General features: G+C 27.8%; 1 protein-coding gene and 2 long non-coding RNA genes across 3 annotated transcripts; 1 reads left to right on the forward strand and 2 right to left on the reverse strand.

The window, feature by feature from the left end:
- Nucleotides 1–1,919: 1,919 nt before the first annotated feature.
- Nucleotides 1,920–19,324, reverse strand: LOC114131089 (coiled-coil and C2 domain-containing protein 2A). Its single transcript, XM_050198887.1, is given in 26 exon segments — nucleotides 1,920–3,576; nucleotides 4,187–4,254; nucleotides 4,257–4,569; nucleotides 5,348–5,626; nucleotides 6,957–7,078; nucleotides 7,880–8,045; nucleotides 8,963–9,115; nucleotides 10,076–10,271; nucleotides 11,411–11,598; nucleotides 11,660–11,771; nucleotides 12,740–12,933; nucleotides 13,452–13,658; nucleotides 13,736–13,841; nucleotides 13,920–14,156; nucleotides 14,217–14,471; nucleotides 14,544–14,723; nucleotides 14,789–14,992; nucleotides 15,050–15,360; nucleotides 15,449–15,566; nucleotides 15,663–15,798; nucleotides 16,033–16,212; nucleotides 16,598–16,691; nucleotides 17,296–17,388; nucleotides 18,576–18,665; nucleotides 18,726–18,854; nucleotides 18,949–19,324. Coding segments are annotated over 26 exon segments (4,416 nt in total). The 5' UTR covers nucleotides 19,045–19,324; the 3' UTR covers nucleotides 1,920–3,387.
- Nucleotides 19,325–29,691: 10,367 nt separating this feature from the next.
- On the reverse strand, nucleotides 29,692–31,288 carry LOC126549527 (uncharacterized). The gene is made up of 2 exons (XR_007603643.1): nucleotides 30,626–31,288; nucleotides 29,692–30,138 (listed from the first exon to the last, which is right to left on the reverse strand). It is a non-coding gene; the product is annotated as an uncharacterized LOC126549527 (long non-coding RNA).
- A 14,349-nt stretch (nucleotides 31,289–45,637) lies between these two features.
- Nucleotides 45,638–53,142, forward strand: LOC126549074 (uncharacterized). Its single transcript, XR_007603217.1, has 3 exons — nucleotides 45,638–45,779; nucleotides 51,664–51,938; nucleotides 52,042–53,142. It is a non-coding gene; the product is annotated as an uncharacterized LOC126549074 (long non-coding RNA).
- The last annotated feature ends 18,947 nt before the right edge of the window (nucleotides 53,143–72,089 follow it).

Raw genomic sequence — 72,089 nt, forward strand, 5'->3', positions numbered from 1 at the left:
TATCGACAAACTCTGACCCATTTTCGAGAGCTCCAGAAGCTTCTATGCACACGTATTATAGGAATAATATAGCTATCTCGTAAGCGAGGGCGTGCGTGAGTGTAACGCCAATATTGTTTTGCATCCCATTGTTTCCCCATTTAAAACGTTAAGTTTCTCTACAAGTAAGTCGTCAGGTCAAGAGTGTACTTGGAAAAAAGTGCTCGACCGCGTCCAATGTATAATATATATAATATTATCCGTCTACCCGCCTCCGTCGAACACACGCGATGATATCATATGTTTGCGTATAATGCTCGTCTGTGTGCGAGTTTATATAATAATATAAATATAATACACTGTAAAATAACGCACTGTGTACCTATACATATTATTAAATATTATATAATGCACTTAAAGGTATAAATATTTGTGTGTGTGTGTGTGTGCGTGTGTAAACGAGCACCAGACGTGTATATTAAGTGCACCGGCACCCCGAATTCCGATAACACTAATAATCATAACTATAGGGCTGGGATTTTAGCGTTCTAAAAAGTCTCAAAAAATGCCCTTAAAAAAATTCAATAGTGGCTTAAAAAAATCAAAAAATGCACAACAATTTAACGATATACATACAAGTTTAGTTAATTACCCATCGTATTACAATATATCATTACATCGTATCATATTATATATTATAAGTAAACCTTGTAAAATACGCACCTTATCGACGTTTAAATTTTTTCATGAATGCGCCTAAATGTATTTATAATTATATTAATCCGTATAATCACGCAAACGTCAGCTCGAATCTTACATTTTATATATTTTAATCGGATCAGTTTTTCTCCTCCAAATATTATATATAAAAGAGTTTTATACCGATTAGCGTAATATACCTATACATAATAACGATTGATATTATCATGCTACGTATTATAATTTTAAATTCCATTCGGTGTAATCGCGTTTAACCAGTATCGCTAAATTAATATAGTGTAATATAGAAGATAAATATGAGTAGATTTAAGTATTTATAAATAGAATTAATAAATTATCGATGAAAAGAAAGAGATACGTAAGAACATAATAAGTGTATATTAAGTAGTTTTTTCAAGTAAAAATTTAAAAACTACCCATTACTAATAAAAATTATGCTTAATATACAATTATCTACATTGGTAATTGCGACATACAAGTTAAACCTGCATATCATTTATACATCATCGGCTATAAAATATTAAAAATAGTTAATGGTAAATTAAAATCAATTAAAGATATATTATGCATAATAGTATAATCAGTACCAGAAAAGGCAGGGATGCAGAGGATGTAGGCTCCGGATCTTCAAAGCTGAAGTTGTTTAAGAGCTCTCAGGTTGATGACCTGGATTTGCTAAATTTTTATAGTGAGAAATTATTACAAATATTGAATAACGGTAAGTAAATGTTTCAAGAAAATAACTCAAGCCCATTTCTTCTATTCTGTAATGGATTCAATTTTATCTTTACATATGAATCGATTTAATGAATTTTCTTTTTTTTAAATAATTTATCTATACTTTTATCAAGTACCGAATAGAAATATGATTTATAAATTGCATTTTTTTTTTTTAAAGAGACTTCCAATGTAGTGGTTGCGCCTCGGCCTTTTAAGACTTAAATCCGACACTATAGCAGTAATGTTTTAATTATACAAGCGAACAGATTAAATTATATGAAACTGCATTCAACAGTCAACGAAAATAGAAAATTGCTGAACTTTTATAAGAGCAAAAAGAATTCGACATTTTCCATAAACATTGTTGGGTGAGACTCCGAAACATTTACCTTTATTTATAGTTCGAGCAAAACTAAGTAATAAAACAAAATTTAAAAATATTACTATTAAATTTCATAATTTTCAAATTCATTAAATAAATAATAAATTATAATGGTGTAAAAGTAAATCAAGTTTCTATCGTCATTTCCTACCGAAATATTTTTATCTTTTATTTTAAACTTCAAAATGCAATAAGGAAAACCCTTATGAGTCATGGAGGTAAAACCAAGAGGGAGATTGAGGTTGGTGAGTCTCTAGTATATTATGATACCTCTGTTTCAAAATGTGAGTACTGAACGTACAACAGAATTGTTATTTATTTGATTCGTTATAAAATTGTTCTTATATTAAATATTATAAAATAAATTTCATAAATCATATTATAATATACATCGTAATATTATCTGAGTAGAGTAAAATAGACAATTAAAACACCACCTCCGCCAACGGTACCACCACTCGACACCCTAAAACTAGTGAAACTATTACGACACAACGTGGAAAACTTTCCTGTATTATCAAGAGAGTCGGTCATCTTCTAAATACATTACCAACTCAGGATGACTCACAAAAGGATTGTTCTGCCACTGCTATAAGTCATCCCAGCAGTGTAAGTGGTTCAAAGTCGTCGTGTAACAAACACCCGATTAAAAACGAGTGTGAGAACCCGTTACTAAAAGCGAATATTGATGAAATGCCTGTTAAAAATATATCCGAAACTAAATTTCAACTAACGCAATCTAAAGCACAATGTCCAATGGATACTCCCACTAAACGAACTGGAGATAAAGTATTTACCAATAATTCGTTTATTAAAATACATTATTTTAAACAGTTAAGCTAACCAAAACAGGGAACAATTAAGCCAAAACGTAAAATCATCGGCTATAGATTTACGAATTGAATGCAAAACAGATAAAGCCATTCCAGCAAAAACTGCAGCTTAGATTATAACTTATAACCCGTTTAATGGTAATGTAAGGAAATTGTAAATAGTTAGTAAAAATCAAAAAAAAAATTTTATTTTTTAAATAGGATGTTGTTTTTATTTAATTATTCACCATATTAAAATATAAAAATTAACATTTTTTTTTTCTGATTCTATTACAATAAAATATTACATAATTAATTATTTAAGATAGGTAACTTAAACTACGATTTGCTTATGCCTTTCACGCGATAGGTGTTTAGTGGTAGTGGGGTTTATATTTAGTACGTATACATATGATAACAAATGATATTGTACAGTATGGTTAGGGAGGGGGTGAGACAGTCCAGTGCTCCCTACCGGAGTATAGTGTGGACAGTTGTCGGGCGATCTTTTTGCAACGCTTGCCTCGGACGGTTGTTGCTCATCGTATAGTGTTTTGTTAATTATTATTTGAGTATCGTAATATGACTATGTGAAATAAAGTGTATTAATTGCGAATACTACCCAATGTGTTTATTTGGTTTTGGTAATAGTTAACACATATATACTGGAAACCTTGGCGGTAGCGGAACTGGTTGCGGTGGTAACATGGGGGGGTCGGATGGCAGTGGCGGTATTTGAACTGTCTATTTTACATATTTTCTCTACTAATGTGATCAACGCCTGGGTTGAAGAGATGCCAGGTAGATCCAAACCGACAAAACTTGATTCGGGTACGGATGCACGTAAACGGCTAGCGCGAACTCCACTAGTGGGTTTTCGTTTAAATGCATTCCTGTAGACTGTATGGCGTCAACTAAAACTTCAGTGTTACTATAAGGTCTGTTGATGGGAAAACCACACATCTGAAATAATATACACAAAGTCGTGGCGTTATAACAACATCTATAATATCAAAATACTAAGGACTTGAGTGATGTTTAGATGACTATTATTATGAGCGACTTATATAATATAATAATATATTAGAACGAATAGTAAGTTGACTAAAAATAAGAAAAATTAATATTTTAAAATAAATTAAATTAAATGAAACAAAACGTTTAACATACGAGTATTTTAGCCGAAGTAAAAAAAACATAATATGTTCTTATTTATTGTTTATTATTAGATTTCATACCGATATCAATAACCTAAGTACAATCGATCACAGGAATAACAAATCACTAAGACGCCTATACGAATAGACACCTTTTGAATACAATTTAGCGTGAGTTAATCAAAACCGCCATTTTCGTCAATAACTATAGTGTGTAGTAAAACTCTATATCGGCATATTTCTGGAATGTCAATTTTTTTTTGTATGACTTTGATAACAAATGGTTTGCACGTGACCCAAAAAAGGGATTGCCATTCATACACTATAGTCTACCCATATCGTCGTCCTCGAGAAATAGTTAACAAACAGCAATAGTCCGTCTATATCGTAAATATTATATCAAATGAGCACTGCACCTTGTGAGAAACGAGCAAGTGTTGTAACTCGGCCAGGTAACCGTTTTCCGTGGCGGTAATGTCTTGCATCCACCATTCCACGTCTCTCGCTCCAGGTTCGGCAGGATTTTTCGCAGCACCGATACGCAATACCTGTTCCACACGGTCTTGGACTTGACTCGCCACTTCATCAGAGCGTTCCGCAACGTCGTCTCCAGCTTGTCCTGTAGGAGACGAGCGTCCGCGATGGCCGCCGGCGTGTAGTCCACCGTATCTGGCTGCACGGAACCTGCTGCGGTGGGCGCCGCCTGATACCGGCCGAAAGCCGGATTCCAATCCCGTGTCTGCGTTACGTCCCACCGGGTCCTGGGCACCGATTTTTCGTATTGGACATTCAACCAAATCTATATACATATTATACGTAAGTGGTAACTATAATATATATATATATATACGCGCAAAGTAATTATTTTAATAGTAAAACGAAAAAATAATATGAACAACAGTCTAGACGTTTAGTTTATCATATTACATACGAGTAGTCAAAGATTTTGTTAAATTATAAAAAAGAGAGGGCATGCTTAAGTTTTAATAGATAAAAATAATAACTAACAATAGATTAAGTATTTTTGTTCTTTTAATCAGAAATATTCTGGCATAATAAATAATATTAAAATGAATAGTTAATAACAATTAATAATGAATAAACATACCTACAATTCAAAAACCTGTAAAGGATTACAATATACTTATTATACGAAGTAAGATATGAGAGTATATGAATGTTCATTTAAAATTATGTTTTAAAAAAAAATATTATATTCATTATTTGAAAAATTAAATAATATACCAATTATGTTTAGTCGTAAGTTTAGTTTATAATGTTATAATATATAAAAGAAAAAACTGGTAGTGGTTAATTGAAAAAGATAGCAACTAGAAAGGGCAGGAAAATAAATTCAAATGAGTCACTAAAGACAACTAGTAACTACAACTGAAAAACATACCTATCTACCAAAAAAGTGAGTAACAAATAAATATCGAGTTTAAGTCTTTGGAGACATACATATTATAATCACGCCAGATACTTCACAGTTGCAAAAAATTATCTTCTCACATTAATTTTATTATCTAGTCACAATACCTATATAATTAACGAATACCACATATTTAAGCACTCACATTTTCGGCGTTGATCAAACAGTATGCTTCCTGTACGGGCGAAAAGCTGTCGCACGTAGAGTACTTCTGACCGGTGAGTGGGTCCCAGATATCGTAAACAGGAGCGGCGGCCAGTTGGTCAGGTGCCGGGCGCGATGTCAGTACGTAAGCTGCTTCGCCACGGGATACGCCGGTGCCCAGCAGCAACCAAGATCGGACGTTTAGTTTGGCGAAGTAACAACACAGCAACAGACCATGGTCGATACCAGAACCCCCGCCGAACAGCAAGCCCAACAGTTGCTAAAACAATTAGCGAAAAGATATTACATCTAGCTACGCATTTAACAAGGTCCAAACGGATTACGATTTAAGTAGAATTTTTCCAACTGATCCGAATGTACTTTATCCATTAATACAATATGCATACACAATGCAGGGTTTAAAAATTAATATTTTAAAAATTAATAAATAATATTTATACCACATCACAATAATATATAGTATATTTCTTTTTAATTTAGCAATCAGGAAAGTACAGTTACATCTGAAAATCTTTAGCTATATGTTAATAGATACTCAAATAACTAGTATAAATTTAAATATTTAGTAGATATAATAAAGACGATTTCAGCATAAAAACATTCATTTTAGAACAACACTACCAAATGCATATACACTAAATCATTCAGTACGGCCGATTATTGATTAATGGTTAATACAATAAATATTAAATAGATTTTTTTTTAATGCAATAAAACTAAAGTTTTATATGATATTTAATTATTAATTAAAAATTATTCGTATAGATGGCAGTAACAAATAATATGTGGCACTTCGAACGACTGGCATATGAACTTTAAATATAAATATATAATAAAAATCCTTGATATAATTATGTATAATAATATGATACTGTCCAAAACAATTGTTCATTGAAAGTAATTAATAAATTAAAAATAAACACGTTGAGAAATCAATGTATCTCAATGGCAATAAATTATAAAATATAAATGTCCGATATTAAGAATCAGTAATATAGTTTACGACCTTCAATATCAGCTATAAAATTGTTTTATTTGTAAATACTAGTGGTAAGAGATGCAGCCAATGCATTACGCAGCTGCAGTTGTACGTGAAGTACATTTTTATTTTCCCCCATATTTCGCGTAGTCTGAAAAAAGACAAATCGACGACAGATGAAAGATGAATGGTTATGACTTATGCAAATAACTACTAGAGATTTTTTACTGACTGGAAAATCAATAAAATTAAAAAACAATAAGATTATTATAATAGAATTCAGAATTAAAGTTTTATCTGATAATACTGACCCTCAGAATTTGTTTTTTGTTTAATGTTTATGGTGTTTGGACATCAACAACGAGACGGTTTCTAGTGAATATTAAGTAATAACGATTTTACAGATTACACTCGCACACACTCATTATGTTTGTTTGCTTTACGCACGCTAACAATAAGTCACCTGAATATAATCATGTAAAATTAACTATGCTATTTTCTTTAGAACACAATTAACTACAGCCCACTAAAGCTTCAAAAAACGTATTCCAAACAAGAAAAAATAAAATTACTTATACGTAGAACAACATTGCATATTAATATGACTCACATCTCCGGTCAACCAGACGTCAAAACAGCCGATGAGCAAAACGTTACTGTTAACCACAGGTATGAGCGATATAAATCTGGCTACCATTTCAGCAGTGACATTTGGTACGTCCTCGGAGATCACTAATAAAAAAAAAAAACAAATTTGAATAAAAAAAAAGGTTGCATATAACAGATCATAAATCAATCATTGTAATTTTTCAATAAAAAAAATGTACTTTATTTTATAATTTTTAAGCATTTTAAGATTCGATGAGACAACTAAGATAACTGCAACTACAATTTGATATTATAAATTATTGTTATAGTGTTTTACTGTATATAAAAGTTAGAAACTAGACTCTTTTAAACTTCAATTGTGCTTAAAAAGCGTCCTCTTTAACTAAATATTCAGGTACGCTAATAGATGGAGACTTTAAAGAAGTTGAATCAAAATAATTTCTTCTCCACTTAAAATTAATAAATTGTTTATAAATGATATTCTTTTATCCGTATTAAATAGAATTTTTTTTTAGTTCAATAAAAAAATATTGATATAAATAATCGACAAAATAAACTTGCCAACCGGACATAACATGCATTAAATAAAATTGTATGTTTAGACATTAAACAACTATTCTGTTCAATGAAACTCTTAAGAAAATATAATAATATTTTTACTATCTATATTTATATAATTTATATTAAAGAAAAATATTTTATAGATTCAGCAAATCAATGACTAATCTATTCTCTACCTAATGATTTGAAGTACAGGACAACTTTGCGTGGAATTATAGAAATAAAACAAAAAGCACAGTGCCCTATATAACTTTGTGCTACATTATAAGCTCTAACCGTATAATAGATACCTACCACTTAAAATTGTATATAAAAACTCAAAAAAAAATAGCAAGAAATAGTAAAAATGTACCATGTACGTACCAGGGAGTGGTAATGGCCTGAAGAATCTGGTTACACAGACAGATTTACCGCTGCAGTGTATAACTAAGGTTTTCACGGGCCTTCCGGGAAACTGTTTTGCCGCTTCTGCAGACCAATATTCTAAATATCGCTCAAAATTAAACGATTCGCTGCAATCCAATTTCTCCTGTGAATTATAATATAACAAATATTTAAATACCTACACAACAAAATTTAAAATCCTATAAAACATAACATAATTAGTATAGATACTTATTAAACGATAATGTTATAAATATTAAATTATAATATTATCATACATTTTATGGAAAAGACTATTCAATTACACTGATTAAAAAGAAAAAAAAATTGAATAGTTTAATAAAGGGACAAGGATACAAAATAACTTTACGTTATGCTTTAGATAAGCTGAATTTTTTAAGACCATTAATTAGGTAAAGAGAAAATTAAAAAAATGTGTCAAAGGATAAAAATAAAGTTATAAATATCTATAAAATAATTCATTAAAATAATTTAACTTAATAAATCCATTGAATAACTGTATAATATATAATTTTTTTAAACAAAAATAATGAATAAATAAGCCATACATGTTCAGCCCATAAATTCAATGGCATATATATAATATATATACATATTATATACTTATACACATATTTGTCTAAAAAGTAACTTGTAAAATAATAATGTTAACATACGCATGAAATTAATTCAATTGTATACCTTGTAGTTAAAACGATAATAATATAAAGCAATAGATTTTCATTAAAAATGATATCTAAATATGATGATATTGTGTGATTTCTAAAAGTGATTCAATTAATAATAACTAAAAGAAACTCATTAATGTTATAATGTGTATTAATGATCAAATATAATACATCAAAATAATAAAACATTATTCAAAAATATTAACTTAGAATAGGTACTCATATCAATATAATATAATATTCAAAATTAAAGCAAAAAAAAAATAAAGATAATTTTAAATCCTGTAGACAAAAAATTTAAAATGAAACAATTGCATTTTAAATATTTGCAAGTAAATATTTTATCATTCATTAGTCTTAAAATGTTACCTACCTTTATAGGTTCAGGATGATGTAATGGAGGCTGGACCATAATAAATAAGCTTAGAAAAGTTGAGTTTCTATAATGAGAACTTTCAGAATTTGACACAAGTCTTTCATATCCCAAGAGATGTTTAGGGGTGTTCATTTGGAATATTCCCTCAATCTGGAAAGATATTGAAACAAAATAAAATAAATATACAAAATAATATTACATTATGTGACAATAATACACATTACACAATACACAAGCATAGTTAATATTATTTTTAGAATAACTTAAGATGATATTAGTTATGCTAGTCCATAATAATTATTAATATTTTACATAGTAAATAACAAGTTAATAAATGTCTTTAATATTGTGGTGAGTGAAATAATGAAGTATAACTTAAAAAAGTTCCTACTCTTATTTTAATATTTTTGTTGAAAGCAAGAACCATTAAGAACATAAGTCAATAGACAATAGTGATTTATTATTACATACAAAACATACTTATTTCAAAAAAAATTAAAAATTCTTTATATAAAAATACATTTTATGTTACCTAATCACTTATTAATCGCTAAATATTGGTTAATATTTCTACTTCAAAATTAAACTGACAGAAATTACAAAGGCCAAAACACTTATTAAATAATATAATAATGAAGAATGAAGTGGTTGATATAATTAGAATTTTCAAAAGTTTTATTTTAGAATATTCAAATTCACAACAAACTATCAATAGGTGGCAAATATTTTTTTATGCAATATAAAATTGAAAACTTAAAATTCAATTCTCTAAAGAATGCATTTATTAGACATAATTGATCCTCATTTTCACTTAATCATAAAGAAATATACAAAATTTGTTTCATTAAAGATATTTTAAATTTAATGTAATTATTAAGACTAACCAGGAACATAAAAAAATTTATTGTTATATTTTATAAAGAAGGATAAGTTATTGAACAATCATTGCTAGAAATAATAAAAAATAAAAACCAATTATATAATTGGTAATAACTATAATTATTATATACGTCTTGAAAAATAACCAAAACTTAATGTGAATAATGACAATATAATGATACTTTAAAATATTATACTAATACAAGTAAGTATATCAAATACAATATTTACTTGAGAGCTGTTGAATAATGCTGATATTGGTATTACACAGCTTCCTAACCAATGTCTCTCCAACCGTTGATGAATGTTTGTTTCTCGGGTTCTACCATCTTCTAATATATCTATAACCATTTCATCGTACATATTTATGTGAATGCAGTCATCAATAGGTTGAACTTCATTAGGACATAAATTAACTGAATTTGATCTGTAAGAAAAAAATATTAAGAAATTTGTTGAACAGCTAATTATTAAATTTGTTTTGTTTAATCTTTTGATTTAACGAACACATAACACTAAGATACTATATAGTATACAGCAGTAAGCAATAATATGTTTAAGTTTTCACTAAAACATTTTGGAATACAATTGTATAAAAAAGTTGTATTTTAAACTAAAATTGTGTATAGATATTTATACAATGGGGCTTATTATTTTTAATAATTACATATTACTCAATATTGATTTTATAATCAGTTAATAGATAAACATTTAAGATCTAAGTATGTTTAAAAAATGCCAATAAAAATAATAAATCGTTAATAATTATATAACAAGAATGCTATTAAAAATAAACATCATCATTTGTAAATTTTGAATATATTTAGTTTAATTTTTAAAAATATGACTTGTTTATAATAATATCCAATTTTTGTAAAAAAAAAAAATATTATTATTATTTTATGTAAATATATACTATAGTATATAAATAAATAATTGACATTACTATGAATAATAAAACATTTAAAACATGTCATATAAATATATTAGAAGTAATCAATAAACTTAGAAGCAATTAAAAATTGTATCAACAATTTTTTTTCATATACATTTTTTGTTTGTTTGATTGAAATCAATTTCCACAACATTTTTAATCAAATACAATAACATAATGCTATAATATTAATAATTATTTAAACATTAATGAACTTATGATAATTATTAAATTTGTTTCTGGCACCTATAGAAATGAACAATGTGCCTGTCTAGCAATCATAATAAGTGTCCAGAACTTATTTATTTATTTTTTTTTTGAAGTTGATTCCATTTAAATGAATAATATTTTACAAAATAAAAAATGACATAATATTTGACAGTTCTAAACTGTATATTTAAGATTAACATAGTGTGCACTGTACATATTATATTCTTGTTGTTTACTGTTAAGTTAAATACCAGCTCATATTGCTCATAATTATTACAAACAGATATATTTTTACCATAATTGATGATCATAAATTTGTAGTGTATATTTTAATCTTTCATGAATATAAGTACTATAACAAAGTAGTCCATAAGTGGCGAGATAAAAAGAATCAGTAATCTTGTGCTATACAAATTTCTAACCTCACAATCAATTGTAAATCTTGGTTCCATGTTGGATTAGAACCTTCAGCTGTAGTTGTTCTACTTGTTTGATTCTTAAAGGATATTTCAATAAAAGGTTGTACTGGAACCATTGCTATGTCTCCCATCATCATATCAGAGTTTTTTCTTACGGGTACCTCAAAAGCTCTCATAACATTGATAACAACCTAGTATGAAAAATAATACAAAAATAACATTTGAAAACAATAATATTTTTAAGAAGTTTACTTTAATTTCTTGTCCTGATAAGCTTTTAACTGGTATTTTTTTCCTTTCCTTTCTTTTAGGACGTAATGGCCGTTTAGGCTGAAACATTTTCATAAATGTCAAACCTAAGGTCCTGTAAATAATAATATAAGAATATTAGTTATTAACAAGTATTCAGTATTAAAAAGTAAAACAGTATGCAGTCCTATAATTAGGAGAGGGAGAAGATAAATTTTACCCACCTACCTTAAGGTGAAACTTAGAGGCACAAAATTGTTCATTTCTTTTTGTTAAATGAAATAGGTATTATTTTTATACATCATATTGTCTTATTGTTTTATAGGTGAAAATTTAAAAAAAAATGAAATAACTGAAATGCATTATGAGATATTTTCTTGAATATATTTTTAAATTTAAGATTTTTTATATAACTTATTACGGAGTTACTTATGATGAAGTGCATAACTAGTAGTTGTATATTTGTAAATTATACCTTCTTTAGAAACATTAAAATATAATATCAGCATAATATATTTAATGCAATAAAATATTAAACATTATAACATTATATTCTGAACATTTTAATTTTTCTTAACCTTAACACAATATTTTGGTGTTTTATTATTTAACAGCATTAAAATAATGAGAGTATTTATACATTTCCACTCCTTAAAATTAATTATTATTCATATGACACATAAATAATAATCACTTAAACTAAATAATTTTTAATTAAATATGTTATTCAAAATTAAATTGTAATAATTAAATAATTGTTAATAATACTTGCATAATCAATTATTCTTTTTAATTGTTTATTTTAGTTTTTAAAACTTCATTTTTAACTGGGAATACAGTATTACACACTAATAACAAAAGTTTCTTTCAGTTTGAAATTATGTGTCTGATTAAAATCTTAAAATATTTTACTTTTGGGTATTTAAAGTTATAGTTTTATTTGTTTAACAATAGGCGCAATGACCTCAAAACAGTGTTAGAGTTTTATTTAAATTTTTATTTTTATTAGTACACATGGGTATTAGAAGTATTAATATGGTTTTGATATTATTATGATAAAGTTTACCATCAACATTTACCTACCCAATATCAGGTACAGTGTCTTCAACAATGATGTCTCTGGTTATTTTATTCCTGTTACCAAGTTTACATTGTTTAAGAATCTTGTCATAAAGTTTGATAACCGAATAACGTCCCCAGATTCTACTAGTTTCCAAAGGTCCAAGACCAGCAACTTCAAGTGCAAGCTCAGAAGTTGCTACACGATTTTCAAATTCCTTAAAAATAAATTGCTAGTTATTAATTGTTCACAATTTATTTAGTATTAACATAATAATGAATTAAATAAATTAAACATATTATTCCATTGATAAATCTTGTTTTATATCATTATTAATATAGTCAAAATTCCATTTTCTTTTCAACTCACAACAAAACAAATATCTTTCTCGTTGAATATTCTGATTATACCAATCTCCAAAAAGTTCCTTCTAAACCAACCAAAACTTTAGACTTAATATCCACAACAAACTTAAATTATCCTTCAATTTTAAACAAGTGATTATAACATTGAGGTAAATAAAAGAAAAAAACTGTTTACACATTTTTCTCAATTTATGTTAAAATAATTATTAAAGTATTTCAATACTAGATATAATCACAGCTGCTGAGCTGCCAATATAATCGGATCAATAAAAAAAAAAAATAATAATAATAATTGTATATTTGTATGCCACAAAAATATTTTTGATAAATTAACTTCAGTATAAAAAGTAACATAAAATAAATAACTTACATTAAATATATCTTTTGGTATAAGCCATTCTTTTAATGGTACAGCTTTGGCCATTCTAAATTCTATTTCTCCACGATCACGTAGTTTTAATAATTTTAGTCTAGGATTAGAATCTATTTCTTCTTCTGAACAAAATTCTAACATTTTTTTATAAATGTTAACACTAAATTTTGACTTCATTTTAAAATCCATTTCTTCATCAACATTCTAAAAAAGGATACTTTCATGTTTCAATAGGTTTAAAAAACATTTAATAGATAATTTATTTATTTTATTTAACATACTTTTAGAGCCTCAAAAAATGATACATTGTTTGGATCATTTGGATCTGGATGCAAATCATTCATCAAACCCAAAATCTTCTCTGCTTTAGTTGACAAAATATTGGTACTAATTTAATGAATTATATAGTATATTACAAACCACATTCTATACAGTTATGTAAGTTATAATATACATAACACTTACTTTTGTGAATAAATTCTGTCAAAGTAATTTTCAGGAGGGCATAATATCTTATCATTAAATGTACCCCAACCAGCCTTACACAAAACTTCACCAGAGGTATATAAACATTGAGTTTCCATATCTTCTGAAAATACTTTAAATTCCACGCCACTACCAACACCAGCATTTTGAAAACTTTGATTGCCAAAACAACTGAATTCCAAATTTTCCATGTCAACTACATCTAATGTAGTATTGCTAAAATTAAAAATATAATTATAAGTGTTTTATTAGTCTTCCAATGATTGCTAATAATACCTCATAGGAAATGGTATGTAAAGTTCAGCTATAGGATTTTTTGTAAACATATTTTTTGAACTAAGGTTTTCACAATGTATATTTAATGATAATGTATCAGGCCACTGATGAATTTCGACAACAAATTTCTGATTAACATCAACAGAAAAGCTATCATCGATTGGTAATAAAGTAGATTCACACACTATATGACCATTAAATATCACATCAAACCAAATAGAATATTTAGACAACGCCAACCTTCGCTGAAGCTCACTACAAAAAACATGTATAATATTTATTTTCATACTTAACATATAAAAAAATGTAAATAAAATTTTTATTTACTCTTTTGCAGTAATAGAATCTTCAGGGGTAGGTTCAATTTTAGACAAAATAAATGTAATAATTGGCTCTCCTGGTGATCTTAATGAATCTGAGAGAATACTGAACACCTGATCTCGGACTTTAGGAATATTTGTTTCAATATTTTTCTCCCTCATTTCTTCAAGAGTCTCTGCTACTAATCTAAATTATTAAAATATTAAATTCAATCATTATAGTATTTTTTTTTTTTAGTGTTTTATACATACCTATTGAACTCAGTTTCCCATTCCTCAGTATTATCGTGGTCATCAACAATTATTTCCAACTTAGTACTAGTAACAATGTATTCTTGCCTTTCTCTTAATTTTTTCAAGTCCCTCCAAGTCTCCAAAATATTAGACACTAAAGTTCGATCTGATTTACCTTCCAGCAATCTTTGGGCTCGAGTTTCTTTAATTTCTGTTTTATATCTAAATAAAAAGAAAAAGTATTAAAACATGATCACTAGTTTTGAGAAATTGTTGAACCTATGTAAACGATTTTCATGGTTTTCAAGCAAATCTTTATTGTTTTCTTCCGCCATGACCTTAACTAAAGTATCTTTTGCATTGCGTAACGCCTCCAACCTTCCAGACAACATTTTTGTTCTTGCAATATCTTGACGACACTTATACTTATGATATAATTGTAACAGTCGCTTGTCTAAAACATGTTGTCGACTGAAAAGAGCATGATGACTAAACTGAATTTTTGAAATTTCTAATTCTAAAAGAAATTTTATTTCTTTAGAATCTTGGGAGTCATTGTTGAAACTGTAGGGGCTTTTAAATGGTACTGCCTGAAAGCATAATAAAATAATATGAGAAAAATACACATAATATAAATAGTGAATTGTTATTGACGGACATCAATAGTAATATACTTACACTAATATACTTTATGTCTAAATACCCATTATTTTCAATGGAGTCCATAAAATTACGAGATGGGCTGGTCAACGGATCAGGTAATCTAATGGGTTCACCGTCTTCACCAAACCAATGACTAAAACAAAGTTATAAAAATTATTAATTAATAACTAGTTTCAATCATTCGACCAGTTAACTACTTAATAATATTAATATTTATGAAAGTTCTTACAATTCATTAGCCTTAAGAAGTCTTTGTTGAAGTTTATTTAGACATTTTTCATGAACTGAAGGATATGTACCAACATAAAGTCCTTCTCTCTCTAGATATCTTGGTTGTCTTGAATTCAGTCGTTTTGCAAGATCCACTAAAATCATTTATTTATATTAATTTAGATGCAAGATTTATTCTACTATTTTTTATATATATATATAACATTAAGATTGTATTCTAAAAGTAAAAATAAATTCCATAGCAAAACCAATTTAAAAAATTTAAATTAAAAATGAATGTCAACATATTCAAATAATTATTAAACTATAATATTTGACTATTAAAAATATTATTTTGCAATATTTTAATTAATCGCCAAAATTCTTACCTTGAGATCCATCTGGAATAAAATAAATCTTCTCAGCAGCTTCTTTTATTTTTATTGATGTATTTAAAAATGGTACTAACGAATGATCTAAAACATCAACATCCTCTCCATCTGTCAGTCCTAAATAATCTTCTGTGACTAGTTTTTTATTTTCTTCATTAGAAAAACCAACTTCTGCATCTATAAAAATTAATAAACTTGTTTTTAGGGTAAAATTAACAACATTAAATAAACAATTTATCTAAAAATATACAACAAAAAAAAGTAGTTTCTATTATGCAGATACCTTTAATACCTTTATATAAACTAATGTTGTGATAACTACTACTATTATTATTATTCTTTATTTCTACGCAATAACCTATAACTAATAACCTAATGATAGGTTTCATAAAATAAGTTTATATAAAGATATTTTATAGCTTTTAGATTCTTACTAGATGTATTATATTAAATAAAAAAAATTGAAGCACATAAAAATATTTTTCTTAATTTAAAAAATGATTAATGCATTAAAATGAATGTTAATATGAATAAATAAAATAAAAATAATTTAGATAGTTACCACTAGATTCGGCTGATTTTTCATGTGTTTCAGTTCTAGTAGGAGGATCCCATACTTTAGTGAAAAAATTGTAACTTTCAATTTCATGGTCTACCTTAATATAATAAAATAATAGGTAAATAATGTTAATTCTAGACATTATGGACTAAAATCTGACAACTTATTCAAAGGAACAAATTAGTATTCATTTTTCAGTTATAACTAATGTGGATCAGATTTCAATTAATATAAAATGTGAGAAAAAAAAAGCAGATGCAAAAGCTTATGCATATGTTCATGACGTGATTCAGTTAAGTCCATGCTTCGTAAAGTACACCTGTCCAAGACAGGTGAGGAAATGCAGGTGCTATGTTGCAGGAACTATGGTTGATAGATAAGGATGAAACAGCCCGTGAAAGAAACTTAACTTAATGGTAAAACTAACAAAAGAATTCTAATGCAATAATTAGAGAGAATCATTATAATTAAAAAAAAAAATTATTTTATTTTTACCTACCAAAAATCAGTTGTAGATTTTAAGTGATATTTTATACACATTTGTTTATTGGTTATTTGTGCATATTAACAAAATTAGTGCAAGTGTTGATGCTGTTGTAGAAGTTACCAATCTCAAATCTGGCTGTGTAAATAATATTATGTAAAACTACATTAAATTGTATATAATATATATATTATTATTTCTATAAGTAGACAGATACCTCTTGCATATTGTTTATGACCACATTTTTACTGATCTTTTCTTTTTCATGTTTCTCTAATGCAGCAGCAACTGCCTGATTTTCTGAACTCATCTGAAAATTAAAATTTGAATACAATATACATTTAATAAATACTATCAAAAGGGAAAATCAATTTAAATTTATATTCAAGGTAGATATCCATCTTGTTTATATTAAATAAAAATGACATATTATACTAACATTTAACACATGTTAAATAGAAACTATAAACATATTAAAAATGTTATTAATTATTGTTGATTAAAAAGTTTGCTTAATACAATTTACTAATAGGTATATTATGTTAACCAACAAAAAAACACAATGTTTAAAAATAATAAATAAATGTTTTAAACTATATAGTTTTAATTTATTATTGATTATTGCAATGTGTAATTAATCAGAAGTATTTTTTTTTTTTTTGGTATAATTTATTAAATGTATCATTTTATAAAAAAACTATAATATTATATACCTAATACAAATCTTAAAACAATTTTTATGAATATTTCTGCTAAAAAAATTACTACAATGTTTTTAAGTTTTTTGTTGTTAATATTATAATTATAATTATTATTATAATCTTCAAGTTATAATTTCAAGAAAAATAAGAGTACTTAGAGATATTAATAACATACAAATATGATCTGATGGGTCATCACTTGACATAAAAATTGATTAATGTCAAAGTATGATAAATTTAATGACTTAATACAACTAAAGAAAACGTTATTGCAACTGTGAATAGTGAAACACAAATATTGTTTTTATTTTTTATTTTTATAATACATTTTATAAGTATTATACATTATTATACATCAATTTCAATATTTTGATATGTACCTATACAAATTAATGAAATGTACCTTAATTACCTAACCTAACCTAACCTGACTAGGTTAAATAACTAGATAATATTATAATACTTCATTTTTAATTATTATTGATATTTATTATTTTACATGGATTGTTACTACTATTATAATTGATAATTTTTTTTTACAAGTCATTATAAGCCATAAGTGTAGGTATATGTGTTAACAAATTTAATCTTAGCAGATTTCATACAAACTATTAGGTAGTTTGTATGAAATACATTTTACATTCTTTCAACTCAAAATCATCAAACCCAATTATACTCAAATGTAATAGAAATAGAAATTAGCTTTGTTAAACAAAGTTATGCAAAATAGTATTTGAGTTAGTTTATATGAATAAATAAATAACAAGTATTACAATAATAAAATGTTCAAACATACCAATTGGGCTAGACGTTCTGCAGGTTGTTTGACATTTTGTTGAACCTTAGTTTTACTTTGTTCAACTACCACCGTGTTGGAAGCTCGTTCCTAGGAATATTAATTTTTAAAATAACTTACACAAAATTAACTAATTATTATTTAATTTACCTTGACTTGATTGACATGTTCTCTGAGACGATCTTTAAATGAGCGTACTTCTGACTGTGATGTACATGTGCTGGACATACCATCAATTGATGGTCTACGACTGCCCAACACACTAGCTGGACTCATAGCCTAAAAGAAAAAACATTGAAATACTTATTAAATGCATATTATGTTTATTAATAATAGGTTTTTAATTCATAGTAAGGAATATATTGTAAGCTACCACATCTACAGCAGTATTTGATGTTAGTTCAGATGGCTCTGGCGTTTCATGAGGTGTTTCAGAACAATCAAGAACTTCCAAATCATTCTCATCCATTTTAATAAATGAAAAAAAAACGTATATGACGTGTAGTCTATGTCAGTGAAGTATGAATATACTATTGCTATATATTAATAGTAATGAAAAAAATAATGCTTAAATAGTACACATAAAAACGAGATAAAAAGTACTAAAAACAATACATAAACAATAAACTAATAAAACTGTTTAAAAGAGTGTAATTAATGGTGTAAAATAAGATATTAACTGGCTACTTAAACCTTAATTAATGGTCAATAATATTGAATTTTTACTTTATAATTTAAATAAAACATATTATAAAAAAATATATTTTGTTTTCAAAACAATCTCCATGGATACGTAAGAGTCGTAAGATAACACTGATAATATTGATAATATTCACCAAATGATAACACATGAATTATAAAATATATTCTTATCAGTTATCACAACCCACAAGACATAATTAGTGATTACATAAATATTGAACATTTTTAATTTTTTTTCAACAAAAAATAAAATTACAAAGGGAAATTGTGAACCTTGCTTGCAATTATAAAACTTACCTAAAAGCAGTGGCGTACCTATTTACGGGAGGGATATGGGGGATAGATCCCCCTTGGTCTTTTTTTTACTAGGAAGTATTAAGTTTAATAATGTAATAGTTTAATTATAGTAGAAATATATTATTATTATTAGGTATGCTGGAATGACATAGGTACCTACTTTTCAACCTAAGTATAAACGCACATATGAATTTATAAGCCTTGAAAACTTATGTATGTTTCTATTATCTATTATCTTGTAAGTGAAATGATTTAAAAGTATTTCGACTCATTTTAACTAATAATACCTACACATCTCAACAATTTGCAAGTAATTTTGTAGGAAGTTGAAAATTCATAAAATGTTACCTATAAAAAATTTGAATAATGCAATATTCAATAAGTAGTAGTACCTAATTATATTGACAAGGTTTATCAAAAACTATATTATATTTACGCATTTAGGTACAATTATATTCTTGACTTATACCTTTAGGTACCTGTAGTCCAAACCCCAAAGACACATAGGTATGTGATATGCAACAAAAATTTATTACATTTTTTACTCGTCATAGATACATCATACATTTACCTATAACCTATATTATGTACAGCTATCCCTATAATAATTGCAATACTGTCGATATTCACATTTTGAAAAAATTTGATTCCCAATAGTACCTACAGTATAGTTTTATAACATTTGTTCTAGTTAAGATACAACTAAAGACAATTTTAGAAAATAATATGGTATCGGTACAGGCACATATACGTACGAACTTCCTACGAAATGTTTTCAAAAATTAATATTTATTTTTTGACATGCCTGTGTGAAATATAATTTCGATTTTTTTTTTATTATTTTTATTGCGTAAGATCTGACTTAGTAATTAATTCATTAATTCATGTTCCATATAATACATATATTTACAATCCTTATACTTAGTTTATACAGAATGCATCACAATGATCTGGCACATTTAAATGTAATTAGGAATTAGGATGTAATATTTTTCATATCTTCATGATACACTTTGTATACCTGTATATGACTTATTCTAGACTCTTGCTGTATGTCTATATCTATTCTGTACAATTCATCGTGTATACGTTATTTTAACTATTTCTTGAAACATAATATTATATACAATATATACATTATACTTACATATTATTACGTACCTATGCAGTATTTAAAATGCACGCAGGTGGATGCATAGACTATGAACATATTATTCATGTAACTCTATAGTAGGTTTACTAACTAATCTTTTGTTAAACATAAATATTATATATAAACGATTTTATTAGTCGTTATTGCGTTAATTAGTTAACGTTATTTTGGTATTATATTCTTGATAGTATAAAAAAAAAAAAATAATTTTTGTACAGATAAACTTTATTAACATATTATTTAGCAAATTTAATAAAAAAACATGGTTCAGTGATTCACGCAGAAACGTAGGTACTTTTTAAATTCCAGAATAATTAAATAAATGAAAAAAATAGTTGACTTAATAGTTAATGTGTCACAAAATTTAGCATGAAAAAAACAAAATGTGATAAGAAAAAAAGTCGCCAAAGAGTATTTTAGAAAGAACATAAAACAAAATGTATAAAATTAAAAAAATAAAAAAAAACGAAAATTTCGGACAGGACGTCTCAAAAAACGAGGAGGGGGATACGAGATGACGTAGTTGGTGCAAGATATTGCGTGTTCTACAGGCCACTGGTCACCTTCGCAAATTCTCACGACCGATCTTGCTGGCGATGAGTGTCACGGTTGCGTTTACTCGGGCACTTAATTGCGTCGACCATCACAACGGAAAGCGATACTCGTTTTCTTCGGTCACAGGACAACGGTTGACGACGATGGCACAACTCGCCACAGTCCTGATAATCCCCGTAGATTTCTCCATGGCATCTTGTGAATCCGATGACCGTCAGTCACACGGTGCTGAACCCCGAAACATTAAGTTTCTGCAGGTCCGACGCCGCTGACGTCTGTATTCCTAACTTTATAAACTCACTCCGCGATTTAAGTCTCCGCCGCCGTCGTTCCGAGTCGTCATCACAGCATCGTCGTCGAGGCGAAATCGTTGCCCATGTCCGTACGATACTTGCTGCAGTGTCGTCGTCATCCTTCGCTTCGAGTATCCAAAGAATCTGGGCACTTGCACAACCTCAAGAGAGTAGAGCACGTCGGTGACCGAGCTCACGACAACCGCGGACTCATCGCGCAGCGGGTTAATCGGAAAATGTGCGTAGGCGACTTACCACCGAACACCGTCCGTGAACTTTCTCGTATCCCTTCGTCCTTTCGTCGCCGTCATCCTGCACGAAGTCTTCGACTAAGGGGGTAAGTTATTCGGCTTCGGACGCTATCCGCATTGGAGGCAACATACGCCACATACAACACACTTGACGCATCGCCACATCGCGGTAAAAAATCCTCGTCGTCGGTGAGGAGCGTGTTGTTGGGGTGTTACACCAGGATCAAGCAACCCGCCGAGCTCGCAAAAACATTTCCTTAGCTTAACACTCTTAGCCGGCAAGACGTCGACGTAGTTCGCCGAAATTGGAGCGTCGCCTTGCGGTCCGTCTTCGACAGCTACAGACGTTCCTTTTCCGGAGACATCGACGGTCAGTAGTGATTCAGGCGGTGCATCTCCGATAGACGATTCGCATACCAACATCAATAGTTCCTCTACAACATCATATACTACGCTCTCAACTGGCTCTTCTTCACATTGTACCGTGGTTGTTAATACATCTATTATTGAATTTAAATCTTTGACGACATTGTTTATTAATGCTGCAGCGACAATGTTTTCGTTTGAGGCCATCTTATAAGTTACAACGAGAAGATTGTTGTAAGTGTGTAGAGTGTAGTACACGTCTTGAATTTTAAATTGTAAGTCAACTAAATTAGAATATTGTCCGACACCATAGATGATAAAATCGAAAATCTTCCAGAAAACGAGTACCACGTCGTTTATTACTAGTCAGCAATTACCTACGTTCAATAATCCTAATCAGCTGACATAAAGATTCCACGGATCCGTTTATTTTTCCAAACATTATAATAAACCTATAATACAAATTACCTACTACCTAATAGTACCAATTATAATAATTTAAACAAGATTTTAAGTATTTCGATTTGTATTGTACCCATTTTAAACTTTAGGTGATCTTTTTAATTTTATATTTTAATATAATATAGATATTAGATACTTTATCCAATAACAAAATATATGGATAAATATTTTTGATAAAATGTTTTGACGATAACGATCAAGTGCACATATTGTTATCATTATAATGATATCATTTATTAACAAAATAAATACATATTATATTATGTTACCATTTACCACGACCTATACTATTTTTTACTCAACATATCAAAATATTCATACAATTGAATATATCCTGACTACTTATAATAACACATATTATGCCATCCCAATTCTATTTGAATAAGAAAAAAATACGTTATACGTTTATAACATAATACCTAGTAATATGCATTTTTTTTAGAAACTTTTTTGTTTATTTATTCTTTTATTATTATTAAATTAATATTTAACTAAAATACATCAAAATTAATCAATCAATGCCCACACCGTCCAAATAATAATACATTTTATATCTTAAATTTTTAAATGGTCAGTAGGTATCGATATTATAGGCATACTGATTACTAACTGTATAGGTACTGCAGGCTATAATCGACAACCTATACGCTTAATATATTTTAATAAACAATCCTATAACAATAATTATAATAATAATAATCCAATATAAATACCATTTAGTCCGCATTCTGGATTTTTATATTTCTTATTATTCAATTTTACATTAAAATTACATTTAAATATATGCATTGCTACACTAGATTTATTGATTAGACTGCAATATATAGGTAGGTAATATAAAACATGGTAGTAATGATCACTTATTCAAATACATATAATATAGTTATAACAGGCATAATAATGTAAATACATCATATATTAATATATTATACATACGTTAAGACCACGCACGTATGTGCATTGTATATATAATATATCATATAATAGATATACATTTACATATTATGTATAATAAATATAATATTCTTACAATATAGTCCTCACTTTCCGTCCGCCCCCGAAATATTATAGTGTCTATGTGTAGCCCAAACTCTGATCAGGGCGCCGGTTAGGGGGATTGCACCGTAGGCGATATTATTATAATTCAAAATATTACTCTCGAACTCTGCGTGTTATAGTCTCAATTTTTTGTTATCATTTATCGGTAGGCGCATTTATTTAAATATTATCAGGATATTGTACGTGGCTTATTAATAATAATATTATACGAGTATGAGATATAAAACGTATGTCCGAGAGTTAATATCAATATACATCCTGCTTCTGCTACTTGAAGTTTATTAGATTCTGAGCGGAGAGATTAATGTACCTATTGATTCTATAATGATGTGTGTTTTTATTTTTTTTTTTGTGTCTGTGTACAGCATAAATAGTCAAAATAATGCTTCAATTTTAAACTTTGGGGGTGGTTTCCGATGGAAAAAACCTTAGGAAAGCAAAACCTACAGAATAATTTGCAAATATTCTGCATGATTTTGACGAATTTTTGTCAATATATAAACTTCAAATGCTAATAAAAAAAAAAATTGTGCATATGTATTTTTATAATTTTTAAATAACTATAAGACTAATTTATGAGGAATTTTATTTTATTAAATTTTTAAGCACTTTTACTCAGCAAAAAATTGTTATCGCTGTTAATAAAAAAAAAACTAATCATTAACGAATATTTCAAATGCCAATAAATAGCATTATAGCATTAAAATAAGCGAAGTATTTTGAAAATTAAATTATGTAAAGAAAATGTCAATCTAAATAATTGGTAAGATTTTCAAATATCTATGACTTATACTTTTTGGATAATAACAAATATTTCAAATCGTTTGAAGATAAATCGTTATCGCTATGCAATTTCGTAAAAATTTGAAATTCAAGCACACATACAATTTGTTCTATAATGATGTTTCGAGTTTTTTCTATAGCTATTTGAAGGAAAATGTATGGAAAACTTAGTGTTGAATTTTTTAACCTTAAATATAAACACAAAAAATTCTAAAATAACACACATCATTGTAAAATTAATCATTTCGTTCAGAATCTAAAAAATTAGTATTATAGGCAAAGGGAAAAATGATGGTGAGTGTGCTTGATGAAGTACTCAGTATAATATGAATTATATTATAATAATATATGGTATTGTATTGGCTAAACGTAACTGAGTTGTTCCCGGTTTTAATACAATATTATCAAATTGTAGACAGTTTTTTGTTTTTAATTAAAATGCTTTGGTTAGGTAATTTAAACAATATTAATATTCAACTATGTAAGATTTCACTCAACTTGTAATACTTGATGAAAAACACCATTAATAGTTTATCAGTATTTATAGTTGTTAATGTCGACCTGTATAGTATAATAAATTGAAATGGAAATAATGATTTTTTACATTGGACTTTGTTCGTGTACCTATCAGTGGGATGCAGTTCATGTAATAAAAAAGATTTTAGGACGCAATTCATGTGCAACAAACAATACTATAATACTATCGTACTTAGTATTATAGTATTATATTGTATCGCTACAGCCACAATATTATTAAAATATAAGACTAAATCGTTCGGTGGTCTCGCGTAGGCCCAGGACGGACGACCGCCTACCTGTGCTACCTATGCGGAGGAATAAAAAAACGACAAAAAGCAAATACGTTCGTTCCGTTTGAAAGATCGACGATAGGGCGCGTCAATTTATATTTTGACGTGTTCAATAATAATAATAATATCGTATATATAGGTATACATCATTTTTATTTTATAAATCAACACGGGCGCGAAGCGGCGTCCTTTCATAACAATAATATCGACTCCCAGCTCTACCAAAGTATATGTATATTATAATTTAAACGATTTACGATCGTCGTCCGTTCGGGCGACCTGTTCCCATCATCGTGAATGCGCGCGTCACACTACGGCGATTTCTATTCCGTTCGGATGAATGAAACACGTTGCCTATGAACGAATAATAATGATAAATAAAAAATGAAAAAACAAAAATAATTACTTCTACCTACCTACAATACACAACATGCACCTTTATAATATTTATATAGGTGTACACTGTACGTATTTAGCTCTGATACGGTAATAAACAGGGTGATTCAAAAAGCATGATGGTACCTAATCCTTATTTTTCTTTTACTAATATATTTATTCAAGTTCTAGTTTTAGGAATCTCATAATAAATATAATACTTAAAAGACCATAATTTTAAATTCTTAAGATTTAGATATTTTTTTTAAAAAATTTTGATACCTATTATGTTTAATTCAATATTTATAAGCGAGTAGTTCTTAAGCTATAAAAATCTAATGATAATAGTCCTTATAAAATGGTTTTAAAAAAATACATAATAGCTGTATAGTGTATGATTTAAATTTTTTATAATATTTTATTGTATATAAATATTTCTAGTATAAAATAACAAATCGTAAAAACTAAATCCTTGCCAGAATCGCCCTAAAGAAGCAGATCTATGTGTATTGTATGGCCTGACCGCAAATCTCAAAGAATTTATTGATATAACTTTTATTGTTAACGTTAAAATAGTTTTTGATTATATGGAGGAAAAGAAACAAAAATGAATTTTTTTACAACTATAGAAGTTAAATTACATAAAAAAATAGACATCATTGTAAAATTAATGCATTTATGATCAAAATTTAATTTTTAATTCTACTCTTTAGTATTGTTTTAATCACAGTTTTTAACCTTAATATTTTTGAAGATTTTTCAATCAGAAACTGCATTTTAATTCCTTAAAATTTTAATAGAAAACAAATAACTATAGTTTTTTTTTTTAAACTAAAAAGCTGGTTTAAAGTTACTAAAATGTATATAATATATACTTAGGTATACCTATTACTGATTATCGACTTCAAATCGTAACTTTCAAAAAAACAAAAATCGACATAATGATTTAACAGTTTTACTCCTTTAGATCACCCTATATAAGATATAAATAATACACGCACATACACTTACTATGTACGCATCAAGCACTCCAGCAAACGAAGAAAAAAAGTCACACTCGGCCAAGCGCGACGGACGAGCTGGTATAACAATTGCAACACGACGATATAATATTATTATTATTTTAAGGATGGAAATCATCGCACAGGGCGGTGACGTGTTTCGTTTCTGCGTCCACAAGAACCCATATCGTGATTTTTCGTCTTTCCCCTTTAAGTAGGTATATATTTTATTGATATATTTAATGTAGACAAAATAATTCATAATAATAATATAATACTATACGACGCACACTTGTGCGATGGTATACATATGAATTCAATATACAGCACAAAACTTTAAATTGATAAGAAAAATCATTGAAAAATCCTGTATTAAATAAAAACTTTATGTTATTTTGTGATGATATTTTACATTTAGGAACATCAAAATTAAAAAAAAAATAAATAAAATCAGTAATTATTTGCGAGCCTATATTAAAACAGTTGTAGTTTTATAAACAATAACCATAGGTCAAATGTCAATAGTATTTATATTGTTTATTGATTGTTAATTTCATTTTCTTAAAACCCTCGCTGCCATATCACAGCATCAAGTAACTACAAAGTTTTGTTTAAAGGTACTTATTTATAAAACGTAATTATTATCCCTGTATCACACGTATACAAGCCACTAACCTATAGTTTCGCGGGATTGCAGCGAGAGCGAATGAGTCATCGCAGAACGGTAAATAATAGCGTATGATTAAAATGATTCTTTTTAATTTTGCAATTTCAACGTTTTATACGTGCTACGATATTGTGAAGCGCAGGGCGAACGAGTTTTTGCGTCGTCGGCCTTTTTTATAAATAATGATATAGTATAAAAAACGGTGTCACGATTTCAAACATAATAATAACAATACGTATTATCACTCACCATAAATTATTAACATTATAATTTATAAAATTATATATTCAATACCATATCAATAAATGAATAAACTATGCATATATTATAATATATTGCTGAAGGCAGACATAAAGAAAAACATTTCAAAGGGTGTTACGCCACTACCCTCTATATACATGTCTGGTTATGAATAATAATAATCTGAGTATTAAAAACCGGATAAGAAGTATGTGAAATCAAAAAACCACGCCTTTAACGAAAAAATTTTGGGCAAGAATTCCTCCGATCATAATATAGAATATAGATCATCACAGTGTATTTTAGATAAATGATAATTTTGCATTAAAATCACATTAGAATAGGTGTGTCAGATCATTGTGATATACCCTAAAAATCTAAGTGTACAATACGCCATTTTGTATGTTTGTAAAATATAAAGTTAAATAGTGGTGTTCAATATTTTTAAACATGGTTTAAGTGGTGGGTAACTGGTAAGTACATAAGGTAAATAACTGAACAGGTATATGTAGACTTTAACAAGATTTCTAAATGTTTATTTTATATACTAAAGTTTTTTTTTAGCAAACGATAAAGTATTTAAAACAATAATATTGATTGGATGGTAAAATGTATTATGTCGATGTTCAGTATTTTGTCACAACTCATAATAAATGTGAAGTTTAGATTATTATTTGGAGCTTCTATGAGGTATCCGTGTCCATAGCAACGTTTGAAGGGATAAAATGATAATAGGGATGACTGGTGGGCTAAAAAGTGGTTGCTGTGGATACCAGTGAGGAGGGGCGCTAATATAAGACCAAAAATGAAAAACAAAATTATATAATATACTGAAAGATTGAAAAAATCTGTTAAAAATTAAAATACAATATTAATCACATGATATGCAGTTATATTAAATATAGCAGTTTGTTACCTATATTTATATCCAACACCTGAACACCTCGTAATTAATTAATAATTATTATCATGGACGTTTTGTAATTGGATGTGATCAATTTGAACGTGAATAATTTGGTTATTGGATGTATTTTATTATACTATAGACTTATCATATGCAAATTAGCTACTCGTAATATAGGTAATAGGTGTGTATATTTATACATATAGTCATATAGAAACCTGTGGGAGCATGTGTAAAGTTTTTAATTATAATATAGTCACGGAATAACTAATAAGCATACGATTAACCTCGTATTCGATTGTCGGGTCTTCGAAATTAAAATTGCAAATTGTATTTTAACATTTACGCATCATATGCATATCACAGAATCAAAACAGGAATAAAAACGATGAATTATCGACATTTAAGCATAGATTCATTATATCGCGTATTCGAGTTTGTTATAATAATAATAATATATATGCTCGTACACATTAAAACAAAATTAATGAAATCATTTAGAATTGTACAGCAAAAAACCTAAATCCACTTCATTGAAAACAGGTGTTCCATGGTAAATGGCACAATTTTTTTAGTTTTTCACCATAATACTTTAAGAAAAACTCTAAAATTTACCATGATCACAAGACATATTATTTTCCATTGTTTTAGTTTGATCTATTAAAAATTATTTAATATAGTAATATTGTGCTGTTGGGTCTAAGTAGAAGTTTGTACTTGACGTTCGATAGCAGATATGTAGTATTTAGTCTGAATTGCTAAAGTACATAATATTATCATTAAAATAACAAATATAGTAATACAGCCGAACTTGTAATAGTAATTATAGTCTGATGTTTCACCGAGTATGATGCTCATTGATCACTTCCATTTCGTTTGATTATTTTTGGAATTTTTAAGTGTTCTTAAGAACTATATTTTCAAATAAGTACACAGATTATTTATATCCATTAATGAGTACCTATAACCCTCTTTTTCCACCAATGTTAAATCAGACGACTTTTCGAAAATGTTTAATTAATTAAATAGAAATTCAAAAGAATAGTTTTTGAGTTATTGAACTTTGTGTATCACGGATGATAGATTCATAATAATTAATATTGGGTTTAATGATTTCAACATTATAATAATATTATTATTAATCCATCATTTTTTTTATAATTTAAAAATGACCATATAATAATAAATACTAAAACTAATATTACATGTTTTTTATATTTTTGAAAAGCTATTTTTAAGAACTATTATCTTTAGTGTGTATACAGGTATATTTTACAAATTACTATAAGTACAAATATTGATTTGACACATAAAAATTAAAAAAATCATCATCTGCTTATTAATTTATAGAAAAAATATTGATATTCGCTTGAAAAAAAAGTTAGTTTTACAACAGGATAATTCATAAATTGTACAAAATATCTAAATAATTGAAATTATGGTCCTTAAGTATACTTATAATCCCAAAAATCATAGTTTGAAAAATGCATTATTAAAGGAAACAATTTATTGGAAGGGGGTGATCATGCTTAGTATGAACTACTCAGTATACAAACAATTTTACAACATCTTGGTAAGCCTTCCCACGGTTTTAGCATCAGTAGTTGTGAAATTTCGGGTTTAGTTAGTCCATAAGTAGGCGGTATCTGCAAAAATAAAATACATAATATTAAGTACACGCATGTAATTTGACATATTATTACATTTAGATACAGATCTCAAACGATTATAATTTATAGTAATATTAATTACATCGTGTTTAATATATATATATTATTTTAACATTAACACAATATGTCAAAACGTGTATCCTCTTAAATATACGCAGTTGATCCAATATTATTATTAATTATTATTGCCTAGATTATATTTTATACATATTATTATAGCTATAGGTACATATAGGTACAGTAGGTACACACTACACACGTATATAATAAAATATTATAGGTAATATAGATTGGTTTTATCTAATAGTATATTACGGTCGCGTTTTTTACGCATGTCGTAAAAAGTTTTCTCTTCGTGGTGTGGTTGTAAAAAAAAAAATAAATAAATAAAAAAACTATGTAAGACTCGTAAAAAAAATTGCGTTAAACGGTAGCCGGGAGGACGACGCGTATCTACACCTACCTATACCGACCATATAATATATTATTCGCGATTTCGATTTCCCGTCGTCATTTATCGGTCGATCGCATATAATTCATAACAGCTGCCAGCTAGACTTTGGATACATATATTATTATTATATACACGGCGACGTTCGCATAATAATGTAATATTGACAACGCAATATACGCTCTTTTCGCGCGTTGGTCGCCGACGTTTTGCGAGGGTTTTGCACATTACAATATTATTTTGTATATGACACACGCCGCAATTCTCGTCTGACCTTATTATTACGGTATACTAACGGCGACGATATATTTCGCGAGCCGTACAAGTTTACATGCACACCTACACTCACGCACGTATTATATTATGCTCGACGACGACCCGTCGACGGACAGTTATTACACAAAAACTTACGCCTCGCGGAGTTGCCGCGCGCGTACGTGGTCCACGAAAACCCACGAGCGTCTGTCGCCGGTCCCACCGCACCGCGCGAGGTCGCGTCACGAATGGTGTTTTGCGAAAATCTCGTGTTCGCCGACACACGCGCAAACGTCGTCGTAGGTGTACTTTAAACGGTGCGAAGCGTTTTAAATGCAATTTCGCTAGACGACAACGCGAAAAAAACATCATCAACAACAACAACAACAACAATTACGTAAAAACAGTTTTCACAGACGATATTATAAGTACCGTGTACTATAATTATTATATTTTTTTTAAAAAAGGTTAAAGATATGACAAAATCGGCACTTAAAATAATCGACCTTATTCTTTCGAGATATTTAAAAAAATAAAAAAAAATTTGATTTTATAAGATTATTCCATTATTTATTACCTTCTTACATTAATTAGGTAATAGTTGATGATTTTATCAATTATTAATAATTTTAGTATCAGAACCTTATATACTGTTTTTAATTAACTGTACGACTGTATGGACATGTCAGAAAGGATGCTCACCATCTTTCTTTTTTTAATAATGGTTATTTATACAAATTATGATGTTTTTAAATTTTCAAGTATTTACTTAAAAGCCATACTTATGAATACTTAGATTATTATTATAATACTCGTATAATATATATAATAATATATTATAGGTAATTATAATTTCAGTGCTCTGTAGGCTGTTTATGTATAGATTTCTGTTTTTAAAACGAGAATATCCTTATTTTTACTATAAACTGACAAGTTAATAATTTTTATAGTATCTAAATCAAAATTCGAACGAGTAGATTTGTTATCAATATTTTTCATAATTAAGTTTTACAAAAATATAAAATAGATGTAGTACTTAATTTAGCACTTACTATCTTACTAACTCAAACATTTGTACAACTTATATAATTTTAAAATATTTGTATTAATTGCTATGATTATAATATCATTAGTATATTATCTCTATTGTTTATTACATATACGTACTAATAATAACTTAAAAACTACCGATTAAAATGAACATTCAGTATTTCATAATTTCCTAAAAGATCATCCGTTAAATAATTAACAGTAAAAAAGGGTGCTTTTTGTTAGAAAAAACGATGTTGCTATTGCCATATAGGAAATTCTTTTAATAATATAACAGTATTATTTGAAAATATGTCCTTAAGCGTAATTAAACATTTTAAGAATTAAAATTAGAATGTATCGTGTTCTAAGATAATTAAAATATAAATAAAATGAGTTGGGAAAATCATTTGAAAACTTTTTGATTTATTATTGTTGCATACTCTCGCCGTTAATAGAGTAAGATAGGAAGTGATGTCGAGTAGAAATCGATTTTAAATTTATATCATCATTTCTCTTTTCGCCTACCTTCACACACGCGTTTACATATGCATATTATATTATTATATTGTGGTGGCGATCGTGCCTACCGGCGATATAATAATTTGGATAAAACTACGGCGTATTGATTATGACGAATAGAGAGACGATTTGCGCGAGTAGGTTCTATTTATTTACGGTAGACGATTGCACAACTATTTGCACGTTTTTGCCACGCACATCGCAAAAACACAATTTATATATTATAATATTATGTACAGTATTCCCGCCATATGTGCTCGAGTATTTGAATTAAATCGCAGCTCGCCTGCTTGTATTGTTGTGCATACACCTTATGTTGCTTTCAACGCGATACCACGCACGCACTCCGTATATATTTGCAAAAAAGTTGTACACCGTGGTGTGCCTATATAATATATTATTACTACGTAGTGATATTAAACGTCACGCAGGCGGAGTTGTTTTTTTTTTTAGTAATATAATAATATAACGTACACCTACAATGTAGGTAAACATCTATCAGGTAACAAATTATAATACTTATTTTATACCACGTGCAGTGCGTTTTTGAGGCTGTTCTACGACTGTTGTATTAAACAAATAACTTGCATAGAATTCTTTGATGGGTCAGTTGGGAGAAAGGGTTAGTTCTAAAAGTATTGATAGTTATTGACTTACTGTATACACCGCGCCGTTGTCACAATTCAAGAGTTGACTTATATATTATACTATGCGTATTAAAAAGTAACAAGGTGATATTAATTCAAAAATATATTTTTATAATATTACGTTACCTGCAATAAGGTAGTACTGAATATGATGCATTGAAAAATCTTAAAAGTGTAAAAGAGTTCAAAATAAATGTTTGATGATTTTAACTAAAAATAATGCAATTTTCTGAAAATGTACAAAGCTAGTTATCAATCATAATAATCAAATCATATACTTCTATCTACTTAAACTATTATATATGTATACCAGAAGTTTAAAATGTTTTGAAATTCTTAATTATTGCTGTACGCATATTTCAATACTTACATAGAATAATAACAGATAACGCTGCTGTACATTATATTTGTATTAAAATAAAACTATATTAATTATAAATTGTAAAATTATTATATGCATTAAGTAAGTATAGTAGCTTATTGTAACAAATGATTGTAACTTGGGGATGGAGGTTTCTGTACATTAATAATTTAAAATATTTAATAACCTTATTAATTTTATTATATTATCGTTTATCAGAATCAATTAGTAAAATGACCATCTTTAAACTTTTCCCCTAGTGAAATGTTAAAATCTCCTTACCTTATAATGTTGGCACAATCGGGAAAAACATTGACATTACACCTCCTATAATACCAGCTATAGATACACGTTATTATTTTGTGTAAGGGATATCACAATATGTAATGTTATTATTAATTTTTTTAATATATTATATAATAAGCGTTCTAAAAAAACACAGTACTTATATATAATATTACGAATTTCTTGGGTAGTTATGTCTTGTATATAATTACGATACCTACGTTTAAGTAACAGATTTGTAGAGTTTACAGCAAACGGCTGTGGTGTATTTTTGTTTATATATTACATAACAATAAACAACTTTTGTTATTATTATCGTGATCATTGTCTAACGATGTGCGTGTTTAAAATTCGTTCCACAACAGGTAAACCCGTTGTGCATTTCACGTGTTTTGGGAATTGCTGTTTTCCAATAATATGCGTTATATTTTAAATACATATTATTATTATTTAAAACAAATATTACTGAAGAAAAATATATTATGTTTAGGTGTATGTGTGTATTTGTAAGAGTAAATGGGATAAAATTTAAATATTATTGTCCCACATGAGTTGGTTTGAAGGATAATATAAAGTATTTGTAATGTGATGAATAACGATTAGGAAACATCATTTAAAATTGTTATTAATAATCAAAAAACCATTATTAATTTATCATTTCAACGTTTTAATAAAAGTATTTGATATTAATTTTTGTAAACATCATGAATACGTGGATATTTTAATTTGTATAAAAAAAATGTTCTTGAAAACATTTCCATTTCGGTCTAAAAATCACAACCCTCATTCCACCAATATATGCGTGGTTATATGTATTTATTAATGTATTTACTTAGTATTCTGCAGACGTCATAAATAAGTAGTAACTCATATTTTTAATAGTTGCAAAATGTCGACAAGGTTATTATACTCTTCTGTATACAATTTATATATTATTATATTATACATATGAATTACAGATGGAGGTATACGCCGTGTTACGGATCAGTGGGATCGGATTTTCAAAGTAATAGTAATTACCGACCCACTCTGTTTACCTTAGACGGTCGTCGCGCCGTCACCGTCACTGATGTACAATTTAATATATTATTATATAACATTGGTTTATATTATTATGTATTATATCGGTTCCAGTTTCATGCACACTCTGCGGGTTCCTACGTATTTTATCGATTGGTTTTTAAAGACCATTTGGTATCCACAACAGTATTATTATAGGTTTATGTATAATATTATATTTATATATATATGGATGTGTGTACTGTGTATAAATAATGTAATTTTTGTTTTAGTTATTATGCTCTTTATATAGCTAATTGAATCGATAACTGTATTATATTTTTAATACTACGTGAGATAAAAAGAGATCATTGAACATAATGCAATTCAATAAATTAATTTTTTTTTTTTGTTATATCTCACTAATAATTGCTAACGAATTTAACATAACACATTTTATTTTAATTTAAGCTTCTTATTTAAAAATGTATGATATAATAAGTGTAAAAAATATTTAAACTTTCAAATAAGTAAAAATCATACTGAAAAAAAAATTAATAATAAATATTATATCTATAATAGGACGTGCTATTCATGAATGCTGTTTCTTCACTTATGACAATCAAGCCATTTATCATTATGTTTTATCATATTAATAATTATGATATTATGTATGAATCATAAATAAGTTTTATCTAGAAAAAAAAGTAAAAACATATATTCTCATTATTTATTATTATCCATCGCATTATTCTATTATTAAAATGAGTGCACAGAATCTCCACAAAATATGTCTTTACGTCAATTATGTACCTAAATTGCCTAACCACGACGCCGTGTGATCATTATTTTGAATTAAATATTTACACTTGTAAGGCTGACGAAAATATGATTTAATGATATTACTTACCCCAAAATTATTAAAATAAAAAAAAAAAAGATTATATAATATATAAAAAAGTATTTATGTTAAGACAATGTCAAAAATCCGTGTACAGTAGTCAGGACTTTTTGGGAAATATAAATAATATTATTTAAACTTTTTTAAATTTCTCATGATATTGACAATTTATATAGAATTAAAAAAATAATAAAACAAAATTGATGTTTTCTGTCAAAATAGTAATTACAGTAAAAAAAAAAAAAATAATAATAATAAGTAAATAAACATTTTTCAACAAAATAAATTATTATCATTATTTTAAACCGACATCAGAAAAAAAACAAAATGTTTATAACATCATAATTCAAATAAAAAACGACAAATTTTATTTTGGTTTCAAGTTCTGGAAAATATTATGGTGATTTATTATTTATATGCTTATATAATAATATAAGTACCTATACCTAGTATTCAGGAATAATAGATAAGTCCCTACATTATTTTCTGTTAAGCTAATAAAAGTAAATAAGTTTAATGCTATACATGTACATATATCTTTATTTAATATTCTAATATCTAACCATTAAGTATAACCTTGGAAAATGTAAATTTAGAAGTATTAAAATATTTACATAAGATATTGCCTGACTTGCAATAAAATAATCAGGCTGTATTAAAATAGTCGTTTTCGTTTTAAAAGATAATAGTATGACAATAGAATATCATAAGTCATACACAAATGTCAGTTCGAAAAATTCAGAATATCGCGATGTGAACGCGAGGGAGAGTCACGCGTTGTCGTGCGTCAATTAGAAATAATAAAACTTGGGCGTGACGATAACGGGAAATCCGGCGTTGAAAAATATTCGTTTCCGTTCATAAACAGTGCATTGTTGCTATGCTGCAACAATCATATTTGTTATTATTACTATTTTAAGTAAATTTATTTTATCTAGTGCAGGGCGAAAATAGGACGCAAAAAATTATGATTTGCTAGTTGATTAGGATTTGTTGTGGACAATTTTAACGAAATATTGATAATAAACAGGGTAACAATTTGACAATAATACAATTTATTAATTAAGGTAGTTAGAACAAACATTTTGAAATATAGTCAATTGATTATGTATGGCCTATTTTTATTTGTGTTGAATATATATTAATATCATACTAATATATTAATAAACGTACAAGTGAGAAAGTTAAAAATCACTTAAAATTTTAAAACAATTCAAATGCCCTAAACCTACTTATTTATTAGTGAAAATTGCTAAAAGAGAAAGAATTTAAATTACGTCAAAATATTTGTATTAATAAATTTTGCTACTGGATCAGTATAAAAAAAATTAACTTCTACAATTTAATATAATATATTCAGTATACAGAATTGAATACAATTTTTTATTAATAATTTTAATTTTAAGGCTTTTGAATTAAAAAAATCAAAAAATATTATTTCTATGTTATTTAAAAAAGTTAATATACTCATATATATATTATAAATGTATTATGTATATATATATTTATATTATATATGTATTATGTATATATATATACACATTATATTCAATAGAGTAATCGAACATTGGAAAATAGATAAATTAAAATCTTCCACTTATTGGTCTGAAGCTATAAAAATTATACGTTGCTCCATTTTTTCATTTTTCTTTTTGACGATGTAATTTTACGAATGAAGGTTATTTTTTCATTATTTTCGGCATTTACTAAAAGAGATAAATAAACAAAACTAAATTAAATTTGTTTAAGTAGAATAATAACGTAATCGAACAACTATAGATCCAATAAAAACACACACACTATAGAAAATGAACAAGGATATGAAAACCCAAAATAATTTAGTACAATGATCTATAATTCTAAAATAAGGCCATGATATCCTCACAATATTGGAACACATTGACCTGCAACCATCAAAGCAAGTAAAGGTAAACAATAACACTATAGGATGGTAAACATATTATTCAAACAACTGAAACTAAAATTGAAGGTAATACGATTTAGAATAATGTAAAAAACGTATTTTCAAAAACATTTACAATTTTTAGATAATGAGTATTTTACTTTAAATGGATCTCTTAATATATTATATATTTATATGTCCCTATGTGTTATAATGATGTGATATTAATCATCATTAAAATAGTATAATATGATTTAATACGCTTGCGTTTTGTTTTTTATTATCTTTCATAATAATTTTCAAGTTATTTTTAGAATATTTTTTTCATATAAATTCCCAATGATATATTCGTATTTTTTTTATCAATTACTATAATATATAATATTATAATACTCAATTTTTTTATCAAAACCCGATTATTTTGTAAAAAAAGTATTGTATAAATAAATTATGCATTTATTTTTGTTTTGTTTAAAATGTTTTCCTTGCTGCATGATTGAATAAAATAAAATAGATCATTCATTTTCAAAATGTTAACTTGAAAAATCAAGGTTGAACAATAGAATGGTGATAAATCTATGGTTATGTCATTAACAGTTATCTTAAAAGTGAAGTGCTATTATCAATTCTTAAATTGAAAGACACATATTATCTATATAGCTAAGCGTTGGTTGACGATTTTGTACAGAAACGGTTTCGAAATCAAAATACTTTATTGTTGGTGTATAATATTATATGATTGCACGGTAAGTACTCAGACAATCTATCAACAGCGACTATTCATAAAAATAGATTCTTCACAAAAAGGTATATTAGTAAAATATTAAAATCCATAATTCACCAAAAATAGAGTTGGTCGAATAATATAATACTTTTTTTTGATTTATATTGAAATTCCAGGACAAGTGTTAGAGTTAAATTATTGACATTAGCTATAGTAGTCAATCGTTCTCATATATTCTAATATTATGAGTATCCAGGTAGAGTGGCACATAGTCACAATGATATTAAAATTACATAATTTGACATACATTCTGTTTGGTATAATATAAAATTAAAAACATTTGTGTTATAATTGTTGAAAATAAGTAGTGACATACCTATCTAATATCTATTGTACATTAATTATTAAAGTCGTGTTACTAAAAATATTTTTTGTTCGATGACTTAATTTAAAATTAATTAATTCTAGTTCAATAAATAAAAACTTCATTCAAGTACATAATATTTTATTAATAATTTTAAACTATACGTGAAAAGTAGGTATTTCGAACAATTAATGTGTGTTATTGACGAATAGTTTTTGTTGAATTGCCATTATTTAGCTCTTTTGATGAAATGTTTTTGACCAATTGTCCTAGATCCGAAAAGACGTACAGTATAATATTATGGACAGCGTGCGGTGGCGTAGTCTTCGAACGGGTCGATAACCGAGCTGTGGTTGTCGCGCACTTTTGCCGGGACGGGGCGGGGCGCACAAAGTCCGGCGTTTGCAGCGATCGCCCCGACAGATGGCCGACGCGAAATTATACACTGCAGGCGGCGACGCACTACGCTACACTCGACAGTTGTTTGTTTTGCGCGACCGGCTGGTACGGCGGGCACGATCGCTCGCCCGCTCCCCCCCGAGGGAGCGTTTCCAATTTAATTTCCTCGAAAACTCATTTGCGCCGGTGGACGGTTGCTGATACGATCTCGCGAGCGACTGTCGGAAAATCTAAGCAGGGTGATTCACCAAACATTCTGGCCCCCATATTTTTTGTTCCATCAATAATAAACGTATGCAAATTCTAATATTTAAAATTGTTTTAAGTACAAGCAAAAACTATACTTTAAAATTTTTGAGATTTTTCATACTACTTGAGCAGGTACAAACTTATGTTGCACAAACGAAAACTCCGATTTTTACCATAAATTATTAAGTAGATAAGTGTTTTGAATATGTTTTTGTATCAACCTCAAGTTTAAAATTGGAACTAGTAGTATTTCAGTTATATTAATGTTTATACTAAAAATAATAGTACTTAAATATAATTAAAAAAAAAAAACGTAAAAAAGATGGAATTAACATGTACCTATACTATTCTTAATACAGAAAATTACTAAATAACTCATATATTATACTTTTAAATTTTGATTTTGATACGTTAACATTTTTCGTCAAATAATATGCTGTAGAAAAAAAATGTTTCTAATTTAAAAATAAAAGCTTCTATCTTAATATGACACTCTTTTCGTATTACAGAATATCTCAAGAATTTTAAAATATGGTATTTAAATTTATTTAAAAATTAAATTTTGTATAATTACATTATATAAGTTTAATATACTCATAATATAATATATTATACTAGTAATACTTAAATAGTATAAACGTATTATTATTATTATTAATTTGATTAAAATATAATATATATAAAATAATTTATTTATTGTTATTAATAGTATATTCAGCTAGGTATAACTAATAAAATATATCCAAAAACAAATTCATTTATAAATAGATACAGTAATTACTTGAATATTTATAGATTTTTATAATTAAGTATATACTAGATTATCAAATATATATTTTTAAATGTGTAGTTTATTGTAAAAAGAAAAATAGTTTAAAAGTCAGTAATTTAGTATGTTGTCTCTGTGAGTAACTTTTTTTACGTGTCTAGTTTTTATTATATTCAAAAGTTGTTTAAAATAATTGAAAAGTGCTATATTTATACATTTTTTTTTTTTTTAATATTATTTAAATTATACATTTTTATGTTCCTGTATTTTTTTCAGCCTAATCCAAAACTAAACTAGTTAGTATCATAGTGGTAAAGTGTTGGACGAGTTTGAGTTTACAGATTCAGTTTATATAAGCCCTTGTAAAGAAAAATCCATCAGATTGTTAGTTTTTCCATAAAATTTAAATAAAAATTCAAATTATATTGTTTGGATTGGGGAGCACATCTCAAGTTTTAATAGGAACCAATCCAGCTTACCTTTAAATATCTATATCTAAACGGAAACCAATGTATATTGTCAATAATATTATCATTTATTACGTATACGGTATACACAACATACGAGTAACTTCAAACATTTGTAGCATACAGTGATATTTTAATAATAGAATAAAATAAGATTTCTTGAATTGATTTTCCGATGAAGTAGTATATATTATATTGTTTTCATGTAAGGTTTCATATCGGTACATATCTGAACTTTTTAAAAAACAAAATAAAATTAATGGATTTCTAGCCATTTTTTAACATATTGCTTATAATAATTATAGATTTACCTAGTGACTTCCAGGATATGTGTAAAATATATTTTATTTATTAATATAATAAAAAACTTTAACTTCATATTTATAAAATATAATAAACATAAGAAAGTAGGTCTTACAATCCAATCGCATATTATACTCATACATTCCGTCAATCTTCCTTGTGTAAATCATACAAAATTTAATTTTTAATTATTGATTTACAGTTTATTATCATATGCAATACATTTGATACATTATTTTAATATTCCATAGTTATATATTATACCTAATTAATAAAAAATAAAAAGGATGTGCAAACACATCAACTTCTCATCGCTGTTAATAACGAATTAAATAAATATTTTTTTCCTTTTTACAATCATAACTTTATATTATAATATATTATGCATTCAATTGCACGTCTGCGGGAAATAAAAAAATAAACGACTCTCTGTCACGATATGTGTGTGAATACGAACAATAATGAATATAAATACAATTTCGCTGACCACATCATAACATAATATTATGATAATGTTTGTAGAAAAAAAATTGTTAGATTCGCCTCTTCGCAATTATTATTGTCCGTTCTTGTTCAAAGCCGTACCGAAATTGCTGCGCAAACGTGCATAGCTGTGCACGAGTGAGTAGTGGAGTGTGGACTTGGTATCAAATGATGGCGGAAAAAAAAAACTAATATATTATAACGCGTTTTTCGAGTAATACACTGTGCTTATAAAAACTTAATGCAATTGCCGTACATTATAAATATTATTCCGACCGGTCCGAATGAAAAAATCGAGTAATTAGGTACGACTTGTATAATATTATATACAGTCATGTTGGTATATTATACCTCCCTCTTCGCCGCCTGACGATCATGCGATGTTTAATATTAAATTATTATATTGCCGTCGGCGGTGGCGAGTCTGCAGTCCGGCGCCAAGGGATAAAGTGCATGAACGACCGCTGCTGCAGTTTGATACCAAGCTAACGATCAAACCTCTACGCATCCGGCGAATAACCATAAAAATAATTGTGTCCACGATCCAACAAATATTATCCACAATTATTAAACGAGCTACAAAAACGTACTAGAAATAAAAAAATGTTAAACTTGTTAATAAGCATTTGAGTCAATTTAAAATTTTCTCAATAACCTTTCATTTTATCACTTTTACACACTGGTAGGTATACATGTCCGACGACACTCTACACAACGATTTTAAAAATCGAAACAGTATGAAAATTAGCTTACTACTCTAGATTTCACTCAAAATAATTATTATACTCAAATCCTTTATTATTCTTATTCATTTATTACAAAAAAAAAAAAAAAAAAATAATGCACTACTTGAGCTGTAAATTGTTGAATTACTACGTTTAATACATTATACAGTTTATTTCTAATCACGCTGTGTTCTATTAATGGATGTGTTTCCTTCTTATGAAATTATACATATAAAAAAAATGTCTTAAAAATAAAACTTAATAATTGTGCAATAATATTGTAAAAGTGTATTCTTCAAAAAAAATAATTTCAAATCACGGTAAGATACAGAATTTAAAAAATTAATAAATGACTAAGGTTTACAAGTTTAGGTAAAAATCGGAGGAAAGGTTCATTCCTCCATTTATGATTAAATTAATGACTAGGACTTTAACGTTGAACAGTGACAGACTACAGTTGCTTATGTATGATGGAGGGGAGAGGAATTATTATGAATAGATCATATTTTGATTTTTTTTCCATGGATTTTGTAATATTATGCAATATGCATGAAGGATCTAAAGAGAATGTTTGGAGGGCCTTTAGCATACAAAACTAAAACTGTTATTACTCGGCTACTCGTATTAAAGAAAGTGTAATTTAATTTCTAATTGAATTTCAGATGAATTCGGATCGATAATCGATACTTTTTCGAGTTGTAACTATGCTCCACTTTACTTGCACGCTTGATAATATATTTTAATATCTTGCAACGTATAATGAACAGTCATATAGCGATAGTGGACGGCGATGCTCAACGGGTTTCAAAGATTCTTCTTAAATTAATATTAAATACTACTCGTATTATTATTATTATGTTTTTTTGTACGACGCGTCGTAGGTAGAAGTACCTATATATTAATATTGCGCGCGAGATTCTGACTAGGTGGTCTCCCACGCCCCAGGAGAAAATCGTATTTATATCATGTCGCAGGTGTGCTCTAGTGCTCTTATATAATAATCATATAAGGTCGTCCCAAAAATTTTATATGCACGAGTTGTTTTTGTTTACTACTTTTTGGTGCACAATATATTATTATTATTAATTATTATTATTATCATCATCATTATTATACATGTAATATGTATAATAAGTGTATATATTAATATTTACAATCTATAATAAGTATTAGCATTGTTTATGTATAATCAATGGTTTTAGTACCCATTCATGATGTAATTTTTTCATTGCAACGAGGTTTAAGTGCAGTAAGCTTGTAGCTGAAATTACTAAGCATAGGTAAGTATTTTTAATATACTATAGTTTGTTTATAGTTGTATATGTTTTAACGTATACATTCAAGTCACGAATCGAGAGGTAAGGTTAAGTTGACATCTTTTAACTCGAAAATGAGTAATCAAGTTAAATTAAATTATTTCTAGGTGTTTAAATTTTCGGTGTAATGGAAATATATTATGATTAAAAAATAAAGATGCTCGACTTGATCACAGATCGTACAAAAACGTATGATTCAGCTAATAATATCGTTGCAGTTATTTGACTGTTAACCGATGATTACAATTTGCAACAATGTATATACTAATTACTTATGTGAACATTTTGTAATTATTTTGTGGTTGAAATAAATCAAAAAGGTATTATTATTATGACGAAAATCTGGGTATAAAATTATATCAAATAGTAGTAATTCAAAATAGTCTAGAAAACTATTATGAGTTTCAAAAGAAAAATACTATGACTGCAAACCATGCAATTTCATTATTATAAACTGTAAAGCAATATTTAGAATCTATCGGAGGCGTGGATACTTCTATTAAGACAATAATATTAGAAAATTCAGGACTTAATAGCCGAGACGTCAAATACTATGTTTAAGAATAACCTAACTGTGCCTTAATTTTATATACAGTTTTATTAAACTTTATTTTTAGCATGATTTACATACATGTATTTAATACAATTTTTAAAATTGTATTTCATTATATTAAGAAAATTGTTTGCTTAATTTTGATAAATTGAAGTTAATTATCTCAAATTGATTTTTTAATCTACTATCACTCGACTATAATTTTATTTTAGGTATATCTAAAAATGGCATACTATAATATTGGATATTAACTCTCGGCGTTGAATTCACGTCAATGTGAGTTAAAATATATATTTATGATGTGTGTTATACGAAAATTATCATAGTAGATATATTTATATAAATAAATATAAATATATGTATATACTCCTATGTTTTGAATATATTAAATGATTACATTAACTGCACGCTACAATTATTCAATACTAACGTGTGTGTGTCTTTAATCTTTATGTATATTTATGCTATTTTAGGAGTGTTATTAAAACCCTAAAACGGAAGTACGCGAACGAGTTTTTTTTAATGTATTTGTTCCGCCGTTAAAAAAAAACACTCTTTCGCAGTCGAAATATTATCGTGTTTGCAGATTTTATATAGGAATACATATTATATACTATACACTGCTTAATGTATAGAGACGTGTGGACATTTATTATATTATAATAGTGTTTCAAACTAATTAACGTTGTGCAAATAATAACTGCAGAGTGTAATAAATATATTTATGGTAATAAAAAATATAAATTCGTAACGCGTTGAAAATATTCTCCCCGAAAAAACTGGTCTCCTGACATTTTTGATGTGTTATTTTAAGACTTAAAATATGATTCAACGAAAAAAAATGCATTTCCATTTGCACTTTTTTTTTTTAAATATTATTTTATTAAAGTACTGTTTTATTGTATTTACTAGTAGATTATCTATAAATAGAATGGATAATTTTCATAAAAATATATAGTATAATTCTTAGCAACGTTATATTTAGTGAGGTGTACGTAGCAATTTTATTACGCACTTAACATTTTTTTTTTTTTACTGTGGAATACCTACGGTTATTGTAATAAAATTTGATAATAATATTTTTATTCTTTGATTTGAATTGAAGGTACGTCGAAAGAGTTATTTTCAATTTCTCCAACTAAATTACTCTTATAAGCTACTCAAGGCTGGTTTTAAGACATTTTACGACTTTTTTCGATTTTTAAAACAATACTATTATATGGATATTTTGTGTCCTTATCAGCAACAACAACATTATTAAACATGCGCGTATAAAATATTAAAATATTAATTTGGCACGTGTGTTACGGTAGTGTGGCTTTTACAAATTTTCTTGTTTCGTTGCGTGTGATTACGGAGTTTGTTTTGGCCTTACGATAATCGACGAGGGCCCGGCTTTTACTATACACAATAATATACATAATATATATATGTATAAGTGCGAGCGTCCCCTGCGCGCGAGAAACACGAATTTTGACTTTATTCCCACGTGACATTTCGCCCGGGAAACGGCTATATTGCATTTTATATTATAAATATATATATGTGTATACAGCTTTTTCATCTGTCCCGTGGTCGGCCATCGGGTGCAGCGGGGGATTGTCGGCAATGAGAGGCCGGGTGGTAGAAGGTGGTTAAGAATTTGCAATAAAAGGGTGACCGACCCCATCGCGCGCGCACCAGGACTTAATACGTTCCACCCAATAAATGTCTCGTAAGCCAATATGCCCATCAATCCGCCCCCGCGCAGAGCATACACCAAATATTTGCTGTCTGACTCACGGGAAACGCTGTACCGGGAGAGACTATATGCGTATAATATACGGCACGTGGTATTATATGACTTCCGTTTATAATTGTCGAAAAATTTTAATATCGACTTTTGAAGTCCGACAATGCCGCTGAACAGACAGTAAGTACTCATGTGATATTATGTACATAATATATTATAACATATACATATTTTACATTGTTCACGCGCACTCGACATATTATTAAATTATTTAAATATCATCTACCCCCAGACGATAACGATATAATATTATTATGGTTTAATTATTTCGTCGAAATATTGCAATGATTTATTGCTATTTTATATTTTATTTTTTGATCCTCCGATTTGATTGCAAAACTATAATATATAATACATATTCTTAACAGCAGGTGGTATTAAAAATATCTGATAACTTTTGGATTTATGTTGAACTAAAAAATATATCTGACGAGAAAAATCAAATGATGTCAGTAAACGATTTTATTTCTGTAGTTCTTCTCTAGTAAGATCTTAATAGTAATAGAGACAATATTAGGTACGCAATATTAGAACTAACTATACTTAATTTGAATATGTTTAAAATCAGCAACCACATGCTGTGATGTAATCATATGCGAATTCGTTGACTGACAACGCCGAAGGACCAGTGTATAGTATCGAAAGATTAAAGTATCTGTGATACTATTATTATTACCTTGCGCCTAGCGGTCAATGAACATCGCCTTGAGGGGTCTTCATAATAATGCACATAAATACATAATCATTAAATTTACGTACAGTGATAATGCGTGATACAAGTTATATACACTTATACCTTTACATTCTACCTATCGGACAGATCTGAAACATAGTTTAAAACATATTCATGTATACCTAGATGATTCAGGCAGATAGTAAAAAATGAGTTCACGTGCAGATACGTTATTGCTATACGATTACTTAATCAGGCAAAGTACCTCTCCTAGAGCGCAATAATTAAACAAAAAAAAAAAAAAATAATGCAATTACTTAACTTTAATCATCATATAATATCACAATATTTTAACAAAGAAACCAATTTATAGTGCCACGATGTAGCAAAATATGTTATCAAATTACTGTAGTTCTTGTACCAAATATTAAATATAATTAGATTCCAAAAAGGAACCTATTTGATGTTTGCGTTTTATATTGTAGTGTGTTTCCTAAAGATAACATGAAATATTTATGATCAGTTACATCGAATTTAAATTATAAATGGAGTTTATAGGAGAAGCTAGGAAAATATAAACTTTTTGACGATGTTTAAATTGTTAATTGTTATAGTCCATTTATTTTATGGCGTAAATGGTTCTGTAAATTCTGAAAGTGAACTACAAAATACTTATAGCTATATTATGTAGTATCTATATACTGTAAGTAAATAAATTGTAAAATTAGTGTAATTGATGATTTAAGTAGGTAAGTTACTACTGTACATTTTTTATAATAATACTGTAACTAAACTTAATTATTTAGATATGATAACTTTTAACACTTTATTCAATGCGTTTTATTCTGGCATGTTTATGCTTATGTGAATATATATAATTCTTACACATATAGCGAATATCGATCCATCATCCATTATAATTTATTTGATAATTATTTATTCTGAAGTTATACTATTGATTTATTGTATTTATTATATCATATTACCATATGACGTTAAACAAATAAATTCTCGAATTAAATAAACAGTTATATAATATATATCCATCTAAATAAACTAGGAATGTTAATATTTATACAATGGAATCTCCCCGAATTGGCACATCTTAATATAGCAAACACTATTAAAAAACGATCGTACCTTAGAAATAGTGAAAAAAATGGATAGCCTATTGTGACTCAAATAACATAATCATACTGATTGCGTGCCAATTCACACTGGATCATAAAAAACACTTTTTATTTTTTTAATATCAAACAAATAAAAATAATGCAATAATTTTTGTGAAAACGAGAAAACTATTTAGTCTAACAGTAAACGTGAGTGAAAATGAGAAAAGACATTTTTGGGGGAAAAGAGTTCATCCCCAAATTTTAAGGGTACACACCCAAATCCCCCTTGACTGCGGCGCTTAGTGTTTTCAAAAGCGATTAATACCTATATTATATTAAATGCGCACAATCGGTACTACACGAGTGTTATACAAAATCGTCGCATTATATTTATATTATAACAGAAAATGTTATTTATTATACCTCGTGTACATAGGTAGGTACTCGGGACGGATTAAGCCTTTTTAACGTTTACCCGTCACTGCGTCGCCACCGTTATGAATTTGCGCAGACAATAATATTACATACGCGTATAATAATATATTATGTTGTCAATCCTTTTATATATTGTTTCGTCGAGATGATTTTTTTTTCTGAATTGGCCTCACCCTCGAAATAAAACGCCATGCGCACGATATGTACAGTACTGTACGCTCGTGTATATTTATATATACATAATAATATATAATATATCCGTCGCACATGTCGCGCAGGCATCACAGCACCGGTCCCATTGTTTCCGCGGCTTTTTAATATCGGCAAATGGACGCGACGAGTGCGCTGCAATCATTACCGATATTGAAACGCAACTCGTCGTTGTCGTCGTTTTTCGATCCAATATGTCCAGCTAGCCCCGTAAAATATTATAATAACGCGTATGCGTACACCAGTGAATAATAATACGACAATGTGAAACGCGCAGATGGCCGATCGACCGACTGCATATAATATTATATAGCATAATACAAACAAAAAACTTTGTACACATATTATAATATAGTGAATTGGAAAATGCACTAATCATTGTTAACGTCGATGACACCTGTTATGATTTTGCACTGATCATATGGTATCTTTCAAACAAGTCTGGAAAAGTTGTACGGAAAATCTCCTAAAATTCTAAAAACCAGAATATTTTTATAAATTTGAAAAAAAACCAGCAGTAAACATGATTGCGGTTGCTTCACAATATTTTCTTCACAATGATAGGTACCAGGAAAAAAAAATCACCGACGAAAGGATTTAATCGTGACAAGAAATGCGCTTAAGAGTATTCGTAATTTTTTCGTGTCCTCGTACGCGTATTAAAATAAGTATCATATTTTGAATAATATAGCATCATGCGTATATTATATACGTAGTATGAAAATAATGAAAATCTTGATTTGCATACAATAAATAAACTTGAAACTCGAAAGAAAGAAAAATTTGACATTTAAAAAATAATAAATAAAAAACAATTTGATTTTTTACCGAAAACTTCTACTACTATAAAATAGAATTAAGTATATTTAGTTTCCGAACACGGTCATCGGCTAACAAATAAAATATTAAAAAAAAAAATCACTTTGCAAACATTTTATGCGTTTATGGACGTCTATAACTGCAGTCACCGGTTCACAGCTGCGGGCCGACGTTTTATAAACAACGTTTTTTGACAACTCGTTTTAACGGGTATACTGCACGAATATGATTATTATTATGTACTTATGTATATACATTAAACCTAATATGTATAAATTATAAGGTGTGCATATTTTTGAAAACGCGCACTATGACATGTCCTCGAACACGCAGTTTTGATTTGTTTGCCATATAAATAAGTCTTCTACCGCTCTAAAATCACTTAATGGCTACATACCTATAATAATAAATAAATTTTTTACGTGGTAGATAAAAACGGGTTTCTTTTGTGTAAGTATCGTCTCCGATATGAGACTAGCAAATTTTGGCGGTAAACTTCCTGTCCCAAACGTTTCCTCTAGCCTTAATCATAATATACGCGTGCTACTTTTTTAATACCTAACAAAATAAAATATATTTATGTGTGTGCACTCGACAAGGATAAGACATCTTCAAGTTTGTCTCCATTAAAAATAAATAATTTTGAGATTTGAAAAATATTTTCTAAATGTTATTACAAGGAGCTAAACTTTCAATAAATTCTCCAACAGCGTGCGAGCAATCACTTTCTTCTTGTATTACATTTTTGTATGAGACGAATTAATATTTGACTATGGACTTAAACGATGTAAGATCGATCAATTACTATAATTAAATTAAATTAAATTGAATATTGATTATAATATTATACTATACTATCATACGAATACCTAAATCGACGTATTATATTAGCTCATTAAGAGTTATATAAGTACAAACCGTCTAAAAATATTGAAAAATTGTGATTAGCAAAATGGTGGTAGAATACTTATGTATGATATTGTTTTAAAATATAGCCAACTCCCTGATAGAAATTTGTTCTTAGGTACGTCGATAATTCACATAGTACTCACTTTATCTAAATTTCAAATAGATATAATTTGGTAAAATGAGTCAAGTCATATTTGAAAATATTGTATAACCAGTTATAGAATTTAGATTTAGAGTTAAATACAGCTGTGATACAATACATGCATGGATTGTTGTATCATATTATATCCGATGTTCGTCACAAACAAAATAATAACTCACAAGTCCTCTGATGGGCAGTATCTTGCAACTATAACTGATACGACTGTAGAGAAAAAACGATCGTATACCTGATGCTATAAAACACAGTATAGTTATCACCATTACTCGTTCAGTATTCAAATATAGCCCTATTAAATGCACACTGCAAGATTTCCCATAATATATATATGAACGCGTGATATACGACACATTTTATAATAATAATAATATGCGCTGTGATATACAGCCCGCCGAGACTTGTATTGGCATTTGATCAGAAATAATAATAATAAAAAAAAAACACAAATGATAAATGACTTAGAAATATGCAACCGTAGAATGGAAAGTACGTCGTGATTTATGCCAATAGGTGAGACAATACTGACCTGATTTGACCCCTCAACAACGGCCATGTTTACGACAACGACGACGTCGGCTGTATAATATTCGCGTGGTTTTCGTTCTTTCAAGTGACCTCTTGTAGGCCTGCAAATCGCGCGTCATTACAATACAATGTAGTATTATTTTCTATGGGGTCAAAGTGGCAAATGTGGTCCGGAAAATTTCATGTTTTTATTTTTACTTATAAGAATATAGTCTTATAGTATATAAGACTGAATATTGTATGTTTTTTATGAATTTAAAGAATTTAAACGTCGAAACGTGGACAGGTCTTGTAAATTTATACTTATTTTTAAACAAAAATATAATGTTATAATGTATTGAATTTTATTTAGGTGGTTAGATTTTTATTGATTTTGTTTTTGTAGCCTAATGGCTAAAGACTTAAAACTCGTTTGTTTTTTTTCTAATCCCTTCGAAATTTCAGTTGACTGTATACTTCGTAGCCATTTTCGTTCAGTCAGTAAAACCCGTGTTTTGCCTATAAAATACCAATTATATAAATAGTAAAAACGATCAGTGTTAATAAAGTTCATCGTATACAGGATTTATGTACACGATATTTGTTTTAAATCTTTAAGGTGTGTCTTCTCCATCGCCCACGAATATAATTTACTTTTTATACGTTTTCTTTGACTCAGACCGACGGCGCACAGCTGCTATTGTAATATAGATATACACGACATTATTGTAGAACAATACAGTGTAATAATTTATCGTTTTTTAATAATGTACAACTGGCTAGGACTCAATTTATTCGATTATTGTATTACACCACGTAAAAAAGCAATTCTGGGCCTACAAAAAATAATATTATACAACGACTACATAATATAAAATAGATATTGTATGGTTATGGCCACAGCTTTTACAGAATCCGACCGGTTTCCAAAACGGCGTTTACTACAGATCAAACGTTATTTGTATATAAATAGCGTTGCTCAGGTTCTTGAAAAAAAACAAAATAGGCAATAATGACATTTATTTTTGTTTTAAATATATCATGATACAGCTATAATTTATCCAGAACTCTAAACAGCTGGACAACTTACACGAATTACGATAAGATTTGTCCAAATTTTTTTTTGTTCATTCCAAAGTATATATAATATTTAATATGTGTGATTTGACGTATAAATTACAGGATTAACAGCTCATATTAAAAACTTGGTAATTCGAAAACAATTCAACACAGGACGAGATTTCAAGCCAACTAAACACTGCAGTTCTATCTTAATATCATTTCAAGTCATCCTTATAATAATATGTTGTGTGTAGCATGTTTTTTTTTTTAAAAATATATAATCTAGTAAAGTAGAACAAAGAACATTTAAAAAGTTTCAAGTATATTTTTTAAAATCCAAATATTAGAATTAGTATTAAGTCATCACCAAATGAAAATATGGGTGTGGCACTGTGGTAAGCATGCTTGTTGAATTACCCTGTACATACATGTTAAAATAATGTTCGCGGACAAATCGTCAGATTATTACAATAATATTATGTGTATTTTTATTCGCAGTATAAAAACCGTCAAACACCCCACCATTTAGGTCGGGGTAACGGCGGGCTCATCCGTTCCGGACTGTTCGTCTGCAGCCACCGTCGCTTAATTTACACACACACACGCACACATACAATACATTATTTTGGATAATACGAACACACGCCAATGGGCTTTCGACCGAAAACTCGACGATGAAAATATTACAAGTCTATATATGTATATATACACCGTGTGCATCGTGTTATATAACGTCGGGATGGCGTTTAACCCGATTAACCGATCCCCAAAACATCCTTTTTACTTCACTCCACTGCGTCAGCACCAGAGCAGTGTCGTTGCCTGCGAATTTGATTTGCGAAATCTTATTACGATCGCGCCCGTATACGAGTATAGTTATACATTTTTATTAATGTCCCTTGATGTTCGCAACGGTTCCGTCGTCGCCACATGTCCACCGCTCGGCATCAATTTGTTTTCGAAATGTACACACACACACGGAGGAAGCTGCTAAATAAATTGTCGATTGTGTCGCGCGTGCAGGGGTCGAGACTTGAGGTTCTGTATAAATATATAATATATATATATGTATACTCGATTCAGTGTAACGCAATTACTTGCATTGAACACGTGTTCAATTCCACACTGTACGTCTGTACACACGCTTAATAATATTATTATATAATAATTTATACTCTGTGCCCATGTGTGTGTCTGTGGAGCTTAATTATTGACATGCGCCTTACCAATCTGTATACACCCGAGTTCCGGGATATACAATTTTCACATCACCCGCTGCTGTAGTTATTACTACTTATTACGTTTCGAACAAAGTGAAAAAAACCTTAGCCGATGTTGACGATGTAATCACGGTAGGCTTACGTATGTTGTATATATACGAGTTTTTGTGAACGGTTATAAAAAATAAAATAAGATTATAGTCGAAATCCCCACAAAATGGTCAAATTTTAATTTTAAAAACCTTATCAGGAGCAGTACCTTAAATAAAATACAATATATTATATCCATATACTTAAAACTCTAACTTAGCAAAACGATTGAAGAATGTAACGAAAAAACTCTTTAAAACAAAATGTGTTATTTAAATTAATAAATATAAATGGCTGTTGATTTTTTATATGTATAGAATATAAAATATCAAACAATATTTACATATAAGTGTAAGATAAATAAAATAAATGATATAAATTACAAAATTATAAAGTTGTTTCCACATCTATTCACATCACTTCTTTTGGATTTAATAATTCACTACACCAGATACTTCAAGTCACCAATATCACATATACATTTAAAGTGTATTTAAAAAATAATACACAGACCTAGAAAAACTGTAAAGCAAATGAATTGTTTGAAAATATCTTAAAGAAACATTTGTGGATTAGACTAGCCCAGCTCGGTTGTGTTTGTATGCTGATAAAATCATTATTCATAATGTATTGGTTAAGAACCCAAACAAAAAGCTCCTAAAAATACACAGAAAGAAGTGAACTCTACTATCCTAGTATAAATATATCATGTATGAAAATGACAAGAAATCACGGCAGATTGAAAAACTTTGTAGAATTTTGCAAAAGCGTTAGATGTTTATTGTTAAGAATTAAATAAAAATATATACAATATTAAAGATAATCATCAAAACTCAAATAAGTAAAATAAATTATAGCAAAATAATAAAACTTATTAAAAAAATGTAATTATTATTTTTTTATTAATTTTTATTTTGTTTTATAGCAACATGTATTACATGATTAAAAAAATAAGATCAATTAAAACTTATGATTAAATCAAAAAAAATGTTTTAATGTGTTACTGTAGCAACGAAATTATACTACGGATCGGTTGCTAGAAGCAACTTTCGCACAACGCAAAATCAGTTACAAAAAAAAAATTAATAAATAAATAAGTATATTATACAACGTTATTTCATTATTTATTTTTTTTTTTTATTGCAACTTTAAATATTGTATATTTTTAATTACCCTTCTTAGTGATTCACATCTCATAAATATAAAAATAAATAAAATGCTATATTATAATAATCGATCATCAGTCTCAGATTGATCATAGCTTAGGATACGGGTTAATTTAGTCTATACATACAATACTCAATTACTTTTATATATTCAAAATCATTATTCATCGCAGCGGGAATATAGCACGTGACTAGTTCAAAAAATCGTTATTATTATTAATCCGACTAGCTGAACAATGAACACGTGCAGTAATAATATGAGCTTTGACGAATTCGATAATACGAGTACAATAACTAATGAGTAATAACTACAAAATGCGTTCGATTACATTCTATATTGTGTGTACTAAACTGCAATAACGAACATTAAAGAAGTAAAAAAATATCAAGTCCGACCGGCGACCATAACAATACGCATTAAATTATTTTATAAATATTCTAAAAATTTGTTATGTATTATATTAGGTATATTAATATAAAAAATATCTTTGATTTTAACGTTTTGGAATAAATACCTATTTTAAATTGAAGCACATTAATTAAAAAAAAAACCTATCTTCAATTTTAATAAGCCCCGAAAAAAGTACAGCTGATACGTTACAATATTATAAATAGACATTGTATCAGGGATCTCCGATATTTGTAGTTGCACTCCGGCTTCCAGATACTATTAGATCTGTAGATACGTGGATCCCCAATTAAATAAGATTTTAATTGGTACATCATTATATGCACAACGCGCACTTTATGGCGTGTACACGGTGTCCTTTTTCAAATTACCTTTCGGCAATATTGTATCATGTATAATACGCGCCTCTCCCTCGTCACAACCCTCATCATTACGTCGTCCGTCAGTATGATCTCACTAAGTCCACCGTCACTGTGTATCAGGTATACACGTCTGTTTATTTTCTCGGCCCATAGGTATCATATTATGTTTCTAAGGAGAGGATCGATTAATGATTATCACACCATCACTATATTATTATCATCTCGCGCGTGGTGTAAAATCAGAGTATCGGATTGCGATATAGGTACATATAAAGTCCATTTTATATAATGAGTGGTTGTGGCAAAAGGGTAGAAGGGAAGTAATGTTCGGACGGCGGTGAAAGGAATATAACACGTATAGACCCCATAGGCCATTAAATTCGGCTTGTTCTGCAGTATTTCGAAGCTTAAGAGGACTATATGCGACGTCGTCGAGGGGTGGAAAAAATACGGTATCGCCGGAGGTCTATCTGACTATCTATACATACGCGTATATTATTATTATCATATTTTAGATACATGTATACACACGCCGACAAGAGAGACACCGTGACGAGTTTATAAACCCGAGTAGTGACGTCATTTGGCACGCTGATCGACCAGCAGCACGTATTATACATAATACGCTCGCACACAATCGCTAATCCTGGCGCGTACGATCTCTCTTGAGGGTTGTTTCCGCCACCGCCACTATACACAACATATACACACAGACATATAGGCGCTACAACCCCCCCGCATAAGTCTTTCAGTCAGATATATAATAGCTTTACCGTGTATACACTCACACAGAAACACGACGGGCGAAACAACATTATCGAAAAACACCCTCTCTCTGTATGATTTTTATACGCGCACACTAAATCGTGTATTATATGAACGAATAAACCACTATGCGACTCCTAAATCAAAACGGCGACGCACGTCACGTCGTCGGACACAACGTATCCGTCAGTCATTCGTGCGATGTACGCGCCGATAAACTACGCTATATATCATACAGATAGGTCGGGTATTGTACGAACAGAATAAAAGCGTCATAAGAGGCTTCTACACGTTCCACAATAACTTTTTGGAAAAAATTCACTACAGTCCTTGTTGTCCGTTTGAATTAATATTGTGTGGAATCGATAACCATTAAAATTACCCAAAGAATTATTCAAATTAAATTTATATTTATATTTTTTAATTTATTAAATATTAATAATAAATTTGAATATTGCAACTATATATCATGAATCATGATAATATGATAAATGCGTTTTGTATAACTTGACTTCTGCAGAGCACACTGCACTACAATATGGTAAACAGTAAAAAACTCTGAGAAAAAATTATTTAATATAGAATAATCAAAATATATTCCCAATTAATAGTTTTATTAATGATTACTAACAATAAAACGGTAGTCACAACAAACGTTTTTTTTTTACAAAAAAAAAAAAAAACATTTAACCCAAAAAAAATTCAGAACTTGAAAAAAATCTCTTCTGCACAGCTAATTGTTTGCATCAGTGATGTAACGAGAACATGCGTCAAAAGTAATAATAATCATTAACCAGAACTAAGTTCATAATTTAAAAAACCGTTGATTTTAATACACAAATTCCTATCACTATTGTAATACTTGGATAGTTAGATCAAATTGACTTTGAGTTTTTTATAAAATATGTTTAACTTCTAAAACATTTTCTTGTTGCAAATGGATTTTTTTCCGTTTATTTGAGTAGTTTTCAACAGAACATCCTTAAGATATTTTGCTAATTGTTATCTATCGAAACATAAAATAATAATATTTATTAACATTGTTGCCATAATGTTATTAAAACACACAATATAATTACATTTTCATTTATATTTATATATATATAGATAGATAAATCAAATTATAAGTTTTGGATTTTATTTATTGTTCCAGACAGTCAACGCACGATCGTTGAATTTATATAAAATACAACTCGTGTACAGCATAAACATTTCATCGTTTTTTGTGGACATTCATTACCACCTTAAATTATTATAAAATAAATAAATTGTATATAAATATATAATTTATGTATACAAGTTAAATTTTTAAACGAAAAATGATATGCATGTAATATTTATTCACTATTATAGAATCGTATAGGTATGCGAATTATTAATGACTTTTTATATGTGTGTAAGAACATTTAATAACCTGAGGATCGAAATGGGTTTTTTTCCAGCGAGACCCAGTATTTATATGCAAGGAAATTAAATTAAATACATGAATATTGTTACGTAATGGAAATGTATAAAGTATAATTTTTATATATGTATACAAAAACGTATTCGATTTGACTTTGTATGATTTATTGTACTGCAAATTGCAATTGTAACACGCGAATATAACCAAATACTTTCTACCAGGTTGTCTGAATAGTATTATAAATTACTACGAGACGGTAAGACAAACACATGACATACGAAAAAATAAACACTATAGGTATATCCAATTGAAGGACACTAATACATGTGTAGTACCTACATTAAACAATGCAATGCATTGTATATTGTCGAATTTGGCCTTACAGCTCAAATGTAAAGGTCTAGGACCTTCAATGTTCCATTTGTCGAATAGTTTTGTCAATTGCACGTGAATTGTTGGAAAACAATAAATGAATAAAAATAAAAAATCCATTATCATCATATACTTTTCCAAATAATGAACTTTATCAATCATAATACAACATAATTATTGTTGTGAGTATAAAATATAATATTATATTATATCAAATGACGTAGATGCGTATCCCGTGGTTATATTTATTATATTATACATTATGTCTATAAAAGTACTTAACTTATAATACATGTAATACCTACATGACTACACATACATATTATAGTGTTTTAGGTGTGAAAGTCTATGATGTGTAAATATTTACGCGCATGATAGATAACCAATTTCAAATGATGGACAGAGGAGGTAGAAAATTTATTCAACATTTATTTTAATATTAAACATTGTAGTTACACCTATATCAATTATAATTGAAATTGGAAACGGTATGAGGTTTTTTTTAAACCAAACATTTTTAGAAGTGATTTTTAAAAATTTGAAAATTTCTTATCCATCTATATTTAATACTTTTTGATAACAATCAATTTTCACTTCAAATACACTATTATTTTATTACACATGTACGACTTAACTTTTGTAGTTTTACAACATAATGGTCAGCTGCAGTTAAAGCATGGTTATTGATTCAAAAGACGACTTATTCCACGTGTCTCGACAAAAATGTCGTTTAAATGTTACCGAACACGACGAACAGTCCATTACTTAGAACAATAATATAAATGCAATGCGATATCAGTGTCTGAAATCAAACATAAAAAAAAAATTCGAACAAGTAAAATGCGTTGTACAATTGTTATGATACCTGCCCCGTGGACTTGCACTGCGTTTAAAGACACAATAGTAATTTTATTATAATCGTAAATTATGACATGAAGATGCTTACATATAAATGTACCGATATTTGAATTTATCGACAAAATAAAAATAATGTATATATATTATACAATAATATTACGAGTATAACGACGTCGTAAAATAATATAATAAGGTATTATATTAGACGTAATTAAACGGTTTTCTATTATCCTGGTCCCGATATTATACGTGTACCGCGCATTAGCGTTTTATTTTTATTGATCAATTATTTTTTTTTCCCGAATCGGCTCCATAAAACCAGCATTATAACGCATAATAAATAATAATAATAATGTACATTATTTTACGACGATCTTTGTGGCGGACCTCATATTGCGTAATACAATCGCAGTCAATCACACATCACAAATCATCACACGATCACGCGTCATCGAAATCGATTCCAGCACGGTGTTTGATTAGATATTTTTCCAAAATGGTTTTTTTTATTGAGTAGATAAAATGTGGTTGGATTTTTATTTCAGTTAATCTACTATTTTGTCTTAAACAACAATTTCAACACGTTTTTTTAAGAGCCCTCTGCGTGAACCAAAATACGGAAATACAAAAAACGCACATTTGTGATAAGTAATCTTAATTTATAAATCTATATATTGAAAGTATAGATACAAATTAATTATTTATAATACTTAAGTGCACACATTATATATTATTATTATAAATACGAATAACGAAATATCAATTTTTAACGAAAAAAAAAATACATGAGGACATCTGAGGTTGATAATATTGTGTTGTAGATTGTAGTGTTATAAGGCTCTGCAAGGACGATGATTATTTATTATTTTAGCCTACACGCACGCTTTAAGTCTTAAATGTTGTTGATATCCGTATTATACGACATAATAATATGGAGCACAATACGTATTCCGGTAAAGTCCAGTCTGCGATTAACTCGTAATTGTTTTACCAAAAAACATATTTATCTACACTATATATATATATCACACTACCTACATAACTTAACTAAATAAGCTGGGCAACTAGGTAAGTATATAATATGTATGTATATTATATATTACCAATTATCATCATTTATCATCTTAATAATAACACGTAGGTACTTGTATATTATTTCTGTGACATGAATACAAATTATACTGAGATATGAGGTCGTCGTTTCTCATACCTATATAAGGTCCGTTTGGCGTCGACTAGGACCAACTGGACCGAGGGATCGATTTCTTTGTGTTTCCCTACTTGGGTAGACTTTATATAAGGGTAGGTATTATCCTGTTTTCCAGTATGTAGTAAATTAATTCCACTATACAATTTTCAGTTGTTTGTAGTCAAGTATCAGTATACACTTCTTGGATACAGAGCCCTTAGCCTCTGCTGGTCTCCAAAATACTATAATTATAATTTATGAAAATAATTGTAAACCTAAAAGCTAATATTGATCAAAACTTAAGTTCACCTATTTTATGCTTTAGGTCCTACAATTAATCACTGATTTATACAAACACTGAGGTAAAAAAATATTGTACAAATAATAATTAGTGATAAATTAATATAATGTGATAAATCGTATACCTACCTATTATATAAGTACATAATACTAAAAATAATTCAAGAAATATGATTTTCAAAATAAAAAATATATATGCTTTTATTTCCATGCATATAAATCTTTTTGTCGATTATTTGGTATAAACTTATTTTGATTCTAAGGCTACTGAGTTTAAAAATAATACAACGTTGTAAAAGTATGAACATTAAAGACTTAGTATATATTATATAAAGTTTATTGTTGGATTTAGATAATGACGTGTGCTAATAACAACCATTTGACATTTCTAATATAATTTGTAAAATGGTTTTTATTTTTTTCTTCTTTGTTTTATTGCATTATTAATAATTTATCTATTTTGAACATTTTTTATGATAAGTAGTATTTTTTTGAGTATATTTAAATATAATTTAATTATTTATTTACTTGATTGAACTATATGTATTTGTCATAACCTACTATATTTCTTTATTTTTTGTGTAATTAATAATCATTATTCATTGTCTCTAACACAAACTATGACTTAAAAGCTTAGAAAAAATAAACATAATCAAAAACTGTAATTCAGAATAATTATATTTTGTATTATTGATTTAATTTAATAAAAATACAATTATAATAATAACTTTATTAACAGTCCAATGTGGTCATGTATGGCTCATGATGGCGATGAAATGCGTAAAAAAAATTGAATGAGTTTCATTATTATAATATGAACATAATAATAATAATAAAAGCCGGAAAAACTACGCTATCGACAGCGGGTAAAACCAAAAAACAAACAGATGTCCGGCGTTTCAGCAGCAATATCAATCCCAACTGCGGACAAAGGTGCTGACACGACATCTGTTTGTATTTTGCGAATAATATTATATTATTATTTATTACTATTATGATTGTATGATGCTGCAGGGTCTGTCTTTATTTTCAGCAATTTGAGGGTATAACTAAAGCTTCATTTGACACAAAAAAAATAAAATAAAATGAACAAGAATTTCACTCGAGTAAATATATATATTTAGTGGCTTATAGAGGGTAAAGAGAATAGCTAATGGATACTTAATCGTTTATAGAAATATATACTTAACATTTAACTAAGTACAGAAAAAGTTGTAGGCTTTTAAAGTAATGGTTATCACTTATCAAATTATGGAATAACGTGGTTTGAATGTTTCAGTTAATTCCAACTTTGTCGTCATTTACTTCGACAGCAAGGCATATTAGATTACCGTAATTTCTGTAGACCTTAGGCGCTACTATTCAGGTGAGTATATGTCTACATCTTATAAACATTACACAGCTGTACACACATTTGAATGACAATACGATTATGAAAAATTATTAATGCGCAAAATATACCTGCATCGCTTGTATTTAATAGAACAATTAATGTTTTTATTTAAATTACTCAAAGTTGAGTTATAGACCGTTATTACTTAAGTATGCCTAATCATAATATTTACTGTACATTTATTTTAAATTTAATTCTAGTAAATAAATATAGCTTTATGTTTATTACTACGATTATAATACACAAAGATATGCCAAATCACAAGTATTGACATTATCTTATTCACCCAGTGTCTCTGTATATTGACCACTAAAAATAACTGTAGTTCATAATATTATTACTAATTAATATTTAGTAATAAGCCATGAGTATTGAGTAATTAATAATATTAATATTATTCCCAAAAAAAGAAAAACCTAGTCTAATGTGAGTTATTATATTATTAAAATAAGAATAATTTTTTCAAACAACAATAAATTCAATATAAATAAGCAAATAACAGAATAATATTATATTATTTGTATCTTATATAGTAACTCTATAGAATTAAATTGAATTTCTGAAAGACATTATTTCTATTATTTAACTATTGCTACTTTCAGGACAATGGAACACTTGATGAACACCAAAACAACGCTTTAAAATTCAATATTCGATCTAAGAAACAAAAAATGGTTTTTAAAACGCTCACGGCACACTATATACATTATACATACATAAACAATGTTTATTAAACATATTATGGGATGGTATTATATTCAAATATTTATTGACTATCTCTTTGCGTTATTAGAAAAGCGAATTCGATAAAATAATATTATACATACCTACGTAACAAACGGTATCATATAAAAAAAAGGTAGTTGCATATATTGTATCACATGAAGTCTATAACATTAAACGATGATTGATAAAAAACCAAATTTAAAACGTGAATAGGCAAATTATTTTAATTATTTATATCTTTATAATAAAATTATAATTATTAACGCGATAATAATAAAATTATATTCTAATTTCCAATCCATGAGAAGGAAAACGAAAAGAAATGTACATTAAATTTGGTGTAGCTTTAAGTTGTTCATAAACCAGACACCTGCATAGGTAAAAACATAAAAACAAAATTACATATATACATATTTAATATTTATATTTATAATATTATGTACTATTTTATACTCGTTACGATTAAGTGTATATTATCATCTTGATCACAATACATAGATTAATATATGCGTAAAAAAAATCAAAAGTAAAAAAAGTGGGCAAGTGAGTACCGCTCTGCTGTACATTAGGTGCCGTATGGATCATTATTATATATTATAGGAGTGTTAAATTTGAATCCAATGATAGTTATCATTGTATACGAAAAACGATTCTGAACGAAGATGATTTGTCAGCCTAGGATATAATTTCTAGTGGTTGGTGAAAAAGGTGGTTTAAAAAAACCAGCTTATATTAAAAAATATTTTGAAAATTAAATCACGTAAAGAAAACGCGAATCTTAATAACTGGTAAAATTTTCAAGTATCTACGACTTATACTTTTTGAATAATAACAAATATTTAAAATCGTTTGAGGATAAATCGTTATCGTTACGCTATTTCGTTAAAATTTAAAATTCAAACGCACTTAAAATTTTTCCTATAATGATGCTTCGAGTTTTCTCTATAGATACTTGAAGGTAAACTTATGGAAAACTTAGTGTTGTATTTTTAATCCTTAGTTATAAACACAAAAAATTTTATGATTTTTCAACTTCAAATATTTCGCAAATATTCATAATTTTGACGAATTTTCGTCAAAATTTGAACTTCAAATGCTAATAAAAAAAAATTGTGCCTATGTATTCTTATAATTTTTTAATCACTATAAGAATAACATATGAGGAACTTTGTATTAAATTTTCAAGTATTTTGATAGGGCCAAAAAAATTTTATCGACACTTAAAAAATATTTTTTCAGAAAAATTGAAAATTTCAGTTGTCTATAAATAGCTCAAAAAAAGTCAAAATATTTTGAAATTTAAATCACGTAAAGAAAACGCGAATCTTAATAACTGGTAAAATTTTCAAGTATCTACGACTTATACTTTTTGAATAATAACAAATATCAAAAATCGTTTGAGGCTAAACTGTTATTTAACGCGGTTTTTGTAAAAATTTAAATTTCAAACACTCATAAAAATTTTTTGTCTGAATCCGGTAGAGTTTTTTTTACAGATATTTGAAGAAAAATGTATGGAGAACCTTGTACCAAATTTTCAAAACTTAGTTATAAAAGAAAAAAATTTTATGATTTTTCAACTTCAAAATTACTTGCAAATTTTCGCGTTTTCGACAGATTTCGTAAAAATTTGAACTAAAAACGCTTATAAAAAAAAATTGTGACTAACGATTTTTAATTTTTTTTAGCTACATTAAAAACAACTCATAAGGAACCTTGTATTAAATTTTCAAAACTTTTTGGTAATCCAAAAATTTTTTATCGACACTTTAAAAAAAATTTTTCAAAAAAATCGAAAATTTCAGTGGTCTATAAATAACTCAAAAAAAGTCAAAATTTTTTGAAAATTTAACTATATACGGATATCACTGACATTAACATTTGGTGAAAATTTCAAGTATTTTCAGTGATTAGTTTTTGAATTACAACCATAAAAAAAAATCGATTTGGTCGAAAACTGGTTTTGCGTAAAAATTGCCGTTTTTCCGTCATTTTTTTTTTGTTTTTCTCGATTTTTTTGAAAACTGTTGGAAAATGTTAACTTTTTACCTCTATAATGCACCAAGGATATTCACTTTTACATCGGAAACCACCCCCATAGTTTGAAATTGGAGCATTATTTCGACTAGTTATGCTGTACACAGACACAAAAAAAAAAAAAAACAAAAAAAAAAAAAAAAAAAAAAATACATCATTGTAAAATCAATACATTCATCACTTCGTTCAGAATCTAAAACATAAGTCATACGAACTGTATATAATATTAAATAAATCAATTGCTTATAATGTATATTTCTTTTATTATTTGATTTTGCATGAATATATCAATAAGCCTTGGAATCAGTTGGAAATATATTCTAATTAGAAAAAAAAATACAACGTGAATAATAATAATAATCAATAAATCCACTCATCTCGTAGTATTACCTATTGAATGTTTAAAAATGTTTACCCTAAATTGTATGTTAACACGAAAACAATAGTTCTTCAGACATTTTCAAATAAATAGGTAATGTCCATGAAATATAAAAAAAATATTATCACCTAACCTGGGTACAATAATTTGTATAGGTAGGTAACGTTAATTAACCTAGCCAGCCATCATGAAACAATATGATATAATTTAATGTTTTTTTCTTCGTTACGGTTTGATTAAAAAAGTATATTTATAATAAATAAACGAACAATTGTCCCACAGAAAATTGTAATGAAACGGTATCGTAAAGAAATCACATGAAGCTGAGTTAAGTATTTTATGTAGTTATTATTATTAAAACCTAATTTAATAATTTAACTAGTTTTAAGTATAATAATATTGTATAGAGGTGTGTTAATTTAATTTTTATGAAGCTCATTTATTTCAACGATAACGTGATGATTAATTAACTCTTGTATTACAAAATCAGTCAAGATTAAACATTACTTAGTACAAATGAAGTTCAGCATTTCATAATCAATTTGAAGTCGGTTACAGTGGCGTAATTAAGGTGGGTGGTATTTGGGTGTCATAACCTCTTCCTCCCGTGACGTTTTTTTTAAAGACAGGTTAACTATATTTATATACTGATTTAACTATAAATATTATTATTCATAGTTAATATTTTATAGAAATAATACAAAAAACTTGAATCCTTTATAAATATTTTGTAGTAAACACAGATGCATCATTGATAACATTATTGCAATGTTTCAAAATAAACCACCAAACAGTCAAGTATTATTAATTTATCGTAATCCACGAATTGGTTAAATGTAAAACATTTCATTCCCCAAACCACAAATATGACCAAATTACGACACTGGTCGGTTACAACTTATAACAATGATAATTGTCATTTTTGTACTTTTATATCATTTTATTATATCGGTAGATAATACATAAATCTTATTATTTCCAATTGTATTATAAAATCAATTTCATTTGTTCAATTTCAGCATATTAATAGTATTTTTTAAATATTACTTAATTTTTATAACTTATTTTTCTATTTCTATTCTGAAGTTTTTTAAAATAAGAAAATGTAATATGTAATTGAACAATAGAAGTATTGATTATTATATTATTATTACCTACATATATTTTAATGTATAGAAAAATTATATACTAAAAGTAATACTTCAACAAATAAATTAATATTCTTTTATATTTTTTATTTATAACCAATTTTTATATTATTATACAACGTATATCTATTTCATTAATTGATCGATGTCCAATCGAGGTAAAAATGTTTTTAATAATTTGAGACATTTTGAATCCTATAACAGTTATTATTTATAACTTACTAATAATAATTAATCATAGAAATATTCCGAAATTAAATTGTAATTCTTGTTTATATATAGGTGCCAAATGTTACTCGTATAATAGGAGATAAACAACTACCTGCCAATTATTGTTATACTGCAATATAATAGAAAGAAAATTGATGTTAAACATTAAAATGGTACATTGCATGTAGAGCCTCATAAATGGAATGCAAATGCTTTTTTTTCTCGCTGTCTGATCGCCAAGTCGTCGGAGTAAAAACCCTATTCCCTTGCCTTTTTAGAGCGCACGCGCAGACGATAATAACATATAACTTTATATTATACAGACAAAGCCGACGCCGTCGACCGAGCAGAGTAGTGCGTTTTCCACTACCGCCGCCGCCACTAGCAACCCCAACTTTGGGCCCTAACAGCGTTTACCTGCGCATGTGTGTACCCGGGGCAACCCCACAAGCGCCGTTTCATTAGCGGAAACCTTTTCCAGCAAGCTCCACCCGCCGATCAATATTATATGTGCGCCCGCGTCGTGACTTTACCCTCGCTGGAAAAAGGCTTTGACTTATAGGATTTCCGTCGAGGTCCCTCGTGACGCACTGTCCCTGTCTCTCTCTCTCTATCTTGCACCCCTACTCGACTTTCACTCCACTCTTCTCCTCCTTACTGCACCACTATTCACTCGCATTCCTCTCGTGTCTTCTTCTATCTCGAAATATTGTCCTCAACAAAAAACTTCCACCCAAACAATATCTATACGTTTAATGTACGTACAAATCTTTCCTCCTAGAGTTTCACTATACCGTTGCTGTTGAAAAAGATTTTAGATACTCGAATAATTAACTAAAATTTTATTGTGAACAAGTCAAAAAATATCGTTTGTAGTATGCCTATATACAAAATACACATATAATATATAATAACAAAATAATATAAAAAAGGATATCAAATGTCTTCTTACCATATCGTCCATTTTAAGTTTAAATAAGTCTGAAATATCCATCTTGGAACCACCAAACAATATTATAAAATATATCGATAACGTATAATGTATGAATAATAGGAAAATTAAAACAATAAAATTGTAATTTTTCATAGTTTTTATAGAAAATTCAAAAAAATAACATCCGATTTATTGACGAATCGTAAATCATAATAATTCGTAGACAAATAACATTTTTTTTTTTTTTTTATGGCAATAAAATATTACGCTATATAATATGGTTTGTAATATGTACAATAACAAAACTGGTGTTCAGAAATATTAAATTGCAAACATTTGTATCCTTATAATCGCATCCTTTATACCAACCATTTTTATATTTTTTAAATACTCAGATAACGATTCTTTTTTTTATAGAAATTCTTTATGTGGGTTTATAATGCGGTACACTTTAGTTTTGGACAATTCGCATGTATTCCAGTGTAATATGATAGTTTCGAAGACTATAAGTATACTCGTCTTTATATATTATATATATTGTACAAACGAATGATCATCGCCGACGTCCCCCGCTGGTCTTTAATGATAATTCACGCGGAATCATAATAAATAATGATTTATGTAAATAACGTATGCCTAATATATGTACCTATACACTATACAGCTGCGGAGACGAGAGATGAACGACTGAGAATAATGTATTCCCACGCGTGTTGACGTCGTGTGATAATCAGTAAAATAATATGCAATACGCGTTGTAATAATAATAATAGTGACATTGGCATTAGCCCGGTTCAAAAATATATTTGAAAAACCGTACCAAACCCGTTTTTGTCCACTCAAACTTTTTTATTCCGTCCGATTTCCGTGAAATAATTCGTCGCGTCACCGTCACACGCAGCGGTGTACATCATCACGTGCCCACATAATATTATAATATTGTTGTTATAAAAATATATTGTGTATTTGGTGAATTTCCTTGGCAAATTTTCAACGCTCTCGTTTTTTTTTTTTTTTTTTGTATAAATAAAATCCGTCATGTTTAGAATATTATTAAAAAGAAAAAAACACCTGCTGCAATTAACACACGAAGGTCATTACTTATTTCCGATTGAATTCCAAATGATATTTATTTTAGCTCAAAACGATGACACGCAATAAGATATTGAATGTATTATCGTGTAAATATATGAATGAATAAAACACAAAGTGGAGATGAAGAAAATTACTGAAGGTACTGATATATCATTAAATATGACTATAAACAGTTGTAACATGTAATTTAAATAATTCAACTCTAGTAAAATAAAATAAATAATAAGTATAAGTTTGAAAAGTGTACATAGCGGATAGAGTGATTAATAGTAATTGGTCGTAATGGTCGTAACCAATGTCTCTACTTCAGTCGCTATTAGTATAAAACATATTTATTGTTATCGTAAAAATAATCGACAATGATAAGAAATATTTGTGGAATAAGATTGATAGCATAACAACAATTTACTTTTTGTCTATTCTTTATTTTAAATAAAAATCCTAAAAATAGCCATATTATAAAGAACGATGAACGTATTGAAAAAAAAAATACAAATTTAATATTATTAAACCAATATTTCAACCTGATGTTTTTAAAGATATTATTAATGAAATGTTCTTTTTTCAAAAGCTGATTATATTATTACTTTGACAACATATATTGGCTATTAGTTATTACATACAATATAATTTTCTATTTGACAAAAATATGTGAGTATTAGATATTTTGTTGATTATCAAAACAATATTTACTTCACAGTAGTATTTAGTTTTTAATTTATCCAACTAATCATAGAAATCAAAATAAAAAATTGCTCAATTTAGATTTAAAGCATTTTTATGTTAAATAAAAATAAATTTTCAAATAATATGTTTAAATAGCAACATTCAAAATCGTAGTCAATTTATAATTATAATGAAATATTGAAACATACAGGATACATAACATGCATTAAATATCTACATAACTCTATTTAATATAGAGTTATAAAACAATTTGTCAAATATGATTTTACATTCAATAGAATAATAGTAAAATTCTAAAATTCTAAATTTTTTGGTTAAAAAGCATTATACATATAATATTTGAAATTACTATAATTTGAAGCATGCTCAAAATTACTTGTTTAAGTTTTTAATGTAAAAAGTATAAGTAAATGTACTGTAATTGTTTTTCTATTATAACTTCAAATACATTTATTTCAAAACTTTAATATATTTCAAGTAGTTTTAGTCTTGTTTTATCTTCTAAATGTGTAAAGTAATATTTTTTGAACAAATTTACGATTATGTATAAAGATTAAAGTTGCTCATAAATTTAATTTCATTAGTACACTATACACATGCATTATATTAATTTAAAAATGTATTTATATTGATTGGCTAAAATAACCTTATTAGTTATTACAAATCATATATAATTGAACGATAATTATATATAATTAGTTAATTTTCGTAAAGTGATTACAGCAGGTAAGGTTTTTTTTTATTTATCAAGGATCTGGTTTTTAATTAGCTCATGCATCGAAGTTTTTTTTTTCTGAACGCTGCACATTTATTTTGCGTCAAAGTAATATTATGCAGTTTTTTTTTTATTATTTAAAAACGTCCACTGAACAATGACGCACGCCAACTATATACTAAACTATTTCATCAGGAAATCTGTGTGGGAGATACAATTAAATAAATTGCATCGTAGTTCTTTTACTTAGTCAAAAAGCTTTTCCCGATATACCCTCACGCACGAGGGGGTGGTCTTTGTCAAAAGGGCGTTTTGGTTTAAACGCCCTTTTGCTATATGAATTAATTGGACGTTTGTAACGTTTATAAACATGCACTGTACTATCTATACTTAGTATAATGATATCAAAAACTGATTAATAAAAATAATACATCGTAAGGCCTTACTAATTCTCATATGTACTTATATAGTAATCAGTAATGACATATATCGCTGTAGTATGCATACATATTGTACATACTAAATATAGTAAATAACATAAAGTAAAATTAAATTTAGATATATCATTTTTAAAAGATCCACATAATATTATTAAAAATAAAATCGTAATCGATCCAGTTTATAAGCAGTTGAATCTTGAAAAGACTAAAGTCAATTGGTTTTTATAGATAAAACTATTCGACAAACTTAAATTGTACCTATGTATTTTTTTTTAAATATATCTGTGAATTTGTTTGATAAAATAAACATATGAATTTAACTATATAGAAATTCGATATTATATTTAAAGTTGTTCATGTTAAACGAATCAACATTTTTTAATTAAAATTTACACCAAAAATGTATTCATAAAATAACTTATTTTACATCGATAATAAGCTTAAACATATAGTTAAATTATTTATGAATATAATATTATGTACCATTAGTATTGTATCATGTAGATTAGAATAAAATTATACATTATGTACTTGTATATTGTGTATATTTGATTACAAATTATTTTTTTTTTTTTTATCTACCTATTTTCAGATTGTAAGAAATGAATGGTAGGTGCATACTCAGTGAACACGATATTGAGAGTAACACTTTAAATTACTTAATAATACCTGCACACGATTTTTTATCCTAGGACTTCGTGTTCCATAGCACAGTATTATAAATAAGTATAGTTAAATTAATTTTTATTATCATAATTTATAATATCTGAAATAAAATGGAAAATAAATAAGTTAGGAACCCAACACACGGTTTACACTTGATGTTAAAACAATGTTATAATAATTAATAATATATTATGTAATAAAACTCGTGATGGATTTGCAATTATAAACAATATCTCAAAACTATTGTATAATAATGTATAATTGAATTTGGAAATTCAGGAATTTGAAATATTAGGAGTTATTTATGCCTAACTTGTAATGAAAAGATTTCAAGTATATTTTGTTAAAAAAAACTGCCGCATTCGTCAGCCCTATTATGGATAGAAACTACGTTTGAAATAAATGATGTATTAAAATATACTATGACAAAATTAATATGTTATGATCTCACCATCTAATAATTCTCATATGTTGTACTTCATGTGCATATCGCAATATTGGTTTTTCACTCGTACGTTAAACTCTCGACGGTATTGAGTTCAACGATAATAATAAATAATAATAAAAACGGTGACGTAGACGTTGCAATATAATGTATCACGGTGGATTCCTAATAACAGTATATTGATTTATGATATCCGTTTACGGGGAATTAAAACAAAATTCTTAACATGGAATAATGTGACGTAAATGAAATCATAAACGATAATAATTTTAATACGTTTTCAACTTATGATATATGATAAATAAAGTAGTTAAAAAAATTATAGCTTGAAATTATAATATATTATTATTAAAATATTTTCATTTATTTTACGATTTCAGTCATAAGAGAACTCGGATATCGTTAAGCTCTCGATATGGTATACATAAAGTAGACAGTACTGGGCCCATGTTTAAGGAGGGAGAGCAGTAAAAAAATTATTTTTTAAATTTATATTTTCCTGTAATTTAAACCTTTATATAAAAAAAAAATCCTATTTAATCAAATATTTTCAAATTTAGAAAAAGATATTGTTTTAAAATAATAATAATTTTTTGACTATATAATAAGCATAGTTAAATATATATATATATATAACAAATCAAATTTTTTTCATTATTTTCACATCGATATCATTATTAATGATTTTAATTTTTAAATAACAGTGTATATACATTTTTAATTTCATACTTCAAATCATTTTTTTTTCTATAAATTTCAATGTACCTATACAGAATATATTGAATTTAGAATAAGTAGTTAATGTATTATGACCAGACAATTTATACATAATATTTGAAGTTCAGATGATAAAAATTGTATAAAATATTGTAGAATTAAAAGACATTAGTATTTTTTAACCATGACACTTAGTAGTGAATGCGAGAATTTTTTTTTTATTATTATTGAGAAGTCTATGAGCAGTTGAAATTAATGTTTAACCACTAACCCTAAAAAAAAGCTGAACTCACTACTGAAACACTCATAAAACAAAACACTAAAGTGAAGCGTTTAGAAACGTTGAAAATCAATGTTCACGCAGGCTGTTCAATTCGTCATTTATCGACCAAAAAATAAATAAATAAATATAAGAGGTGCTTCAACAACCTTAAAAATATAAAAAAAAAACCGGCCGGTTGACCCATGTACAACGAGGTCTATACAAGGCGATCTGGCGATTTATGGTAGTGATGCCGTCGATCACCGTGATATAATATTATTTTGTTTGAAAATCTCACGCAATACTTAATATATATGTGTGTGTGTGTGTTTTATGGACGCGTCGTTGGATCTCGTTTACGATTTTTTTCGCCGACTTATATGGTGTAAATTTTTTTCGCGCCCAGAGAGTCTCGGCCTTGGCAGATTCTCGCGGAGGAGTAAAACCAGCGCATTTAAGGCAACGTTTATCCCGTTGTACGCGATTTACGATTATTCGAAACTTTACTAATAAAATATAATATATTATAAAAAGATAATAAATTATATGATACAGT

This window comes from Aphis gossypii, chromosome 1 (assembly GCF_020184175.1).
Source record: "Aphis gossypii isolate Hap1 chromosome 1, ASM2018417v2, whole genome shotgun sequence".
NCBI lineage: Eukaryota > Metazoa > Arthropoda > Insecta > Hemiptera > Aphididae > Aphis > Aphis gossypii.